General features: G+C 34.5%; 2 protein-coding genes across 2 annotated transcripts; both read right to left on the bottom strand.

The window, feature by feature from the left end:
- Nucleotides 1-9713: 9713 nt before the first annotated feature.
- LOC145805771 (uncharacterized) lies at nucleotides 9714-13218 on the bottom strand. Its single transcript, XM_082900974.1, has 5 exons — nucleotides 12141-13218; nucleotides 11895-12023; nucleotides 11476-11547; nucleotides 11148-11210; nucleotides 9714-9721 (listed from the first exon to the last, which is right to left on the bottom strand). Exons 1-5 carry the CDS (start codon nucleotides 13216-13218, stop codon nucleotides 9714-9716), a joined length of 1350 nt encoding a protein of 449 aa, XP_082757100.1.
- Nucleotides 13219-13260: 42 nt separating this feature from the next.
- Nucleotides 13261-14211, bottom strand: LOC145805770 (uncharacterized). Its single transcript, XM_082900973.1, has one exon. The coding sequence runs from the start codon at nucleotides 14209-14211 to the stop codon at nucleotides 13261-13263; it is 951 nt and encodes a 316-aa protein (XP_082757099.1).
- Nucleotides 14212-60948: the final 46737 nt, after the last annotated feature.

Below are 60948 nucleotides of genomic sequence, written 5' to 3'. Positions count from 1 at the left end.
GTACTTTAAATGTCAAAGAGATATTACCATAATATGAAACTCAATCCTTTTATGACATGTGTTTTTTTTTTTAGTGTTACAAAATTCAAAAAATATAAAAAATTTAGATTTAGATTTTCAAGAAGTCACAACATTTTTACTTATATTATATAATATATATATATATATATATATTTTTATTTATTTATTTATATTTATTTATTGATGAAATGTGAATATATTTTGTATCTAATTGTTAGTTACCTAATGATAGTACCTTTGGGATAAAGCCATCCTGATAAATTGGCAACTTGCTCCAAAGCATTCCTCCACCTTAGAACATTCTTCATCCCCAATACTCCTTCTTTGGAAACCAATTCATCAAATCCCTCCCCAAAACTCCTTCTTTGCCTTCTCACTTGCGATGGATCCACATGATAGAATATTGGATAAACTGTTGTGTTGCTGCATTCTAGTGCTTCCACGAGTTCATCCAGACACCACCTCTAAGAAGCGTAATTCTTCGATAAAACCACGATTAAAAACCTCGATTCTCGAGAGCTCCAGCGAAATCGATTTTCCTCTCCCGAGCTTTTCATCATCTTTGAAGGTGTGAATCCCCTTCTGAGCCAACGCAGTGTAAAGATGACTGACGAAGTTATCACGGGTGTCTTCGCCTCTAAAGCTCAAGAACACATCATATGTGTATTGAGGTCGAGATGAAGATGGAACAGACGAAGAAGCCATTATTTAACTGTTTAGTGCACGAAATCACTAGAGAGTGAAAATTTGAGAAATTGATAACAGAAATATATCTCTTTTTTTTTATTCAAAGAAAGCGAGAGGCCATTGCGACTACTACTTTCCTATAGAGATGGCAATCGGAACCCGGCTTGACGGGGACCGGATCCCCCAACCCTGAATTAAGTGGTTATTCCCCAAAAAATACCCCCGACGAGCCGGGAATGGTATTAAAAATGAAATCCTCGATGATATTCGGGCTGGGGACGGGGATTCATGTTTCAGCCCCGGACCCGGCTTGGCCCCAGCCCCGATCCCAGGCCTGGTTGCCCCCTGACTTGAATTTACTATTTTACCCTTGGTTATATATAACATATGTGTGTGTAACACACACACACAGCCGCTCTCTCTCTTTGCTCTTGCTCTCTATCTCTAGGGTTTTAACTTTCTCTCTCTCTCTTTCATACAACGACGGCGCCAATCCTCCCTCACCACCGCTCGTACCTCACTGTGGATCCTCCTTCCTCATCGCCGCTGTTGGTTAGAACTTGGAGTTTTGCCTCCCTCTCTCTCTCTTTCACACACGACGGCGGGTCGCCCCTCACCGCCGCTCCTCCCTCGCCGGCGATCCTCCCTCATCGTCGATTTCAAAGGGTATATCTCTCTCTCTCTTTCTCTCTCGGGATTTCGATATAGGGGGTTTACATACATACATATATATATATATATATATCTGTGAGTGTATGATCTGCGAACTCAAGTGTTTTTTTTTTTTTTTCCTTCTGAATTTACTTATTTTAGTTACTGAGTTCTTGATCTGTGAGTGTATGATCTTGATCTGTGAGTGTATGATCTGTGAACACGTGTTTTTTTTTCCTTCTAAATTTATTTATTTTAGTTACTGAGTTCTTGATCTGTGAGACTTGATCTGTGAGACTTTTTCTTCTAAATCAATCCCTTACTGAGTTCTTGATCTGTGTTTCTAAATTTATTTATATATATATATGATATGGTTTTTATTATTAAAATATGTAATCTCAGTTTATGTAATGGATTTCAAAGTTACGGGACTTGATAATAAAGAACACAACTAGGATTTGTTATGTAATGTAATCTCAGTTCTTAATCTCAGTTCAAAGTTTATTGCAAATAAAAGAGCATATCTGTCTGTTTGTTTTAGCTTAGTTATTAATTGGGGGGAGGAGGGGGAAAAGCTGTAATCTCAATTATTTTCTTTACATCTTGTGAGGGATTGATTTGATTAATTCAGAAAACTCTTTGTTATTGCTTATCATTTTATATTCAGGTCATATCGATGAGGAAAGGTAAGGAAGCTGGTTTATTTACTCCATTTGTCTTCTTATGAGACATTTCTATCAGCATGGCACTAAGCATATGTATTGGTTTGTGTATATCTGCAGTGGGTTAACTTTGAAAAAACTTGATAAAAAATTAGAAAGAACTCTTCTGCACTCGTGTCGCAAGGTGTGCCTTCTCTCTCTCTCTCTCTCTCTCTGCACTCATATCCCACATTGGTTTCATAACATTATTTTCTTACGTTCTTTTGCTTTATTGTATTAGCAACTGTTTTAGAACTATGAAATGATGTGCTATATTGAAGTTATAACATTCTCTTCACGTCCAAGTGATGATTGACATGTTAGCATGAATTTCATGGTAATTCACAAGAACATATCTGTCTGTTTGTTTTAGCTTAGTTATTAATTGTTTCTTTGATATTTTCAAATGTTTAGCTAATTTGTTTCTCGGATGTGTCGTGTGCCACTTTTGTGTTAGTTGTCATTTTTTTTTTAATTGTTAACATTTTTTATTACTATTGATTAATTGTTAACATTTTTTAATTGATTATGTATTCATTATTAGTATTGATTATTTATTATTTTTCTTTTTGTTATTTAACAGGAATTCAAGTTGAAAGAGATGATGAAAATTGTGATGTGGTTGTATGAGTATTTGGACAAACAATCTTGGTTTTTTATCTCTTTTTTTTTTCATGATGGATTTGGTTTGATATGTTCTAATGGATTTTTTTTTTTTTAATTTTATTTTTTGGGTAGCCTATCCCTTGCGGGCTATGCTTGGGAGTAATTATTCTCTGTGCTTGTGATGTGGTTGTTGAATTTTCTTGTGTGGGCTGTCACTACAAAAAAAATTGTTTTTTGCGACGGCAAAACGCCGTCGCAAATACTCCCGCACGCCATCTCAAAAGCTATTTGCGACGGTAATTTTTATTTTTGCGACGGCAAGTGGGGGTCGCAACAAAGGGGGTTGCAAAAGAGCTTTAGCGACGGCAACTGCCGTCGCCATTGTATTTGCGACGGGAAATTTTCTTTTTTGCGACGGCACAAGCTTTCCGTCGCCAAAATAGGTTTATGCGACGGCAAAAATCCCGTCGCTAAAAAATGTCGTCGCTTTTGACTATTGTCGACGGCAACCTGAGCCGTCGCTAATGACTATTGGCGACGGCAATTATACCGTCGCTAAAGCCTTGTTTTTCAATAAATTCCATACCTTTTGCGACAGTATGGCTGCCGTCGCAAAAAGCCTGGCACTTTTTTTTTTTTTGCGACGGGGTGTGCTGCCGTCTCAAAAAAAATTAAAAAAAAAAAACCCTGTTTTACAATTATTAAAAATATAAAAATAACCTGTAATGTTGGCAAATGATATAATAATATAAATACATAAATAAAATAACTAATGTTGGCAAATGATGTAATGTTGGCAAATGTTGGCAAATGAAAAATAACTACAAAAAAATCTAAAAATTACATAATAATATAAATACATGCATAAACAAAAGTTGGCAAATGATGAAAATACATAATGTTGGTCACATGATACATACATAATGTTGTTCACAAATTTAAATAACATAAATCAAAATCAAAATCAAAACCAAAAGTTTTCGTCTTGATTCTTTCATGGGTTACAAAAACAGAAGTTGGTCATAATCTTTACATGCCCACATTCCACACGAAGTAAACTGCTACTCAGGAAATATCTGAAAAAAACAAAATAAAAATAATTAATAACAATATAATGGTGTTAATATTTTAATTACAGAAAAATATAAAAAAATTAACTACTATATAATTAGAAAGATAGTTTAGTAAATAATTTTGACTAGACCGAAATCCGACTCTAACTCCCAAACCGGGAACCCAATTTGAGCCCCGTCTTCTCCCACAAGTCTCTCGTGCCTAGGAGGTCGTGTGTGCCAAGTTTCGTGCTAAACTGACGCCGTTTGGTGATTTTGGGGCATTAACTCCTCGAATTCAAGTTTCTTAAGGAACTAGTTTGCCTAAAGTGAAATTCGGCTCTAACTCCCAAACTGGGAACCCGATTCGAGCCTCGTCTTCTCCCACAAGTCTCTCGTGCCTAAAAGGTCGTGTGTGCCAAGTTGCGTGCTAAACCGACGCCATTTGGTGAATTTGGGGCATTAACTCCTCGAATTCAAGTTTCTTAAGGAACTAGTTTGCCTAAAGTGAAATCCGGCTCTAACTCCCAAACCGGGAACCCGATTCTAGCCCCGTCTTCTCCCACAAGTCTCTCGTACCTAGGTGGTCGTATGTGCCAAGTTTCGTGCTAAATCCGGCTCTAACTAGTCCTGTCTTCTCCCACAAGTCTCTTAACTTAGAATGTAAAGAATGCAAAGATACATTTTAGCTTAGAATGCAAAGATACATTTTATACCTGATCTTCTGGTAGTAGTGTATATGGATTCTCGTCTTCTGCAGATTCCCTAAATGCCCGGTGGCCACTCGATGCATCAGGAACCTATGTTAGTCAATGCATAATGTGTTAATCATATTCGAATTTTATACATAATCTTGAGTGAAAATTGAACTATCAAACAATTTAATTTATATGGAACCTGTCTGTTGGGATCCACACTCGCCCCCTGTGACACAAGGGCCATCATCTCAGCTCTCATCTGCTGCAAATGTGTAGAGAACTCTGCTCGCAGCTCCTCCCTCAACTCATCTCTTTGCTCTGCACGAGCCTACTGCGTGATCTGATCAATAGTCGATGGCTGGGGTGTTGATTGTGATGGCCCAGCACCATTTTTATACACCGTTCTCCGAGGCACAATTCTCCTGTATGTGCGACAATATCCATGTCCGTCATGACCTATCAACTCATGAAAAATGGCATTCCTAGCCTCCAAAGTCCGACCATCCTCAGGTAACATAGAGAGTTGACGATTAAACTCATCCTGTATTGAATAAGACATACAAGTATATGCCAAATTAAGATGGTTGACACACAAAAAATAAACTTTAAATACAATCAAAGGTGTTTGGAAACTACCAAGGTCTGGATAACCTCTGGATCATCTACTCTACGTGTCATAAGCCAAACATTCATCTTATTAGTAGACTCCCCCTTACTGGTCATCTACATTTTTTTTAGAAATATGAAAATTAGAATCCAAATAATTTGCAAATATACAATGTTTATTTATATACAAAAATAAAACAATAAAATGTAAACCTCATGTCGTATCTGAGAGAAAGTAGTACGCCCTGTGGTCTGAGCTATGCCGTGAGCTCGCCGATTTTTAGCGTTCCTACTTGCAATTTTCTATAACAGGTTCAACAAATGTAAGTATGTAAATATGATTTGTATGTTTACATATCATAAATATAACGTAATTGCATACCTCAGCATCGAAAGTACGCCAATACTCCACAAGTTGTTCCCACTGGTTTGGCACACTATTCATAGGAACATCATCCTTCAGATTAGGATCAGAGCTTCTAGGCTTGAAATACTTAGCCTTAAGCTTGTTCTTGTGATCCTTCCATATGCTGTTGCAGTTTTTCATGCAGATTGGCTTGTACTCCTCTGGACATATATTCAAATTGTCCTATAAAACACAATTTCAAAGTTTAAGGCTAAGTATAACACAAATTTGGAATTCGAATTTGTGGACAAAAATATACTTTTACCTTCACATCCTTCCAGATAGCATCAACAATATCATCAGACACATTGTTCCAGTCAAGAAAAGTAAGAGGAACAATGTTAGCATTCCACACAATAATGCCAAGTTGAGTAGTTAACTTGGCCACGTTATCCCCTATTGGGCAGTAATTTCCATCAAATTGTATGTCCATCTTTTTACCAGTACCCCACTCTTTAATGCCCTTGGCACATCCTCTACCACGCCTAGTCGAGGTTGATGAAGAACTAACATGACCTGCGATATACAATAATAATAAACAATATGCAATGGTAATAAACAAATGCAAATTTAAATAATGTGAATACAAATCATATCAAATAAACCTGAGGTGGGCTGTGAAGAAGTCGAAAGGTCTGCAAAATACAATGAGAATAAACAAGTTATATATAATGAGCATAAAGAAATGTATGTGTAAATAATTTTCATACAAATCAAAGTAAATTTATATACCTGGGGATGGCTCATAAACTGATGATGATAGCTGTTGTGGTGCCACTGATGGTGGATGCACCGATGGTAGGCGTGGAGGCTGAGTACATGGTAGCTGCTGTGGTGCCACTGATGGTGGTCGATACGGTGGTACTAATGGCCCCTCAGATGGTGGTGGCACTAATAGCCCCTCCGATGCTGGCCGATGTGATGCCTCCTCTGATGGTGGTGCTACTGATGTCCTGTTATGTAGCACATCAGACATCATGCGCCGGGGATGATCAGGCTTCCTCTTCCTTCCCATAATAATCTGCAAGCAATATAACATTAATTGACATTAGAAACATAAACAATGGGACATGTATCCCACGTCTCATACATGAAGCCCAAATCTGTTATGACCTTTTGAGCTTTATAATATGAGTCCGGGAGTTTCACACCCAACGGGAACGCCTCATTCAATAACTCAAGCAACATGTCAACAGACTTGTCTATCCACTGATTAAGCACCTTCAAATGTAAAAGTCGAACAATGAATGACAAAGATGTGAACTTCTGACAATCCGGATACAATTCACTTTGTGCATCTTGAAGAAGTTTGAAATACTTTGCAGTCTCTACATTTGGACCGAGCTGGGGTTCAGATGCATAGGGATCAGGCCCCTGTGGTTCATTACCCTCAACACTTGTACTGGCATGTGGATTTCCCATAGCCCCTTGTATCATTCCAATCATATCATCCCCAATGTCTAAATTAGCTAATGTTTCATTCTCTCGATTACCATGCAGAGATACGTAAGATTCCCCATGATTAATCCAATGTTTGTATTTTTTTAAAAAACCATTCAAAATCAGATGCTTACGTACACCCTCTCGTACAAAATAGTATCGATTCTTGCACTTCCTACACGGACAACTGATCATCGATCCTTCAACCCTATTGGTGTAGGCAAACACAAGGAATTCATCAATCCCATTAATGTATTTGCTCGACATCCTATTTGGCAAATCAATCCAACTCTTATCCATCATCTGTACACATCCACAAAAATATCTCATCAAAATAACTCTAAATATAATACCTTTAACTCAAACCTATTCAAAAAAATACTCAAAACTCATCTATTTAAGTTCGTCTAAAAAAATACTCAAAACTCATCTATGCTCTTCAACTCAAACCTATTTAAAATTAAATTCTACTTTTTTTTTTTATTACCCAAAATCAAGAGATCCTTTTAGCAAACTCAAAACTCATCTATGCTCCGTCACCCATTGGCAACCCCTCTAACCACCGTCACCAGTCACCACTTTCAACAACTAAGACGAACAAAATTTTCAAATTTTTTAGAAGAAAAACAAAAATGAAAACCAAAATACAATCTATTAAGATTTCATGGTCAGGTTAACGTGCCTATTTTGCTATAAAAAAAGAAACAGACACAGATATTTATTAAATGATATTAAAAAGAAGGTTTAATAAAGGTAAATGAATACAGATATGTTTGGTCTCAGTTTCGGTTTTTAACTATTGTTTGGTCTCAGTCTCGGTTCTTCACCAAGCCATTCAATATGAGACACCACCCAAAGAAACCACAGTGTGAGAGTTGAGACCAAACATAATTGAAAACACACAAAAATAATAAATAAATCAAGTACAAATATACAGCAAGATTTATTTAATTTTCTCACATCACTAAAAATATAAGCAAGATTTACACCAAAATTAGTCTAGTTAATGGGGTCTGGAAGGAGTAAACTATAGTCTCAGAGGGGTGTGTTCAATGGAAATGAGGGGTAATATGATAAAAATAAATCATTAAATAACTTATTTGAGTGTTCCCAAACCATGCCTTAATACATATTGAATGCCTCTTTATCAAAATAATTTTAATTGTGAAAGTTGGAGATATTGTTATAAATTTTAAATAAAATTTAAAGTACTAAAAAAATAAAATTAGATTATGAGTAATTATAAAGGGCCTCAACTAGATTTTTCAAAGTCATTTTTTTATTAAAAAAATAATAATAGTAAATAAATAAATTTACAAATAGAAAAAAAAAATTTATATTCATGTATATTTTTTTTATTTTTTTTTTGAACAGGTAATACATACATATATATATATATACAGAGAGAGAGAGAGAGAGCATACCTGAGTAGTTGTCGTCGTCGAAGCACCACCGCACCACCGCTAGCCCTTCGCCGTTCGTCGTTCGTCGCCCGTAGCTCGTTTGGGGATTTTGGGGGAAAGAAATTTTGTTTCAAACAATTTTAGGGATTTCGATCCAACTAAGCGGCAAGATGAAAGGGAAGAGGGGGGGAAATTTTTTTTTTACTTTTTGCGACGGGACGGTTTACACCGTCGCAAATGATACATAATTATTAATAAACCGACGTCGTTTTGGTAATCCTTTTTTCGCGACGGACATTTGTCGTCGCAAATTGTCAAGTATTTGCGACAACAAACTTATGCCGTCTCAAACATTTTTTTTTTGGTGACGGTTCAACACGCCGTCGCTAATACTTCCGCATTTTAATACCTGCCCGTGCAGTTTTATTACTGACGGTTAAACGCCGTCGCTAAAACTATTTTTTGCGACGGTTAATTTTGCCGTCGCAAAAGACCATTTTTTGTGACGGGAAACGCGCCGTCGCAAATGCTTCCGTGTTTTTTGTCCTCTTTTCTTGTAGTGTGTGCACAGGACTATTTTGTTGTTTACAGATGCTATGTGGACAGATGTTATTTTATTGCACAGTCCCAATATTATTTTGTTGTTTATAGATTTTTTGAACAGTCCCAATATATTGCACAGCCCCAATATTCTTCAACAGGATTTATTGAACAATCCCTATATTATTTTGTTGTTTACAGATTTTTTATTTTGAAAACATGTTGACAGATTTTTTAATAGAATGTTGACAGATTTATTATTTTGAAAACATGTTGGACATATTTATTTTGAAAACATGTTGACATATTAAGCAGTCCCAATATTATGTTTAAATAGAATGCTTACAGATTTTGTAATTTGAAAAAATGTTGACAAATTGAATAGAACTTTTCAAATCAAAAAGAACAAAAAAAAAAAAAAAAAAAACTGAAATGTGACAATAATCCGGGTATTTTTCGGGGTCGGGGATCCCCGATCCCCAATCGGGGACGGGGGCGGGGGCGGGCAATGGATCCCCGTCGGGGATCGGGAGCGGAGACGGAAAAATTGTCACTTTCAGAGATCGGAGACGAGGAGTGTAGTCCCCGATCCCGCCCCGTCCCGTTGCCATCTCTACTTTCCTATCCTATTTCCTTCCCGAGAGGTCACTGCGATGCGACTACTTTTCTATCCTATTTCCAGCAACTACTACTTTCCTATCCTATTTCCTTCCCGAGAGGTCACTGCGATGCAAATACTACTTTCCTATCCTATTTCCTTCTCGTGTGGAGTGGACTGCAATACGCGTGTTGTCTTATTTTCTTGGTAGGGTATTATTCCTCTGCTTCTTCGCTCTTTATTGGTTAATGCAATTATGTGTTTCCTTTAATAATTGCGTTTCCTTTCTTAGAAGGAATGGGGCTTAAAAACCTGCAGCAATAAAAGGGCAAATTTGGAAACATAGTTAAAAGTTAAATTTTGATTTTTAACTTATTTTAGGTCATATTATTTCTCTATTTTTATTTATTTATTTATTTATTTTAAAAAAAATAAAAAATCAACTTTTAACTAACTTCTCAAAATAAATAAATAAATAAAACAAAGCAAAAGTAAAAGCAATAACGAAAAAATTTCACCATATGTCAGCAAATAATCAGCCAAACATGACCCAATGGTAGGAATGGTCACCGGCCTAATAATTAAGGTTATTAAAATTAGGGATTTTTAATGATAAATTCTATTTAGAAATGTTCTAACCCAAGAAATTTATGAAGGAATTTTTTAACCCACTCAATTTCATGTATTTATACTTTTATTTCATAAAGTTATTTTTCTTGATTTATACTATTTTCTCAAACTCTTATACCCTTATATTTAATATTGATATTTAATGTTGGGGGAAGAGAGAGAAGAGAAAGGACCAAGACATAAGAAATTTCATACACAAATTAAATAGCATTGATATTATTATTTTATATTATTATTTAATGTGAATATATTTTTAATTGACAACATATTAAAAATAATGTGAATATTCTCTCTCATATGATATGAACGTTCACAACACATTTTCAAATAATTATCTCTCATCTAATATAGTGATGTGAATGTTCACAACAATATATTTTTAATTGGCGACATATGAAAAATAATGTGAACATTCTCTCTCATCTAATGTGAACGTTCACAACACATTTTGAAAAATTCTCTCTGATGTGAACGTTCGCAACATGTGAACCTTCTTAATTAACAACATATTAAAAATAACGTTCATTATATTTTTAATTGACAATACATTTTTATTCACAACATGTGAACATTCTCTCTTATCTAATGTAGTGATGTGAACGTTCACATTTACATTCGTATATTTTAGTATGAATATTTACATCATGTAATTGGCAACACAATGACAAACATTCATTTCAAATTAATACGAAGCGTAAATTACACCAACGATCCCTATAGTTTGGAGTTTGTGTCACTTTGGTCCATGACTTTTCAATTGTGACACATTTGACTATGAATTTTGAATCTTGTTCCAAATAAGGACAATTAAAGACTAAGTTACACGGACGCGGGTGCGGGTGTCGGATACGGGTATGTGTCTAGGTGTCAGATTCGCCTATTCGTGAAAATAAGGATACGGGGACTCGGCTAAAAAGTGTCCAAAAAGTAGATACGGATACGGGGACACGGCACATAAAATATTAGTAGAATTTTTATATTGTACTAACTAACTACATAATCTATGCATCATGATGATCAATAACCAGATTGTTAAAGTCTAAAAAAATACATTGAAGAAAAACAAAAGTAATTTATTATGAAATAAATGTAGGACCTAGGCACATACCTGATTGATTAGTGCTTCCAAGTTCCAACCTCCCACAATTCACATGTTCTTTCACCATTTTAGCTGCATAATTATCACCATCAGTTTGTAGGCAATAAATAAAAAAGTCATTGTGTATAAAATATAAATTAAAGCAAAAAAAGACAAGGAAAAGATATGGATGCTTACTTGATCAAGTTTAAAATGTGTATGACTTTGAGCACACCTATAATATTCTATATCATTATAATTACAGCATAGCATATTAGAAATTCAAATTGTGAATGATGTCAAAGCTCCTTAGTAAAATCCTTAATCAAACTATTGATATTGAATCCTTGAAACTGACAGTGAAGATTGATCATCCAATGATATCCAGCTTCTAAGCTCTTCAATGCTTTAGCCTTAAACCTGTTAGCAACTATACCAACACATTGATTCACAACATAATTCCCACAAATATCTCTGATTGTGTCCCATAAATAAAACCTCCTTTGCATACAAATATAAACATTATGACAAAAAAAAAACTACCTTCAAGTTGATTGAGATGATCAAATTTAGATTTACAAAAATATAAGTTTTGTATGTCAAGTCAACTATTCCTAGTTGACTGATCATCTCCACCACAGCACAAAATGTCAAAAAATTTATAAAAAAAAGAGAAGAAAACAGATTATAGTCTTTTACATAAACATAAACATCAATATATGAAAATGCAAAAGATCAAATGAAGCTAGTCCAAAAGTTAAGCATCTAAGTCTTCACCATGACCAACATCATTAGGCTGAACATCCTCCATTACATCATCAAAAGTCACAAGCTCCAACTCAGGCTCATTGATGGAAAGTTCTGCAAACTCAATTGGAGGTCCATCAATGTCAAACCTATCTCCACCTACAATCATGCAAAAGTCAATAACTAATCCAAAAAATAAAAAATAAAAAATAAAAACAGTGTTTAAGTTTAATTAGTAGAAGAAACAGAACAAGATTAATGAATTAGAAAACTTACATAAATCCCAATACTTTGAAGGCCCTTCCTTGTACTCTTTTTTCTTTCTTGATAACATCCTTATGTTGCAATGCACAAAGACCAAATCTTCAGCTCTACTACTTGCCAACCTATTTCTTTTGATACTATGAATATGACCATAGGTGCTCCAATTTCTCTCACAACATGATGAAGAAGCTGGTTGTGACAGCAACTTAAATGCTAACTCTTGCAACAATGGTGTTGAAGCACCATGATTAGCCCACCAAGAAATTGGCTCCTCATACATTCTTGCTTCAATAACATGTGGCTGATTGAAATAGCCTGATCCACTTGAAAAAGCACCATATTCAACATAAACATTTCGTAGATGAGTTGTATTTTTTTGAAACAGTCGCTCAAAACACTTGCTCCTATTAGTAGACACTTCTTCATCTTCATGCGGGGCCAATCGCTGAATGCCATTACTTCCACCTTGAAGCCAAGACTCATGATAATACTTAGGGACCAAGGAATGAGCTATGCAATGTAGAGGTGTGTTGCTTTTGGTCCATCTAGCTTCTAAAATTTCATGAATCTTGTCAAAAAAATCCGATTGTCCTATGAGATGATCTTTGTCTTCATGCTCAAATATAATTGCTTTCACATTTTCTATCATAGTGTCCCACATATCATATATACAATGTAACACAGGAGCATCAGTGTCTGCAGCCCTTAGCATGTCAACAATAGGCTCTGTAAAACTCAAAAGGTAATCCAAGTCATCCCACCAAACATCATTTACTATGAGTTGCTTCACCTCACGAGCTTTAGCATCCACTGGATTCTTTCCATCTCCTCTATAAATCTTCCATCCTGCATCCATCACCATCTTCTCTAATGCTGGCTTTACTTCCTTCAAACGTTTAGCCATGACAATGTGTGATGCAAACCTTGTTTCTGCAACCCTTAGTAATTCCAAATTTGAGTAACTTTTGAAAATGGCATTTGGCAAGCTATGATTCACTATGAAATTTCTTATATTATGAAGATCAGTGACCAAGTTGGCTATCCATTTACATGCAGAATATTGAGATGAATTTTGAGGGGGTTCACACATACTCTTTAATGCCAAATTCAGACTATGCACTACACATGGTGTCTAGAAAATGTGATGATACTTATTTTCAATTGTCAACCCAGCAGCCTTAAAATTAGATCCATTATCTGTAACAATTTGAACAATATTCTCCTTCCCAATTTCTTCAATCACTGATAGAAATATGTTTGCAACATAATCTGCATCTTTTATATTTCCACTTGCATCAATTGCTTTCACAAACATTGCTCCACCAACAGATGCTGCCATTATGTTTATAAGCGGCCTCTTCTGTCTGTCTGACCATCCATCAGAACATATGGATACTCCTTTCTTTTTCCATGAGTCTTTTATGGGTTGAAGCTTTCTATTTACATGTGCCTTTTCTTGTGCAAGTAATGTTGTCCTCAACCTATCATATGTTGGGGGAGAATAACCAGATAGTTTGCTATTTGCCAAGGTCTGTGAATATTTTCTAAAATAAGGACACCTTGCTAAATTGAATGACAGAGCAGAGGCATAGAACATACGAGCAGCTTGTTTATCAGCAATGTCTCTTTCTGCCACATTAAATGCAGCTGCCAAAGGTCCTGAAATTGAACCCTTTCTTTTTTTGTTTTGAAGCAAGTCTAATCCTTCAGGTAGAGATACATAATCTGTTTTTTTTCTTGCATCTAAATGTTGTTGAGCTCTTCTTTTTTCTGCCATTTCATGCTCCTTTTTGAGTGTTTCAAAAACATCATCCTTTATAGCTTTACAGGCTTCCACTCCACAGTTAGGAATCTTCAGCAAATGAGCCTTAACTTTTGAATATGAACCTGTTACTTTCTTATTGCAATAGTTGCAGGACCAACATCTATTTCCTCCCCCACCTACTGGTATGCTAAGAACCTTAACATGATTCCACAATGGTTTATCATCAAACTCAATTCCTTGAGGTTTCGCTGGACGTAGTACTACAGATTTTCCTTTTCCCTTCTGCTTTTCCTTGCCAGTAGATTTTGAGGATGACATTATTTATACCTGTAGGAGCATATGTATGTACAAAAAAAAAAATAGAGTAACAGAGCCTTTATGATTATGGTACGAAATTAATTTTTTGAGGATGACATTAAATTTTTTGTGTTAAATATTTTGTGAAATTAATTGAAAAATAAAACAAATTTTCAAAAATTCAAACAAACAGAGCCTTTATGATTATTATATGAAAGTTATGTGAAATCAAAGTAACAGTATTTCGTTGGTGTTATTAAACTTGAGGGGAAAGAAATAAGTAAGAGAAAGAAATAAGTAAGAGAAAGAAATAAAACATGTCTTTGCTTGATTTTTCTAATATACCTTTTAATTTTTGCAGGTAGTTGCAGAAGCTTTAAAATCCTTCTCTCTGAAATGGAATTTGCAGCTTTAACTCCTCTGAAATGGGAAGTAGATGTGTAATAAAAGAAAGGAAGAAAAATGGTTCAGAAAGGTAGAGGTGTAATAAAAGAAAGGAAGAAAAATGATTCACAAAGAGACCAAAAGCTCCAAAAACTTGTTTTAAAGAAGGCCATAAGCTTCCAGAAGAAGATAGACGAACTGGCGGCAAAGTATGGTGTGGAGATGACCATTTCACATTTTTTTTTTTTTTTTTTTTGTATAAGTACACAAAGCTTGTTTGTAGCAGGTTAGAGCATTAAATAGAGTTGACAATTTCTTTTCATTGTTTGCCATGTTGATTTGTGAATCACTAAATTAATAGGGTAATGTTAGAAATATCAAATTTTTTATTAAATAAATGATTAAATATCTCACATAGGTGTGGGGTTCATATTTTGTGGACTTCACATTCATGTGAGACATTTGATTATTTTTTTGGTAGAAAATTTGGGACCTATAATATTTTCCAAATGCCTATCAAATTTATAAAAAAAAAATTATTAAAAATGAAAAAATAAAATTATGATTAAAATGGAAATTATTTTTATAATTTTATAAATAAAAACAAATTTATTTATATGTTATACTTTATTTTCCTATTCAAATTTCTAAAAAATTATATTTTAATATTAAAAATTATATTTCATAAATATATATTTTTTTGGTACTATTTCATTTTTTTAATATAATTTTTTTTAGTATAAATATTGTTATACTATTATATTTTTATATTAAAAATTATTAAAATATTGAATTATTTTGATAGAAAGAATGGTGTAGTAAAAAAATGTGGAATAAATAAAATTAAAAATTCTTTCTTAGAAAAGATCATACCAATCAAGTAGAGTAAGTAAATTAAGTAAGATAATAGAGGGTAAAACAGTAAATCCCCCTCGAATCCCAAGGGATTGTTTTTTTAATATCATCTCTCATGGGGGACTACTAATCCCATCCATGGAGGCCTATCATAGTCCTAAGGTATTGTGAATTTTCTTTCTAATTTTGCAAACAAACACAATATTAGTGAATCCCACATCCATCGTAATCCAATCTCATCTCCTACAACCAAAAACAAACAGATCCTATAGTCAGTAAGAGAGATTAGACTTTCCAACTGACCATTCTGCAGACAATGAGAAAGATTAGACTTCCAATCCAACAGACTATGATATTCAAATAAATAGTTCAGGTAGTTAATTAGGCATGTTTCTGGAAAGTAGGCTACACATATGATTATTATGTTATAAGTGTGATTAACAAAAACAGAATACATATAGATTGTTTTTTGAGTTAAGTTGAGTATGATTGTTAATGTGTGCATTGTTAGTAAGGATATTATCCAAAAGTTCTCTCATCTCTCAAAATAAACAAGCCCTCGTTAACAATAACTTGTGAGAGATATTAGACTTCAGATAAGAGAGTAAAATTGGAATAACTGCCACTGATCTGCTGCTGTTGATCTGTTGGGGTATCCTCTGCCTATACTTTGTTGTTCTGTACCTTAGTGTATTGATCTGTTAGCTGTGGGGATATGCTGAGCTGTTAATATGCTGATCTAATGCCCTAGCAGAGAGGTTTTCTAATGAATTGTCTTCAAGGGGTGTGCTATGTTGATTTTTGTGGTCGCTTCGCTTCTGTTTGCTTGTTTCTGTTTTGCTCCGTATGTTGGTTACTCACCAAGATAGAGCTTGGAGTTTGTGCTAGCAGATGATTTGGTATCCATTTAGGTGCCAACCTAGTTGGGATCTGGATGTTTCACTGTGATACTTTTTACACCCTTCTCTTTATTGATGTACGTTCTCATACTATGTATGTTTTTCCATCAATAAAATTTTCTTTTTTTGCTGATCAAAAAAAAAATAAAAATAAATGAGGACATAGATCGGTGTTAGTAACTAGTGTGAAAAAGTGCAATTAACATAAATGAGAACACAAATCGGTCTTAGTAACTTGTGTGAGAAATTAGACTTGTAAGTGTAATTAACATAAAAGAGGACACAAATCGGCGCTAGTAACTACTGAGCGAGATTAACGATAAACTAACAAAATTTTGTTTAACTAATCGTTTTCTTCGTAATGGTTTTCATGGAACACAAATCTTTCTTTTTTGTTTTTAATTTTTTTTTTAAATGTATTTTCAATACATTTTGTAATTTTAATTTCAATACTTAACAATTTCTCTAGGTAATTTGAACAATATTTGGCATAGTAATTTTTTTACCAAGTAAATCACATCTTCCTATTTAGAAAATAATTATAAAATAATAATTAATCTTCATCACATAGATAATTATATATTTTATAATTTATTCATTTTCAATACTAATTATTTTGTAATTGTTTTCTTTGTAATGGGTTGCATATTTTTGTTAAGTAAAATCGATAGAAAAATAGGTAGTTTAGTTATTAAATCATGAAAATTTATATATATTTTAAATATTTTGTGTATAGCTACATTGATTTTAATGATCACAAGATTATTTTTTTCATCGATTTTACTTAAACGGAAGTAGTCTAATGGTTTATAATAAAAATAAATCAAAAAAATATAGTTTAAATTGACAAAATTCAAAAGTGAGGATTTATTTTGTTGAAAGGCATAAATTATGGATTTTTTTATATTTTTTTTATAACCATCCCAACAATTTAAAATGAAGGGAGCACAAGTTTTACTTACATTATTACATAAAAATATCTTACATAAAATTAAATTTATAAACCTAATTAACTCAATATTTTTTATTAACCTATGAAAATTATTTACAAATATAAAGAGAATATCATATCGAATTACAGTAGATAATTCTAATTTTCTACTATGTATGTATTCTTTTTTTTTTGGCTAGTCCAGTACATATATATTAGTTCAATTGATTATCTCCAATTTAGAGGAACCAATTCTATTTATTTATTTATTTTTGTATTTAATTTCCAAGCTTGTTTACTCAATTTTATTATTGTACACATTTAAAAAGGTGCATATATTTTTATAAAAAATTAAAAAATTATTAAAATAGCATATTCCTAAATGAGTCGTAAATAATATAATTACTACAAATAAATAATTTAGGATGCATGGTATGGTGTCTATCTCTATCATACAATATCTTTACGAAATCATTGGGTGTGATTAAATCTTTTTTAAATTATAAAAAAAAAATTCTCATCTTAAAAAAAAATTATAAACAAATTTATTCATAAGAATGATACAACAATACTATTAGTATGGTAAATAAATTCATTTTTAATGGTGTTTTATTTTAAAATCAAGCGTCCATGAACTATATTATTTTATATAAAGATTATATATATATATATATATATATATTTGCTTATATAACATTACTCATTAATTATATTGATTACTGATTTAGTTTTTTCAATTTGAATTGCCAAGCTATTTAATATAAACTAGACAATACCTCTACAATAAAGTATCTGCCTCAACGATAATGAGTTTTTTAAGTCAAAATTGTAATAAATAGGATAATATTAAAATAATTAGTAAAATTTGTATTAATACAAATTAGATATGGAGGACAAAATTTTATGCCGAATATAGAAAGGATAGAAAAACTAAAAATAAGCATAAGAAAATATGATAAAAATAATTTCTCTTTCTTAAAAAAATTATACACAATTACAATTTTGAAAAAATAAAGAATAAGCATAAGAGACCAAAATTAATTATACATTTATGCTTAATAGGTAATGTCATATATTATGAATAAATTTATTATTTGCATATTATTTTTATTTACCATCATTACCAAAGTAATGTTAAAATGTTAGTAAATTTGAGAATATGATATATTTTTGTTGTATTTACCTTCATAGATGGTATAAATTTTTTGAACTTTTTTAAATATATTTTTATAATATATAAAATATGTTAATCTTATTTATTTATAAATGGTCAAAAAATTACATATTAAATGTTCTTGGGATATTGTTTAATATTGATATTTTTTTTAAAGAATAAATTAAAAATGGTGACAAGATTTTTTTTTTTCCAAAAATAAGCAAAAAGTAATATTGGCTTGAGAATAAACTATTTTAATAATTTTTAAATTTTTTAGTTAAAATATAAGGTAACAAAATTTGTATGTTTGAAATAACTTTTTAATTTTTTATCAAAAAATATGTAAAAAAATAGGAAAAAAAAGAAATACTAGTTAATTTTTTAGTTTAATTTTTTGATTTTATTTATAACTTTTTGACTGATTTTTGATATTCTCAAATCAACCCTAAATAAAAAATATTTTTGTATTTATTTTCTATATAAATATAATAATGCTACATTGAATTATATTATAGAAGACACAAAATAAAGAAAGTATCAAAAAATAAAATGTGCACACATTACCTGTATACCATTATACACACTTCCCAATTATCTCGAGTCATGTGCAGAGCTCATAAGACCATTATTTTTAAATGAGAAATGTTATGTATCTCAAATATTTTATTAAATATTTTACCAAATCTTTCATATGGAGTGTGATTCACATAAATTCACATGTGTGTGAGTCCTACACCCATATAAGAAGTTTTGTAGAATATTTGGGATCCCTAACCTAACTCTTTTTAAATAAAATCTTTCTTTTTTTCTTTTAAAAAAATCACAATATAAAATTAAAAAATAAAATATATTAAAAAATACTTAATAGATTAGTGCTATAAATAAAAATTTTATGCATAATTTTATTCGATAAATATTAATGTTCCCATGGCACTTGTTAATATTGAGAAAGTGTAAAAAAAAATATAGTTTCAAAAATATAAAAAGTGCATTAAATTAAAAATATATATTAAATTTAATAATAATTTTTTCTGAATTAACATATTTTTTGTATCCTTATTATTCTTTAGCAAGTGTCCCATTCACTTAAAAATAAAAACCTATTGAAGATGCATTTATTTATAATAATGATATTATCACAAAATTTATATATATAATTTTATGCATGAATAGAATTTTTTAATTAATATTTTATTTTTTATTCACATTATCTTATTTTGTAGGTAAAAAATATCATAGAAATAAAAAATAAAAGATTTAATAAAAAAATAAAAAAATAGATTTATTTTCTAAATTTAGTGATATGTGAGGAAGATGATTGGTTAATAATTAAAAAATATTTAATTATTAACTAATCATCTTTTAAATATATATAAAAAAATATATAATTGAAAAATGTTATAAACTCTAGATAATTTATTAAATTTTCTACCAAAATTCTCACGTACATAAGTGTGAGACCCACACAAATTCACACCACACAAATTCACTTGTATAGATCCTATATTCATATAAGAATTTTAATAAAAAATTTAATAAATTATTTAAAATTTCTAACATAACTCTATCTAATTTTTAAATATGAATAACTATAACATATATATATATATATATATTATGTATACATCCATTCTTATAATTGTAAATATATATATATATATATTATCTTGTTCAAAAAAAAAATATATATATATATATATATTATGTATACATCCATTCCCTCTTATTATAATTGTAATTTATACACACTGTCCCAGTCCAGCTATCTCGAGCCATGTGATGCTGGACCATATCTCTGGAGACTCTATTTACAATCTTCATCTCACATTTGAAAACTTCTCTTACAGAGATAAAAGAAAAAAAGAATGAAGTCTCATTCTCATCTCTCTCTATCATGTCTCTCTCAGCTCCTTTTCTCATCTATCAGTTCTCCGGCGAAAGGCTTGCGACATCCGGCGAAAGGCTTGCAATGACGGAGCAGAGGCTTGCGACCTCCAATCCAACTACAAAGGCTTGCGACCTCCGGCGAAAAGGCTTGCGACCTCCGGCTACCATTGGTCGACTGTAAGTTTCTCTACCCTTCTTCTTTCTCCTCTCCTCTCATGTCAGCCGTGTCCGAGGAAATCATGCTGAATCCGACACATATCTCACACCCGCACCCGTGTCGCGTCGTGTCGACACGGGTACTCTGCCCTAAACCGGCGAGTCCATGTAACACAGATTAAAGATACTATTACATTTTTCAAGGGCAATTTGTCAATTTGATAAAATATATATTAATTTGATAAAAATAAATGTCAAAAAATTATTTTTGAATTTTTTAAAATTATTTCTACTTACTAAAGATAAAATTATATAAGATTGATAAATCTTTTAGACATTTATTTATTTTTACCAAATTAATTTTTATTATGTATTTGGATGGTGATCATGTAAAATTAATTTTTAAAAATTAATCGTGTAAATTTTATTAATTTTTATCAATTTTACATAATTTTGTCTTCGGTGTGTAGAAATAAATTTTTAAAATTTTAAAATATTTTTTTGACATTTATTTTTGTCAAATTAGTTTATATTTTATCAAATTGATGATTTTGCACTTGAAATTAAGCAATGGTATGTTCAATTATCCTTATTTGAAACAAGATTCAAAATTCAGGGTCAAATGTGTCACAATTAAAAAATCATGGACTAAAGTGACACGAGCCCCAACCTATAGGGACTATTAGTGTAATTTGCCCTAATATGAATATAATGACAGTCAATATCCTGATACATGAAAACTATCAAAATATAATGACAACCAACATTAAATATTCTAACATTAATAGGGGGCAAGAGAGATTGAGGGTGTTTTGATTTTCTTACCTCAAATAGGATCTAATAGAATAATCAAAAAAATTTGGATTGGATGAAATAAAACTCTTAGAAAGAGAATTTATCAAAAAAACTCCTTTAAAATTAAAATTTTATAGGATCATTGGGAGTGATTTATAAATCAAATCATAAAATGAATTGAAAGTCATAAAACTTTACTTTTAATGTAAAATAAAATTGAAAAAATTATAAATTCATATACCAAGTTAAGTGGTCGGACTTCATAGGACAAGATGAGCTTCACAGGATAGGATTAGAATTGAACCCAACCTATACCCACCTCTATTCGATGGTGCTAAATTGTAATGTCCTAGTAATTAAGTGTTAACCCTCAAGTAATTTGATAAAAGAAAAATATTTAAGACTTATAATTTATTATTCTTAAAAATTATTTTTAATGATATATCTAATTTTAATGTCACATTATTAAAAATCATTTAGTGATGATAAATTAAAAAATGTAGGTATGTTGCTTGATAAACAAGAGGTCGTGGAGTAGTTGTCTCTTAGTAGCAGTTGGAGAGATTGATATCAATTAATAACCTTGACTAGAGATGTGTATAGCGACCCCGGTCTTTTCCCATATGATTATTGTATCCGGACTTAGGTTCCGTAGCTCCTGCCATTGTATTATGATTGTTACCGTCCTTTAATTTCCTATTTCTGAGTTGGGGGATGCAATGGACAGGTTTGTAGCTGGTTGGTTGAGCTTGGGAGCAAAGGGTTGCTGCCCAGAATTTTGACTCTTCGCTCGAGCGAGCAGTTCTTTGCTCTAGCGAGCTCTTTGTTTTGGTCCGTCGCTCGAGCCAGGGTTTCTTCGATCGAGCGAGGATTGCGTTTTGTAGTAAGACCTGTGAGCAGAGGTTTTTGGCTCGAGCGAGCTTTTCTTCGCTCGAGCGAGTTAGTTCGTTCTTCGCTCGAGCGATAGTTCCTTCGCTCGAGCGTGTGTCTGGTTACAGACTTGAGGATTTGAGTTCTTCGCTCGATCGAGTTTTCTTTCGCTCGAGCGAGCTTTTGGGTTGTTGGCTCGAGCAAGGCTTCCTTGGCTCGAGCGTAGCTTCTCTGTGTCTGGTCGCTCGAGCGACCAAGTCTTCGCTCGAGCGAGCCTGTCCAGTTTATATACGCAGCAGCGGGTTTTGATCAGTCTTTTTCATCTTCTTTTTTATTCCAAACCCTAGGTCCGACTTTTCTCTCTCCCTACTCACCTTCTTTCTTAGGTTTGATCTATTTAGAGTGTGTTTCTACCCTCGTTGCTTTATTAAAAAGATAGAGGGAGTCGAGAGCTTTCATTTAATCTGAACATTTGGCGATTTGGAGCACATTGACATTTGGGCACTCATCTCTGTCTTCACCATTTGGGTTGTTTTCTTCGAGGTAGGGATTTCCTACTCCATTCTATAAGTTTTGTTCTAAGTTTTGGTATTTTGATAAGTTGGGGTTACTTTGATAATTTTGGGAAAAATCCTAGTTGTTTAAATTAATTAATTTGTATAATTAATTTAAGGGAATTGGGGAATTTGGTTAAATTCATGAAATTGGGAAATTTATTGCTTAAATGGTGTAGTTGGATAATGTAAATCACTCGCCCATTGAATTGTTGATATATTTATTTCCAGTCTAGAAATAACTGTTTTGGGCTATCGGTGGAGGATAGTCGTGATTGTTGTAGACATTGCATGTGGATTAGGAATAACTGAAACTAATCACATTGGTTAAGTCATTAATTTTGACTGTTGCATTGATACAAAAAATACGTGTATTGATTGAGCATTGCATTTGCATATATTGTTTTGTGTGGGAGGAGATAGGGGATGTACTCCACGGTTTAGGGAAAGATAGGGGATGGACCTCTAAACCGGATTTTGTTTGGGAGGAGATAGGGGATGGACTCCATTAGCATCACTTTTATGTGTGCTTATTTATATTGAAGTGTTTTTATTGATACAGCACTAAAATGTGTATCAAACTGGAAGTATGAAGTGTTTTGATTTGAGCTTGAGTCTCATTTGTCTGTTGATATTGGAAGAATGTGAATATGATATATATGATTCACTGTTATAAGTTTGGCCAGGTTCTGAGCCATATTGATGATGTTGGAAAGTGGAACGTGTCATTGACAATAGTGTCATGAAACTGGATAATGTTGTAATTGATTATCTTGGTTAACCATCTATTGAATGCTATTGCTTTATTCATTAAAAGGGCTGTGGCTCACTCTATATGGGAACATCATTTTCAGGTTCAGGTGATAAGCTACCTCCAAGAACTTAGCTTGGAAGGACTTGGATTTTGAAGACTATTTTCAGTTGTTTGCTTTTATTTGTTAGTACATGTAAACATTCAAGCCTAGGGCTTTATTTGTATTTGAGTTAGAACTCATATTTTTGTGTCCAAGTGTTGGCTTGGAAATATGTAAGCCCATAGGGCATTTAATTTGATATTATATGTAATACTCTGATGAATGAGATAATGAATTGTTTTCTTTTAATATTGCATGTTAATGATATAAATATAATGAGTTTATTTTGAGGGCGTTACAATGTGTGTTGGTTAGTTTGGTTCAAATTAATACTAAATTCATAATTAAATTTAATATTATTAAGTTAATTAATAATTTTTAATGATATCATAAATATTCTTTGACTAATAATTTTAATAATTTTATTGTTACATAAGAGACTAGTTAGAAGTTTTTATTTTTTTTTATTAATTTTGTGAAATAAAAAATTTTAATTGGGCAATCTGTATTTTAAATAAATCTCAAAAGTGTATTCATAATTTTTATCATTAAATTTAGGAAAATGTTATGGTGGGCACCCCTTTAGGAGTGCATACCATATGTACCACGAAAGGTGCAACTTTACTGCGAAAATTTCGTAATATTAACCATACAATGCGTAACATCATCATAAATTGATGTAACAAAATATTCATAATTTTGTAATTAATGTTACAAAAGTTTGTGATTTTGTTACAATATTTTTTATTATATCAATTTGTGTTGAGATTTTACACATTTTGTAATTGATGTCTCGAAATTTTGTGATAAAATTATATATTTGATAATAAAAGTGCATATAATATATACCCCTAAAGGGGCGAACACCATAGGAGAGCCCTGAAATTTATCATGATCGGCTCATAATTTTCGAACATATATATTTGTCTCATTTTTCTCTTTCAATTTTCATATTCAACACGATCTTATAATCATCCTGCCAAACAACCCTTTAGTCTGATTTTTTAAAAATTATTTTTAGATAAGTTATTGTTTATTCTTTGTAAATTTTTTTAATATTTAAATCATTTTTTTTTTTACTTTTTAAATCCACTTAACCAAGATGTATTTCAAAAGTAAAATAAATTGATCAAATATTTTTAAAAATCATTAAAAATGAATAAAAATTCAAACAAAATCTTAAAAAAAAAATAGAAAAAGAAAAAGAACAGGCAGATTTTATGAACAAGATGTAACACTTAAAATTGGCAACTTGCTCCAAAACATTCCTTCACTTTTGAACATTCTCCATCCCCAATACTCCCTGTTTGGAAACCAATTCATCAAATCCCTCCCCAAAACTCCCTCTTTGCCTTCTCACTTCCGATGGATCCACATGATAGAATATCGGATAAACTGCTGTTGTGTTGCTACTGCATTCAAGTGCCTCCACGAGTTCATCCAAACACCATCTCGAAGAAGCGTAATTCTTCGATAAAACCAAAATTGAAAACCTTGATTCTTGAATAACCCTCTAGAGCTCTGGCGAAATCGTTATTCCTCTCTCGAGCTTTTCATCATCTTCGAAACGCAGTGTAGAGATGACTGACGAAATTATCGCGGGTATCTTCGCCTCTAAAGCTCAAGAACACATCGTATGTGTATCGAGGTCGAGATGAAGATGGTGTGGGATATCATCACCCCATGTGAGGGGTGAAGCCAACACACATGAGTTGGCCATGTTAGGAAGCCAACGCAAGAATCTGTAGCCATGTGAAGAAGGAGTTGGCACAAGCTGGCCATGTGCTAGCCAGCCCCTCCATCCACCTCTTCTGTAGTGTATAAATGGAGGCTGAGGGGAGGGTTTGAGAGTGAGAGCAGAGCAAGCCACAGAGAGTGAGATATGTGAGGCGGAGAGACCGTCTCCCTCGGTGTGAGCGAGGGAGACGGGTGAGTGGGTGAGTGAGGAGAGTGTGAGCTCCTCCTCTATTGTAATCTTTCTGTAATATCTCCAATGTTATAGTGATAACCGGCTACTCTCCCGTGAACGTAGGCATTGAGGCCGAACCATGTTAAATATTGTGTCTCCTTGAGTGTGGGTGTGTTTTTCTGCATGGAATAATTTCTATAGGGTCTTGGGCGGGATCCCAGATCCCAACAATTGGTATCAGAGCCTCGTTGGTGGCGTTTCGGAACAAAAACAGCGTGTTGTTTGAAACTGCCCAGAAATCAAGTTGCTCGAAATCAGGTTTTGAGTATACCAGGAGCAAGGGCTCGAGAAGAGGAGTCCAACCATATAAAGCAGACACCCAGAGGAGTCCCCACGCGCCCTCACGCGCCCCCTGAAGAAGGCGCGTGAGGCCCAGTCGCTGAACGCGCCCCACGCGCCGTGAAGAGAGTCGACGCGTCGGCCCAGTCTCACGCACACGCCCCACGCGCCGCTGAAGGAAGAAGACGAGTGGGGGAAGGCGCGTGTAAGACACGCGCATGCCGCGTCAGCGTGCCACGTCGTCAACACGTGGCGACACGTCAGCAAGAGTTGCCACGTGGTTGCCACGTTATCAACCAGGTCACCGCCACGTGGCCAGCCACGTCATCGACACGTGTCCATAGAGCATTGCCACGTCAGCACAGGTGTGCCACGTGTCTGCCACGTCAGCAGTGGTGTTGGCCAGTCAACCAGAGGCAAGGAGGGATCCAGTGCTACGCGGCAAGGGTGTAGCCGCAGGAAGAAGGATCCAGTGCTTCGCGGCTACGGTGCAGCCGCAGATCTGAGGCGTACAAAATGTTTTGGCTAGATCTAAGCCATTTGGAGTCCGTTTTTGGTGATCCAATAGTGATTTCCAACTATTTGGAGTATTCCGGACACATCCGTACTGTCAGATTCTGGAGACGGAGTTTCTGTAAAAAGAAGGCAGATTAAAGAGACGAACGGCATCAGGAGCAGTGGACAGAATATTCTATTGGTACACGGAATATTCCCTAAACTTCTGAAAATTACAATTTGGCCCAGAATTTTCAGAAAATTGTGGTGTGGCCCAGCTTTCGGGAATAGTTTTCAGTGAGGTCCCCGAAAATGCAGCAAAGATTGGTTCTAGCTAAACGGACCGCTCCGGACGCAACCGCGAGGTCAGAATAGTGAAATTCTGAACGGTTTGGAAAGATTGTCAAAACATGGGTGTTTGTCATCTTCAATATTCGAAGGAAGGTTGCTGGATATTGTGGAACGCTGCGGATTCACTGAAGATGTTAGAATGGGCAAATTCTGACCAGATTGGACAACCAGATACAGATTGAGATAGATTATTGAAGACCAGAAGAGATCAGGCTTGATTAAATGGCAGATCGAGGGAGATCAAGATTGGTCAAGGGTGATAAGAGGATTGCAGAAATGATTATCTTCGGAGTTCGTCGGAGGATCTGGTTCAATCAAAAGAGAAAACCATTCATCGATGGATAGATGATTTGGCAACCAGTACAGGCTCAGGGAAATACTGTGGCTGTTGGAGCTACTGTATACGAGTAGGTACTAATGGTATGTGGACATGTAGAACAATAGTTGCAGAGGAGCATACTAAGCGCAGAAGTACAATTGCAGACGTGCAACAGTGAAAGGGTACGCTAGAGTGTCGTACAGAGGCGCGAGAAGAGTGTGCAGCAGCAGGTTGTTGGCAGTTCACAGGAACTTCTAGACAGAGAAATTGAGACAGGTAAAACGCAAGAGTGCGTGCCAAGGAGTGGCAAGTCTTATTTCTCTATGGTGGTTTCTTTAGTTCCATGGCAGCAGATGATAGAGTTGATGCAGATCTCTCAAGCAAGCTTGACGCAGGGAGACTAGAAGCCATGGATGCGAGCACTATGCACGAAGTTGCATAGTGGTAACTTGTACAGACCGGTGGAAGTTGTCTTGGCAGAAGGGCTAACTGTCAAACATCAGTACGGACGTACAAGTGAGACAGAACCGAACATCAGGGATTGCAGCACAGACAACGGGCGTATGAGATCGCTGGGAAGTTGTTCTGAAGTGCAGAAAGCAAAGGTTGGTTGTTCAGAAATAAGCTCCGAGCAAGGAAAATTGAGGATGTTGATGTGTCAAACTCTGAAGTTTTCTAGTTGCTCCAGTGTTCATCATGCAAGGAGTTGCACGGTAATGCAAGGCTATCCCGAGCAGGGGGTGCAGGACATCCAATCAGGGGGTGTCGGATATCTTGGTTGCGCAAGTTCAAGCATAACAGGTATAGACATCCGAGACAGAAGCGTGGAAGAGATCTGTGGGAGATAGGAGCAAAGGCTCTCTCCAAATCAGAGAGTGGTGTGAGTTGAGTTGAGGATGTAGGATTCCCTCCTCCTCTTGTATCTCTGGTGTATTATCTCTAGCTTTCAAGGGATGCAGCGTCTCAGTGAGAAGATGCAAACTGTGTTTGGGCGTAACAAGATTAGCAGCAATGTGTGTTGTGGATCACCTCATATGGGTTGAGGGGGTGATTTGTGGGATATCATCACCCCATGTGAGGGGTGAAGCCAACACACATGAGTTGGCCATGTTAGGAAGCCAACGCAAGAATCTGTAGCCATGTGAAGAAGGAGTTGGCACAAGCTGGCCATGTGCTAGCCAGCCCCTCCATCCACCTCTTCTGTAGTGTATAAATGGAGGCTGAGGGGAGGGTTTGAGAGTGAGAGCAGAGCAAGCCACAGAGAGTGAGATATGTGAGGCGGAGAGACCGTCTCCCTCGGTGTGAGCGAGGGAGACGGGTGAGTGGGTGAGTGAGGAGAGTGTGAGCTCCTCCTCTATTGTAATCTTTTTGTAATATCTCCAATGTTATAGTGATAACCGGCTACTCTCCCGTGGACGTAGGCATTGAGGCCGAACCACGTTAAATATTGTGTCTCCTTGAGTGTGGGTGTGTTTTTCTGCATGGAATAATTTCTATAGGGTCTTGGGAGGGATCCTAGATCCCAACAGATGGAACAAAGAAGGAAGCCATTGTTTAACTGTTTGGTATAAGGAATTAGTAGAGAGATAAAATTGGGAAATTGAAAACGCAAGTAGAAACTAGGATCTCTGTGGCCTTTTTTATAATGTGACATTTGCGTTATTTGCAAGCAATTTGGTACAGATAAACAACTAATTTTCTTTGTAACTTCCACGAATTTCTTCAAACACTGCGAGAAGGTCCGCTGCAGCTACTTTCCTATCCTATGTGCTGTGTATTAGCCTTTTCCTGTGCATTATTGCTCTGCTTCTTTTCTTTTTCTGGGTTATTGCAAATCAGTGGTTCTATGTGCGTTAATTAATGTATTAATTAACTAGCGGTAACCCGTGCGATGCACAGAAAAATAAACTATATACATTTTGTGTGACATATAAATTATTCTAATTTTGAATTATATTTTAATAGTAGCAAGCCATGATGTTAGGCCATCTTGGTTGATGTTAACAATAATTAATCTACAAAATTTCACAATAAAAATTTGATATACATAAAAAATTGTTAATTATAAAGATTGTTAGGATAATAGTATTACAATCACTTGATAACACAAATAATTTGTATCAAACTATAGTGTCATGCAAAAAAAAAAAAAACAAAACAAAACAAAACAAAACAAAAACAAAAACAAAAACAAAGCATTAAAAGAAATAAATTTTATAAGTTATCATAAATTTACTTATTTTAAATCAATGATTTATATTATTATTGTGGGACTAAATTATGAATAAATCTCAACTTTTAATTATAATTTGTAAGTAATCATCCTCCATAACTTGAATAGTATTTGCATAGTTTCTACAACATTTAAAAAAAAAAAATCAAGATAAGAATTTCATAGGATTATAAAAATTATATAAGAAAATAGTTTAATCCATTTTATTTATAAAAAAAAATGATGACAAATTATTTGAATTGTATTTGAAGAAATATAACAAATGATAGCTTTAATCATTAGTTACCCAAAAAAAAAAAAAATTATATAGGTTACTCAACAACAAAATGGTCGAATATAACTAAAGTCATGGACATTGAATTAAATCATATGGGCTCTAAATTGATAATATAATCTAATAAATCAACTAATAATAAAAGAGAGATATCAACAAATATGTAGTATTTCTCTACTATCTTTGTATTATATTCATTAATTTCATATATCATATGAAAGTTTTACTTGTCTCAATCTTTCAATAAAATAAGCACCAAGAAAACAAATTTGATAAGAAATTAGTTCTAAACTTTATTATTAAAAAAACAGAAATTTCAAAGAGAAAATTTAGAGATGAGATTGAAAAAATACTATAACAAATGACAATCTTATAAAAAAAATAAAAAGAAAGAAAAAGAAAAAACACATAGCGATGATCTAATGTAAACTATTTTTAAAAATTAAAAGAAAGAATATCAAATTATTACCTTGGATAAATATAGTGACGGAAAATAATTTTGTGAGATTTTTGTATTGCCTTCTCCCATACAGCTTTCATTATTTAATTATTAATACTTTTCTTATTCATAGCCAACCATTCTTTTTTTATATATATCTTTATCACTTGGTAGATAATAACAAATAACAAAAATTATGAGGAGTAGGTTAAGAGGAGATAAGAAGTTATAGATAAGAGTATTGTACAAGATAAAAAATTCAAAATAAAAAAAGATAATATGTGATAAAAGGAGAAAAAAAATATAAGTAAACCAAAATAAAGATTTAGATAGATATGTTTTTGATAGATATAGATTAACAAATCATATATTTATCTAAATTTTATTATTTTAATTTTTTTTTGTAAATCAATTAGCTAATCTTTATCTTTATCTGTAGACCATGGAATTAATTTTTATAAATTATTTATCAATTCTTATATGTTTATTTATCTATAAGCCATGAAATTATTATTTTTCAAATAATTTTTAAAATTTTTATCTTTATCTAAATGTCATGAAATAAATTTCCATAAATTATTTATGATTTTTTTATATGTTTATTTATAATGAAATTAATTAAAGTACAAAATGAAGGGCAAACAACATGAGTAATTTTTTTTTTAAATCAATTTTTTAACCTTTATTTTTATCAGTCGGCCATGAAATTAATTTTTATAAATTATTTATCAATTTTTATATGCTTATTTATGGGAAGAAATTTTAAATTATCTATAAGTTATGAAATTAAGTATTTAATTTTTATCTTTATCTGTATACCATGAAATTAATTTTCATAAGTTATTTATCAGTTTTTATATGTTTATCTATATGGAGGAATTTTGAAATTCAAATCTTTATCCATAAGCCATGAAATTAATTTTTATTTTAATTAATCAAACAAATAGAAAATGGAGGAAAATAGAAAACACGAAAGACAATAAAAAAGGGTTGCCACGTAGGAAAGAGAAAATTTTAAAATTATGAGAATTTAGGAATGAATATTTACAGATTTTTGACAAAGCCACTACATTTGATTATATATATAGTATAGATAGATATATTAATATTAATTATAATATTATTATTAATCTCATTTATTATATAAATTATAATTATCAAAAATATTTTAAATTATGTTATATTATCAATTGGTACACTAATTGATACATATAACCTTATTTATTGCCAATACACGTTTCCTTTTGAACAGGAAAAGGCTTTCAATTATCAGAATGAAAAATGGTTGAGACCACTAAAAATGGTCCTTTAATAGCACCACTAATGATGTGGCAGTAGATCCCGCCCACTCGCTATGTCTTTTTTTTTTTTTTTGACATTATCAGTGTATTAATGCTATTAATGGTTTTTTTTTAATGATATGAATCATTGTTATATCATAATTGATAAATTATACTATTAATTTAAAACTTACTTTAAAAACATGTACTGGATTGTAATTTCCTTTTAAAAGAAAGCAAAAGCAGGAACAAAATTTGGGAGGTTCTATTTACACACACACATTCCTCTTTTTACACATCTTTCTTAATTAAAAAAAAAAAAAAAAAAAAAAACAATTTACTCAACACACACAATTTTATTCTAGGTATACCCATACACACAATCCCAATTCACACACCTTCTTCCACACCAGCCAACAACGATCAAACCCTAACCCTAACCCTAGGCAGCAACCACCTTGCCGACGGCGACACAGCACCGGCGACCCCCCCTCTCTCTCTCTCTCTCCTCTCAGTCGTGAAAAGGAAGGCGACGACGACTCGCAGACGAACGGCGACGGCGGCTCGCAGACGAAAGGTGGTTCGGATGTTGATGGTCGAACCAGTGTGCTTTGTTCGGATGGTGATAGTCGAACCAAATTCATTGGTTCGATGGTTGATTTCCGAACGGAGGCGATTCGTTCGACACTGGTAGTCCGAACGGAGGCGATTCCACGATGCCCGACGTGGTGGGGAAGAGAAGCGGGAAGGCAATGGGTTTGCAGATGAAAGGGAGTTGCAGTGGTAAAGGAAAAGGTAACGGCGGTGATGGAGGAAAAGAGAGGCGGTGGCCATGGAGGATGATGGTTAGGGTTAGGGTTAGGGTTAGGGTTAGGTTTTTGGACTGAAAGAGACGGGGGTTAGGGGAGAAGAGAAAGGTTATTTTGGTAGTTTCATTTTGGGACTGAAATGTAATAAAAAAAAATTCATTAATGCTGTGTTTGGTTGGGGGATTTGAGGAGGAATTTGGAAAGGGAAAAGGAAAAGTTAGGTGAAATATGAATAAAATATACTTACATTTCACATAGTTTCACACACCTTTTCCCTTTCCCTTTCCAAATCCCTCCCCAAATCCCCCAACCAAACACACCATAAGTGTGTGTAAATAGGGTAAATGGTGTGTGCAAATAGAGGCTCCCACAAAATTTCTCTCACATATCAGCCAATAATCAGCCAAACCCGACCCACGGGTAGGAATGGTCACTGAGTTTAAGGGTATTTGAGATGATCTAAATAAATATATTTTTTAATTTTTTTATAAAAAATGTAAAAAAATAAAAACGTGAAATAATTCAAAAAAATAAAAATATATATATATTTTTAGATCATACCAAATAGTTCCCTAGTAATAAAGGTTGTTAAAAGGATAATTTTAAATGGAATTGTTGGCAGAAAATGATAAATAAAATAAGGTCCAATTGTAGAATCCAATTGAAAATGATAAAATTTTACTTTTAATACAAAATAAAATAAAATAATTATTAGTTCATATATCAAAATTGAAGGTCTACTGCGACTACTTTCCTATCCTATTTGCTGTGTGGCAGTACTGCAGTAGTTGGTAGGGTATTATTGATCTGCTTCTTTGCTTGTTCTTGGTTATTGCAAATACGCGTTTCGTTTTGAACAGGAAAAAGGCTTAAAAAGCTATTCAATTATTAAAATTGATAAATTTTACTATTAATTTAAAATTTATTTTAAAAACGTGGAATTGTAATCTATACTATATATATAATAGAATGTAGTGTTGTTTTAAAAGGCTTCAAAATGCCATTCTAAAATTCTCATAAATTTAAAAAATACGTGGCACCTCTCTTTTGAGTTTATAGCTCTTTTCCTTCCCTCCCAAAGACTTTCATAACAATAAAAACTCCTATCCTTCCACCTAAAATGCCATTCTAAAATTCTCATAAATTTGAAAAATACGTGGCACCTCTCTTTTGAGTTTATAGCTCTTTTCCTTCCCTCCCAAAGACTTTCATAACAATAAAAACTCATATCCTTCCACCTTTCTCTCCTACCCTACGTTTGTCCCTCACCCTCAAAGATTTTCACTTCCACTCTTCCACTATCCACAACTCTTATCCATAAAAAGTTGTCAACAAAAAAAAAAAAAAAAAAACAAAACAAAACCTATCCAAACAAATCTGTTACTCTCCTACCTCAAACAAACCTCTTCTACCCTCAAACACTTTCAATCCCACTCTCTCACTATCCTACAACAGATTGATATATATAAAAAAAACAACCCATCTATCCATATCCCCTTAAACCATTACTTCTAACAATCCACTACTGCAAATATATATACTTCATCAACTTCCTTCATCAGCAGTGAATGCCAGCAGTCCGCAATTTGCCATCAAATGCAAGTCTCGGTTTTTCTTTTTCTTTTTCTTTAATAATTTATTTTTTGTTCCAAGCATTTGAGATTTTGTATTTTGACTACAGAGATTGCAGAAAATTGTAATCTCCAAATTTAATCTTTCATGTTTTATTTTGTTTTACAAAATCCAAAATATATATGTACATACTTGGCTTGAAAATCGGAAATATTATGTTTTGAAATGAAAATTCTATCATATTAAACATGATTTCAATTCTTTTGTTTTTCTTTATAGTTTTTAATTTAAGATTAAAATTTAATTATTTTCATTACTTCTTTAATTTCTTAGATTGCAAGAATCTATTAAATTTAATACTATATTAACGATACATGTTAGTTTTATTTTTATTTTATGTTATGAAAAATAAAATCAATAATTTTACACATAATACAACTAAATTTATTTTGGGTGGAGTAAGGGGAAATTAATTAATTTTATGTATATTATAAAATCATAACAAGTATTAAGTTATTTGTGCATTAAACTCATAATTTTTTAATTTTTTTAAATAATTTTACACAACTTTTAAATTTACAAATAATACTCTATTTGGTTTGGAATTTTCAAAAAAAGATTTTCGGTTTTCAATTCGTATTTTTATATTTTTAGATCCACTTAATCTTGATATACTTAAAAGGTATAAAATTTGTACAAAAATCTTTGAAAGATTTATTGAATACAACAAAATATGAAAATGTATTGAATTTTCTTATTTTTTATTTATTTATTTTTTGGTGATTTTTTTTTTTTAAATTATATAAATATTATACTTTTTTAGTGTATCTAGATTAGGTATATCTAAATTTTTTTAAAAAACTATGTAAAATATTAAAAAAATTACTAAAAAATAAAAACTTAATTTTCTAAAAAGTGAGTTAAATCAAAAGTTTTATATAAGAGAAACAAAATGATTAAAAAAAAAAAGAGTATAATATAGATGAACAAAAAATATTTATCCCGTGCATAGCACGGGTGAATGCTAGTTTCTTTATAAAAGAAAGCAAAAGCAAGACCAAATTTCTTTTGGTCACATATCAGCAAATAATCAGCCAAACACGGTCCAGTGGGTCCAGTGGTAGGAATGGTCACTGACCTACTTCTTTAATATTGCTTAAATATTTTTAATCAATGAAAAGAACATATATATTTAAAATTGGGGATTTTTTTTAGCATCTTTGCTATTAAAATTTTATAAGACATGTAATATTTTTATAATATCTACCATCTCTCAAATTGATTTAAAAAAAAATCGATTTAGAGAATTTCTGTTGACTTTCTTAAGAAATTCTCATCCTAGAAAAATTCTCTTCAAATCAGAGAAATTCTCTTTAAACTAGAAAAATTTGTCTTATTACATGCAGAGAATTACTTTGGTTTCAAATTAGAAAAAATTAAAATTTTTCTGATTTTATTCACAAATTTCTACTTTGTTCAAAAAAAAATTAAAATTTTTCTGACTTTATTTACAAAAAAATTTCGAAACATATACAAACCAAACGATGATAATCAGCGACAAGATTTCGAAAGTGAGAACAAAAATTAAGCTATTTTATTTCATGAATAAATCCATTCCAACTAGTTCTATGGTTTGCTGAAGCTTCCCAATTTGGAATCACAACAATACATATATATATAGTCGCATCGCAGGCATGTATGCATAATAGAGAGAGAAAGTACAGAGATAGAGAGAGAGTACTGATTTCCAGGAGATGAGAGAAGAGGACTTGAAAGCGCCGGCGAGAGTCATAGACGTCTCTGATGAGAGAGACAAAGCTTTGTTGTGTTGTGCTGTGCTCACTGTCTTAAACAAATAATTAAAATGATTTTAAAATTTAAACCCTGAAAATAGTGCTCTTTCTCTTTCTCTACTGGAAATCAGGACTCTCTCTCAAGTTCGAAGCTTCGAATCTCAATTCAATAACCTAAAATCACAAATTTAACATTCAACTCTACTAAACATAAAAATTAAAAACATACAGTGGAAGGATCTTGGGAGTTGAAAGGCTCGAGACAGATATTACATGCGTCTTCGAAATCAGGGTCGTGATCAACAATGGTAGCTCCAGATGACAATGTGGAGGAAATCGTCAGAGGATTGTCAAGTGATGATACGAAATCTGCCAGTTTTATAGTGATGAAGACTCGAGAGCTCGAGAGAGAGAGAACAATGTTTGGGTAGAGAAGACGGAGATTACAAGGTGAAAGGAACCTAGAAAAATGAAGAGAGAGAGAAAGAGGGAAACGAGGTTTGATTTGGGAGACTCAAATTTCTCTGCGATATATGAGTGTGGAGTTGAGGGACCTTAGATATTATAAAATAATTTTGTGAATCTCTTTCATTACTAAAAATAAAAAAAAAAATCTTGGATTAATTTTTTCCTTAAAATTTTCATATGTCAGAGGCTACTCATTGATTGTCATTGGTACTTCTTTGCTATTTCCATTGTCATTGCCATTACTACTTCTTTCATATTGTTTGTGTCACGTCCTCAAAATAAACCCATTATATATTTATCATTGACATGCAATATTTAAAGAAAACAATTCATTATCTCATTCATCAGAGTATTACTAAATAAAAGCATTACATGCAACATCAAATTAAATGCCCTACGGGCTTACATCTCTCCAAGTCAATACTTGGACACAAAAATATGAGTTCTAACTCAAATACAAGTAAAGCCCTAGGCTTGAATGTTTACATGTACTATCAAATAAAAACAACTAACTGAAGATAGTCTTCAAAATCCAAAAGTCAAATCCTTCCAAGCTAAGTCCTTGGAGGTAGCTTATCACCTGAACCTGAAAATGATGTTCCCATATAGGGTGAGCTACAGCCCAGTAGAAATATACTAAACCAAATATAAGCATTGAATAAAGCAATAGCATTCAATAGATGGTTAACCAAGATAATCAATTATATCATTATACAGTCTCATGACACTAATGTCTATGACACATTTCACTTTCCATTATTATCAACATGGCTCAGAACCTGGCCAAACTTACAACAGTGGACTATATATCATATTCACATTACTTTCAACATCAACAAAATAAATGAGACTCAGGCTCATATCAAAATACTTCATACTTCTCGTTTGATACACATTTTAGTGCTGTATCAATAACATGTAAAAACACTTCAATATCAATAAGCACACATAATAGTGATGCTAATGGAGTCCATCCCCTATCTCCTCCCAAACAAAATCCGGTTTAGAAGTTCATTCCCTATCTTCCCCTAACCCGTGGAGTACATCCCCTATCTCCTCCCACACAATATGCAAATGCAATGCTCAATCAATACACGTATTTTCTGTATTAATCCAATAGTCAAAATTTACTGACTTAACCAATGTGATTGATTTCAGTTAACCCTAGTCCACATGCAATGTTTACAACAATTGCGACTATCCTCCACCGATAGCCCAAGTAGTTATTTCTAGACTGAAAATAAATACATCAACAATTCAATAGGCGAGTGATTTAAACCATTCAACTACACCATTAAATCAATAAATTCCTTAATTCACCTTAAATTAATTATACAAATTAATTTATTAAAATAACTAGGGTTTTTCCCAAAATTTCCAAAATACCCCCAACATATCAAAATACCAAAACTTAGAACAAAACCTATAAGATGGAGTAGGAAATCCCTACCTCGAAGTGAGGAACTCAAACGGAGATGATGACCAAAAACCAACGTGCTCCAAATCCCAAGTTTCTCAGATTAAAAACGAAGCCCTCAACCCACTCTAACTTTTTAATAAAGGACTAAGGTTAGATACTCACCCTAGGTAGATCAATTCTTAGAGAGAAGACAGGTTTAGAGAGAGAGAGAGAGAGAGAGAGAGAGACTCTCAAGGGGCGGTTTTTAAAAGTTAAGTGAGAAAAAGTAGGTCAAAAAGTGATCCAAAAAGTGAAATCTCAGACTGATGTAGTCAACTCCCCGCTCGAGCGTCCAAACTCCCGCTCGAGCGTCGAATACGCACTCCCAGTACTTTTGCAGAACCAGGTCCCGCTCGAGCGTCTAACTCCCCGCTCGAGCGGCACTCACACATTTCCGCTCGAGCGTCCAATCCCACGCTCGAGCGTCCAACACTGCACAGGAAATACTGGATGGGTGATAATCTTGCTCGAGCACCAAAACCCCCGCTCGAGCGGACAAGCAACAAAAGAATCCCCGCTCGAGCGTCAGACTCCCCGCTCGAGCGGACATGTCAAAACCTGGGCAACTAGTTTTGGCATCTAAACTCAACCGACCTGTAACAGACCCGCCCAACACATCCTATAACTCAAATACAAAGAGATTAAATGACAACAACAACCAATATATAATGACAGGATCCACGGAACCTAAGTCCGGATACAATAATCTAAAGGGAAAAGACCGGGGTCGCTATAGTTTGAATTTCTTAATCAATGAAAGAACATATATATTTAAAATTATCATATGTAGAGGCTACTCACATTTTTTCCTGCCGCGCTCCACACTTGCATTCCTCGTCTCGCTTTACACAGGTTTTCCTGGTCCCGTTAAGGAAGTGGGGCAGGACGAGTTTTGCTTTCCCCGCTCCGTTCTACTCGACTCCCGCCCCAAATATTTATTAAATATATTTATTTGTATATAACATATAATTTAATTTTTTTATTATAAAAATTAAAACACTAGAATATTATATTTAATATTAATTTTTAATCATTTATTTTCTATCTTATTTGTTATAATTCTTATTAAGTATAAATTATTATCCATAATATACTATAATTTTTATTAATATTTTTATTTTTAAACTTATAAAAACAATCCGTCCTCCGCTTCGCTCCGCACCCGCCCAACTACTGTCACCCCCGATTTTTCTTGCACCGGTATAAAATGGGGCGGAGGTGAATTATGAAAAAGTCATCTCAAATTCAGGGCCGGCCTTGCCCTAAGGCAGGTAAGGCACAAGCCTTAGGCCCCAAATTTTGGCCCAAAAAAAGACCTCCAAATTTAAAAAATTGTTATAGGCCCAACTTTTTTTTTTATTTTTTATTTGAAGATCAATTTAAAGGGCTCCAAATATTTTATTGGGTCCATGTATAATTTAGCCCATATTTATTTATAAATGTGTTTGGCCCATATTTATTAACATAAAAATATATAAATAAAAATAAAAAAAACAAAAACTGAAAATTTGTTTGGGCTCAACCCAAACCACACATACAAATACAATATACAAATCATGTCTAGTGCACTGCTAGTGTGGTGAGTGCTTCTGTTTTCTTTCTCTCTTTAACGAAACAAAGCGATGAAATGAAATGAAGACTTTCAACTTGAAGGCAGCAGACGCAGAGCATAGCGTAGCACATTGTGAGCGACTCACTCTCCCTCTGTCACACACTCCTCCTCCGGCGAATCACTCTCTCTCACACGCACTCTCTCTCATGTAAGTCCTCTCTCTCACTATCAAATTTTATTAAATAAAGTTGCTCTAATTTTATTTTTTTTTATATTCTTTCTCTATCAATTAGTGAAATAATAAATTTGTCCTAATTTTTTTATTACCTTCTTTATCCATTAGATTTTAGTGGAATAAATAATTTAGCCCTAATTTTTTTACCTAGGTATTTATCAGTTTTAATTGAATAATTTGTTTGCCCTAATTTTGTTTCATTAAATTATTTTTTATAATTTATTTGCTATCAGATTAGTGAATTGTGATTTGTGAATTGAAGTGTTTGTGATTTGTAGATTGATTTGAAGTGTTTGTGATTTATGGATTTAATTGAAGTGTTTGTGATTATAGCCATGTTTCTTAGGAAGTATAGTTGTGGAAATGAAAAGAGAAAGAAGAGAATGAAAGTAGAACAATTAATTCAATTTCAATCGGGAGCACTTGATAAATATTTTGGTACCAAGAAACAAATACATATTTTGGATTCAAATGACAATGATGATGAAGATTTGGTAATTGAAGAACTTACTCATTGTGTGAATAATAATGAGAATGATGATTTGGTGATTGAGAAAGAAGTTTTTCAAAGTTAAAATTGATCAAATCCTACCTTTGATCAACAATGTCACAAGAAAGATTGAATGGATTAGCTATATTGTCTATTGAAAAGGATTTGGTAGATAAATTAGATTATACAAATTTAATTAGTGATTTTGCGTCTAAAAATGCAAGAAGAGTAGTATTTAAGTGATCGTTGGGTTAATTGTAAGCTGGATATTGCTAAACTATAAAGCAACAAAACCAATTTTTAATGTTTTTCAGTTATTGTACTGATTTCTTACTATCTTAATATATGAAAGTAAATTTTAGTTTATAATTTTAATGATTATATGTTCATGTATACTTAAATAAAAAATTTGTGGATACTTATCATTTTATGCAAAAATTTTTTATTAAAAAAAAATATATTAGAGGGGCCCCATTTTCATAATGCGCCTTAAGCCCCACAAATCTCAGGACCGGCCCTGCTCAAATTCGACCCGTGATCATCCCTAATTGTAATGATTATTTTTTTGTTATTTTCATTGTCATTGACATTACAACTTCTTTGATATTGCTTGTCTACTGTAATACACGTCTTTATTTTTCTATTAAACTAGATATGGATTGAAAAATTATCACTATATTTCCAACTTCTTTTTCAACAATAGAAAACATAAGGCAAAGAACCAAAAAAAAAAAAAAAAAAAAAAAAAAAAAACTTACATATCAATACATATTCAGTAAAACCCCACCCCATGGTCAGGGGTGGTCATTGGCTCATGGTTTAGGTGATCTATCCAGTCTAATTATATATTTGTATGACTTGAGATAAGTATTTTAAAATAATAAAAATATACATATTCTCTTTTTAAAATTTAAGGAATTTTAGTTTAAGGTCCTTAATATCAAGATTTTATAAGAAAATTTAATTCAAACATTCTTAATTGGGCCAAATTATTTTTATCTTGGGGTTTACTTATTTTTTGACTTATTTTCGTCTTTCATGAATTTTTTTAAAAATTTTCAAAAGCCTTTAAGATTCTAGATTCAACTTGACAAGATAAATCAAAAAATTATAATTTTTTTACAAAAGTCCAAAAAAAATTGAAAAAGCCAAAAATAAGCAAAAAATAGTGAATTTGGTGTGTGCTTATTTTGGAGTATTCAATTTTTTTTTGCTTTTTAGATTCATTTTGGCAAGGCAGACAGGAAAAATAAAAAAATTGACATAATTTTGAAAAAAAAGCCACTAAAGATAAAAAAATATCCAAAGAAGAGGTGACTTTTTAAAGGGGGAATTTTTTTTAAAGTACGTAATATTAAGATTTTAGAAAATAAAGAATATACAATATTTTCATACTAGTTGAGATCCATGAACATTTTCGCAGAGAAAATTTGACATAGATAAATTTTGCCCCGATATTGAAATTTATCTGATTTCACAGAGAAATTTCATCGACGGACCTTAACTAATAAAATATATATATATATATATATATTTTGGACATCTCCTACTTTTTAAAGTTTGAGAGAAATGTTTGACTAATTTTCTCCTTTTTTAAGTGTTGTCAAAAGAAAATTTTGATTAAAAAAAAATAAAAATAAATAATAATAATAATAATAATAATAACTCATATATCGAGGTAAGTAAGTAGATTTAAAATTAAAAATTTCTTTTATACCCCAAATTAAAATGTCAAAGATTTTCTACAACCACTCCTACATGACAGAGGTGGCCTAGTAATTAAGGTCTTATTTGGATTGATTATTGGGTATTTTGGGAGTATAGTTACGTGATACTCAGTATTATTATGATTAGTGTGGTGGAGAAGGCGGATTATTATGATTTTGTGTAAGCTAATTAAGAAACATAAGAGACATAATAAATGATGACTAATGAAAGAATATGGACATGAAATATCTAATAATTTTTCCTCAATTTGATCAACAAGAGATGATGGGTTTGAGTCTTCTAACTATCTTTGGAGTCTTCTAACGGTCAATTTGGTTAGTACTAAATCCAAAACAAAACTATTCATATATTATTCTAAATTTTATTTATGTCTAAATTTTTAGATTTGAGACCAAACCAATCATCTCAAGCTAATCAAACCAAACTAATCCGTTGTAGTTCACCTTGGTTCAGCTTACAATAGTGGTTCAATCATATTTATAAAGTAGTTTATTCCTTTATAAAATATACCGTCAACTTCAAGTAAAAACAAAAAAATAAAACTAGCAGCTACCACACGCACCAAGCAAAAACAAAAAAATAATGACAATCAAATGATAAACATCTTCTTTAACCATATCGAAAGTATTGATTTTAACGGACACTAATATAGTATAGAAAAACAAATAAATGTGTAATAAGCAAGTCTCGAACATTATAATATAAAATAAATAAATAAATAAAAGGCAAACTATTAATTAATCCTTCTAACTTTTACCTAATTTTTAATGTGGCCCTCCAACCTAATTTTTTTTATTTAAATTGTCCAACTTTGTTTTAATTTTCAATATTACCCTCTAACTTCTAATTTTTCTATTTAAGCCGTCTAATTTTGTTTTAATTTTCAATGCAACCATCGAACTTTTTTAGTGTAAACCTCAAACAATTATTTTTCTTTTAGGCCATCATTTTTAGAATTAAGTCGGTGTAGTCTAATCCTTTATTAAAATGGGATTGGCTTTGGTCCAGCCAAAGATTGGACTGAACCGTGCTGTTGGGCCCATGGAAGCCCACCACAGATCCCATTTTGATAATCCAAACCGTTGAATGTGTAGAATTCGTCGAGTACTATATATTTATAAAAAATCACGTTCATCGGATATCGATAGCTATGTGATCAACTTACTTTTGTATAAAAAAATGGACGGTGAATAAATAAACGGTTGACAAAAAACTGTTTTGATCACATAGCTATCGACATCTGATCAACGTGATTTTTTACAAATATATAGCACTCGACGAGTTCTACACATTCAACGGTTCGGATTATTAAACTGGACCAAACCTCTCTCGCTTTTCTACCCTTTCCCTATTACTCTTTGTTATTATATTTTGTTAGAAAGATATAAATTTTTATATGTAGTTTTGATTGTCGTGGTAGATTTTAAAAACAAGAGAAATTTGGCATAGTGGTAGTGATGGATTTTGGTGGTAGAAGGTAGGTTCGGATTTGGGGGTTAAGGCTACCTAGCCCAAAAAATAAATAATAGAAGAAATATTTAAAAAAATTTATATTTATTTCAATTTTCATAAATTTGAAATAAAATTTATATTTTTCATTTTGGGTTGGGGGAGAGAAAACTATTGAACTAAATTGTTGTTTATTAAATTTTTTAAAAACAAAATTTAAAAACACATTGATTAATGACTAAATTTGTTTCGGTAGAAAGAGGAAACTAATAAATGTACAATCCATAAATTATACTTAATTTTTTTTATGAGTGACAATGAAAAAAAAAATTAAATGCAAATAGTATGTATTTTATTAAAAAAATAATAGTATGTATTTTATTTTGTGTATTGCATGGGTAATATGCTAGTATATTTGTTTCCTAATTGACCTAATTTTAAGGTTTACGAGAATAAAATGATTAATAAATAAGAAAAAAATATTAAAAGCAAAAATCATTTTTTCCTCACATTTAAACTATCATCTTACCCCTTTAAGGAAAATTATTATTCCATCCTAAAAAATTAATAATTTCACTTGAAACTGATATCATTTTCACTTTGCATTTTTTCATCACATTTAAATTATCATTTTCTTGGTTTAAATCTTAAAATTAGATAAATTGGGAAGTACACAATGGTTTTACTCACATCTATTTATTGACAGATTACATTGACATATGAAAACAAATAAAATGAAAGCATAGTCAAAACAGGCCCCAAGTAGGGCTGAGCAAGAAATCCGTAAAATCCGTAATCCGATCCAGTCCAGTCCAATCCAGTAGGTTTGGATTGATTTTTTGAATCCGTGGTTCGGTTCCGGATTGAAAAATTAAAAATCCGTAGTTCACGGATTGGTTCCGGATTGAACCCCACGGTTCCGGATTGGAACCGATCCGGACCGTATAAAAATAGTCTATATTTTTATTATACACCATCATGCATAGTATCTTCTCTTATTTCATATAAAACTTAAATCCAAACCTAAACTTGCATAATATCTTCTTTTATTACTTTTGTTTGCTAGTTTTTAGTGTTTATTTGTAATGATCTAAATACTTATGGTGGAACTAATTTTCTTATGGTTGTTTAAATTCTAGAACAATTTGTCCCTATTACGAAAAACCATGTTATTGTGAAACTAATATGATTTTATATTTATATTTTTATGAAATTAAAGTGTTATACATATATTTTTTGTTATTTAATTATGTAAATCCGTGGTCCTAAACCGATCCAATCCGTGTTTAAATGGATTGGTTCGGATTGGTTCCACGATTTAAACGGATTGGATTGGTTCCAATTTTTCAGGATCCGTAGATAACGGATTGGTCCTGGTTTTACTCCAATCCGATCCAATCCGGACCATGCTCACCCCTAGCCCCAAGTAGAGAACAGTTCTTGGAATTGATTCACTCAGTTCATATTTCATGTTTTCAAAAAGCGTTATATTAAATTAAAAGACAGTGTATACTTTTGTTGTCATTTCTTTAGCAAAGTTTTCTCTCAACAACTAAACAAATGGTCGAACAAGAACCAAATGAATATAACTCATTCATGCAACAGAACAAATTGCAGAATAGCAAACTAGTTGTATATTATTTATATTTTATTTACTAATTTCATTGCACTTAAACTAATCCAAGTTACACAGTCGAGTGATCAATATAAATTTTACATATCTTACATAAAATCTAAATATTTATTGTATGTCTTCAATAAATAAATTTTGAATACATGAATTACATCTAACAATGGAAAATCATGAATATCAGAATTTACAGTTCATCTTTCGTTGTTTGACACAGCCTCGGGAAGTTTAAAGATGAGAGGTTTACTAGCACCCCTTCTTGAGTACTCTCCATCTTCGAGATGCTGCTGCACCTCTCTTCGTGCTCTCTTTTTCACTTCTTCCTCTGCAATCACCATGTAAACCTTTAGTTAAAATTGTTGGAAAAAAAAAAAAAAAGGCTTTATATAGGCATATTTTTTAACCCAATTTGGGTGGACCCCAAACGTCTTTTGGGGTGGGTCCGAAGAGGTGAAGTGGTGAAGACGGAACGTCAAAACCATTTATGAATGAATGGGAAGATGACGTCGTTTTCGGGTTTAACATTAATTTTTTAGATAAAATTCTTTTGAATTTTTTCAATAAAAATTATTGTGGGAATTTAATTTAATTCTAAATTCAAATTTTTAGTTCCTAAGTGGTTTCTTAAAATGTGTAATTTTAGAATTTAATTTAGGCTTGGTTTGGGAAGTGCGTTGGCTTTTTGGCTTTTTGGCTTTTTTGGCTATTTTAGCCTGGGCTAAAAACCTTGGTTTGGGAAGGACTTTTTGACTTTTTGACTTTTTTGACTTTTTTTGTGAGAGAAGAATGTATTGATTATGGGTTGGATGTGAAGTTTTGTTTTTTATGGCTAAAATAGTCTATTTTGTCTTTTGTGGCTAAAACAGCCAAAAAGCCCCCAACCCAACTTGCCAAACGGAGCCTAATTCTAAATTTAAATTTTAGATTCCTTAAATGTTTCCTAAAGTTTGTACCTATTTATTTATTTAACTATTTCAATAGTTTTTATATATATATATATATTTGAAATAGTTTAAATAACAAATTACCTACAGGTTTGACTTGGTCAACTTCGGATCCTTTATGTTTGAAAATTTGTTCATTAACAGATTCAATTTTCAAATGCACCTGTTCGTAGGTTTTGGACAACTTCCACTAACGGTCAACTTTTTTGAATTTTTGTATTCATTGTGCAAACAGTCCATAACTGTTTGGTTACTTAAAAGGTTGCGCCTGTTCGGATGTCTCATTTTTTGCCTATATATATAGATCTTATTCCAGCAGTCTTGGTACTTGAAAAAATTCGGAAAATTCAGTCTGATATTTGGTCCCTTTGCTGTCCATTTCTTTTAGTGCATTATTCCTCATATTTAGTTTTAGGAATAAATATTCAGAGAGTTAGATCACATGTTTGGTTCGCCGAACAAATTGTTTGGAGTACTACTACAATTTGTGAAGATCATTGTATCCTGGGAGATAGACGCCACTCAACCGTAAGTACCGTAGCAGGGCGAATCTGTCTTAAGGACAGAGTGTCACACACTCGACTTGGTCTTAATTTTTATTCGGTTCGATAAATAAATTTGGTATGTTATTTATTTATTTTGTTTGATTTTATTTCAAGTTATTTTATATACACAGAAGATTGTTCTTACAATCTTAAGACAGACTCGAATTATTCTGTTTATAGAATTTTTCGTTTATTTTCCTTTTTCATTCTTCGTAAATAATTTCGGAAGAAAATTATTTTCTGTGGATTTACAAAATAATATTCTGGTTGGAAAAACAAATAGTGATTATATGCTATTTGACAGATAGTAGTAATATACTGTCTCTTTTCTTTGACAACAACTAGTAGTACGATACTGGTGTCATTAACAATTCAGAATATATTTTTGTGGAATTTTTTCAGAAATTAATTTTGGGTTTTAGAAATTATTTTTTAAGTTTTCATTAATTAAAATTCTGTTTCAGTATTTTAATTATTGAAGGGTTACTGAAATTAATTTTCTGTGTGGAATTAATTTGGTTAAATAAAATTTTATTTTATTTCCAAATTAATTGAAAAATAAAAATTATAGTTTTTATTTCTTTTATTTTACAGAATTTAATTTCTTGTGTGGAATTAATTTGGTTAAATAAAATTTTATTTTATTTCCAAATTAATTGAAAAATAAAAGTTATAGTTTTTATTTCTTTTATTTTACAGAATTTAATTTTCTGTGTGGAATTAATTTGTTTAAATAAAAAATTTATTTTATTTTCAAATTAATTGGAAAATAAAAGTTACATTCTTGTTTCTTTTATTTTTACAGAATTTAATTCTGTGAATTTGGTTTAATTTTCTGTGTAGTGTAAATTCTAATTATAAATTTTGTTTTATAGATTATAATTAATGGCTACTGAAACAAATGCCCAAACAAGTACTACTGTGGTGGCTGCAATGACGTCAACCCCCTCTCCTGTTGTAACAGTACCGGTAAATCACGGTGAAAAGCCGGAGAAGTTCTTAGGAACTGACTTTAAAAGATGGCAACAGAAAATGTTGTTCTATCTTACAACTCTGAACCTGGCTCGTTTCCTCCGTGAAGATGCTCCTATCCTGAAAGAGGATGAAACCGACCGGAAAGTGGTTGCTGCGGTTGATGCCTGGAAACATGCCGATTTCCTTTGCCGGAATTACGTCTTGAACGGACTTGACAACACATTATACAACGTCTACAGTCCAATCAAGACAGCAAAGGAACTTTGGGAATCGTTGGAGAAAAAGTACAAAACAGAAGATGCCGGCTCAAAGAAATTTGTGGTTGGCAGATTCTTGGATTTTGTAATGGTTGATTCAAAAACTGTGATCAGCCAAGCTCAAGATTTCCAACTCATTCTGCATGACATTCACGCAGAAGGTATGTCTCTCAGTGAATCCTTTTAAGTTGCAGCCTTAATTGAAAAATTACCAAAAGGCCGGAAGGAATTCAAGAACTACCTCAAACACAAGCGCAAAGAAATATCTATGGACGAGTTAATTGTGCGTTTGAGGATTGAGGAGGAAAACCGCAATTCTGACAAGCGGGCTGGTAAGCTTCCTATGGAGTCTAAGGCAAATGCGGTGGAACATGCTTCAAAGATCAAGAACGAAAGTCTTCTGGAGAAAGTTCATCACAAGGCTCTAAAGGAGGGGAAAATAAAAAGTACAAGTTTAATGGCAAATGTTACATCTGTGATAAAGAGGGACATCGGGCCAAAGATTGCCGTAGCAAAGGCAAAAACAAAAGAAGAACAAGCAAGAAGCCTGCTCAAGCCCACATGACTGAAGTGGACAATATTTCCAATGGTGTCGATGACATCAATCTTTCTGCAGTTGTTTCCGAGGTAAATCTTGTCGGAAATCCTAAAGAATGGTGGGTGGACACTGGTGCTACTCGCTATATCTGTGCCGACAAAAAGATGTTCACATCTTATTCTACAGTGGATAATGGTGAACAACTCTTTATGGGCAACTCCTCAACTTCCAAAGTTGAAGGACAAAGAAAGATTGTACTCAAGATGACATCTGGAAAGGAACTCACTCTCAACAATGTGCTGCATGTACCGGACATTCGCAAGAATCTTGTTTCTGGATCTTTGTTGAGTAAGAATGGGTTTAGGCTAGTATTTGAGAGTGATAAATTTGTACTTACTAAGAATGGGATGTATGTAGGGAAATGTTACATGTCTGATGGCCTTTTCAAGTTAAATGTAATGACCGTTGTACCATCAGTTATTAATAATACTACATCTTCTTCTTACTTGCTTGAGTCTTCAAATTTATAGCATGGTAGACTAGGACATGTTAATTATGGATCTTTGTGTAGATTAATTAATATGGAATGTTTACCTAAATTTGACATTGATCCAAATCACAAATGTGAAATTTGTGTTGAAGCAAAATTATCTAAAACTCCTTTTCATTCAATTGAAAGAAGTACGGAACCACTTGAATTAATTCATAGTGACATTTGTGATTTTAAATCAATTCAAACCAGAGGTGGAAAAAAGTATGTAATCACTTTTATAGATAACTATACTAGATATAGTTATATTTATTTAATTCGAACCAAGGATGAAGCTTTGGAAACTTTCATTCAATATAAGAATGAAGTTGAAAATCAACTTGGTAAGAAAATCAAGAAACTTAAAAGTGATAGAGGTGGTGAATATGAATCACCTTTTGGTGAATTTTGTAAAGAACATAGAATAATTCATCAAACCACCTCTCCTTACTCACCTCAGCAAAATGGAATTGCTGAAAGGAAAAATAGGACTTTAAAAGAAATAATGAATGCCATGTTAATCAGTTCTGGATTACCTCAGAACTTGTGGGGGGAATCAATACTTTCTGCTAATTATATATTAAATAAAGTACCCCGAAAGAAAATAAATCAACACCTTATGAATTGTGGCATGGAAGAGTACCATCTTACAAATACTTAAAAGTGTGGGGGTGTTTGGCTAAAGTGGCTATTCCTAGTCCTAAAAAGACTAAGATAGGTCCTAAGACCATTGATTGCATTTTTATTGGTTATGCCAAGAATAGTAGTGCATATCGGTTTTTGATTCATAAATCAGAACATTCTGAAATGCATGTAAATACTATTATTGAATCTCGGAATGCATCCTTCTTTGAACATGTATTTCCGAATAAGATTGGACAAGAGACTAGTAATAAGAAAAGATCTTTTGATGCTATTACTAGTAATGATCAAGAACATGATCAAGAACAAGAGTTAGATCAAAATGAAGAAGAGGAACCTAGGCGTAGTAAACGTGCTAGAACCACAAAATCTTTTGGTCCAGATTTTCTAACATATTTGTTAGAAAATGAGCCTTTAACTTTTAAAGAGGCTATGTCCAGTCCTGAAACTCCTTTATGGAAAGAAGCTGTCAACAGTGAAGTTGAATCCATCTTGCAAAATCACACTTGGGAATTAGTGGACTTGCCACCAGGTTGTAAACCTCTTGGGTACAAGTGGATTTTCAAAAGGAAATTGAAAGCGGATGGATCAATAGATAAATACAAGGCAAGACTTGTAGTCGAAGGTTTTAGACAGACAGAAGGTCTAGATTACTTTGACACATACTCACCGGTTACTAGAATCACATCCATTAGAATGCTAATTGCCATTGCATCTCTATACAATCTAGAAATTCATCAAATGGATGTTAAAACCGCTTTCTTAAATGATGAGTTAAATGAAGAAATTTACATGGAATAACCAGAAGGGTTTTCTGTTCCAAGAAAAGAAAAGAAAGTGTGTAAATTGGTTAAATCATTATATGGTTTAAAACAAGCGCCAAAGCAATGGCATGAGAAATTTGACAAGGCAATGATGTCAAATGGATTTAAAATTAATGAGTGTGATAAATGTGTTTATATTAAAAACACAAATAAATGTTATGTCATTGTATGTCTTTATGTAGATGATATGCTCATCATAGGTAGTAATAATGATATGATTAAAACTACCAAGAAAATGTTGAATAAACATTTTGACATGAAGGGCATGGGCATTGCTGATGTAATTCTTGGTATAAAAATTACCAAAACATCAGAAGGATATACTTTGTCACAATCTCATTACATTGAGAAAATACTTGACAAATTCAGCAAAGATGATGATCATCTAGCTAGAACACCTGTAGATGTTAATTTGTATCTTTTTAAAAATGTACAGGAAAGTATTTCTCAATTAGAGTATGCCCAAATTATTGGAAGCTTAATGTACTTGATGAACTGCACTCGCCCAGATATAGCTTATGTAGTAAGTAAATTAAGTAGATATACGAGTAATCCGGGAGTAGAACACTGGAAAGCAATTATAAGGGTTCTAAGATATCTCCGATTTACTCGTAACATTGGGCTGAATTATACTAGATATCCAGCAGTACATGAAGGATACTGTGATGCAAATTGGATATCGGATACAAGAGACTCGAAGTCCACCAGTGGGTATGTCTTTACTCTTGGTGGGGCGGCTGTATCTTGGAAATCTTCCAAACAGACTTGTATTGCTAGGTTTACTATGGAATTTGAATTCACAGCTTTAGACAAAACAGGGGAAGAGGCAGAATGGCTTCGCCACTTCCTTGAAGATATTCCAATTTGGCCAAAACCGGTGCCTGCTATATGCATACATTGTGATAGTCAATCAGCAATAGGTAGAGCACAGAGTCATATGTATAACGGTAAGTCTCGACACATTCGTCGTCGACATAATACCGTAAGACAACTACTCTCTAATGGAATTATTTCCATAGAATATGTTAAGTCTAAAGACAACATAGCGGATCCACTAACCAAAGGGTTAGCAAGAGAGTTAGTTGAGAATTCATCGAGGGGAAATGGGACTTAAGCCTATTAAATAAGAGTTACCACAACGGCAACCTAACCTAGTTGACTGGAGATCCCAAGATCTAGGTTCAAAGGGACAACCGAGTTGTGAATGACTCAGGAGGATCACTGGGGAGTCTAACTCCTACCCATTTCTATGATGAAATAGTGATGTCTGCAGCGTTTGAGGTTAAGTAAAATTTTAATGATTCTTATATCTAGGTAAACCTAGTGGAGTGTGGCAGGATACTCTTCATAAGAATCACCTATGTGAGTGTGAACTGGGCCGGTTCTATAAGATTTGTGAAGGGCTACAAGTCTTTAAAGCACTCATGAAGACCAGGTTGTTCAGGGCCAAAATGAACACAATAGTGAGAACTAAACTGTGTCTGGAGATATACTGTGTGAGTTCTATTGTCTTGGTTTACACAAACGGCTGAACAGTTCAAGACATCATGTTCACTGGTTAGCTAGTAAATCCGATAGTGTCTCACAAGGGAAGGTTCAAAGCCAAAAGCTACCTATCCTTTGCAGAATATTTTCAATTTCTGTACTCTCTGATTAGATCATGTTGTTGCATTTTCTCTCCGTCAACTTCCATTCATGTGGGGGATTGTTGGAAAAAAAAAATGGTTTTATATAGGCATATTTTTTAACCCAATTTGGATGGACCCCAAACGTCTTTTGGGGTGGGTCCGAAGAGGTGAAGTGGTGAAGACGGAACGTCAAAACCATTTATGAGTGAATGGGAAGATGACGTCGTTTTCGGGTTTAACATTAATTTTTTAGATAAAATTCTTTTGAATTTTTTCAATAAAAATTATTGTGGGAATTTAATTTAATTCTAAATTCAAATTTTGAGTTCCTAAGTAGTTTCTTAAAATGCGTAATTTTAGAATTTAATTTAATTCTAAATTTAAATTTTAGATTCCTTAAATGTTTCCTAAAGTTTGTACCTATTTATTTATTTAACTATTTCAATAGTTTTTATATATATATATATATTTGAAATAGTTTAAATAACAAATTACCTACAGGTTTGACTTGGTCAACTTCGGATCCTTTATGTTTGAAAATTTGTTCATTAACAGATTCAATTTTCAAATGCACCTGTTCGTAGGTTTTGGACAACTTCCACTAACGGTCAACTTTTTTGAATTTTTGTATTCATTGTGCAAACAGTCCATAACTGTTTGGTTACTTAAAAGGTTGCGCCTGTTCGGATGTCTCATTTTTTGCCTATATATATAGATCTTATTCCAGCAGTCTTGGTACTTGAAAAAATTCGGAAAATTCAGTCTGATATTTGGTCCCTTTGCTGTCCATTTCTTTTAGTGCATTATTCCTCATATTTAGTTTTAGGAATAAATATTCAGAGAGTTAGATCACAGGTTTGGTTCGCCGAACAAATTGTTTGGAGTACTACTACAATTTGTGAAGATCATTGTATCTTGGGAGATAGACGCCACTCAACCGTAAGTACCGTAGCGGGGCGAATCTGTCTTAAGGACAGAGTGCCACACACTCGACTTGGTCTTAATTTTTATTCGGTTCGATAAATAAATTTGGTATGTTATTTATTTATTTTGTTTGATTTTATTTCAAGTTATTTTATATACACAGAAGATTGTTCCTACAAAAATTTGAAGGCAAAAAGTGTTGGCCACATTTTGAGACAATTACTGTCGTGTATATGAATTATATATAGCGATCCCGGGTTTACCCTTGTTATACCGTGATCCGGACATGTGTCCGTGGATGTTGGTAGTTGTTTATTATTTTGTTTACATCCTTTTACTTTGTATTTGAGTTATAGGATGTGTTGGGCGGATTTGTTTCAGGTTGGTTGAGTTTAGAAACCAAAACTAGTTGCCCAGATTTTTGGCCTGTACGCTCGAGCGGAGGTGTTGGCGCTCGAGCGGAGATTACACCCATTCAGTATTTTCCTGTGCAGCGTTGTACGCTCGAGCGTGGTATTGGCCGCTCGAGCGGGGTTGTCTGAGTGCCGCTCGAGCGTAGGGTTGGGAGCTCGAGCGGAGGTCTGGTTCTGCAAAAGTGCTGGGCGAGTGCATTCTGCGCTCGAGCGGGAGGTTGGCCGCTCGAGCGGAAGTCTGTGAGTGGCCGCTCGAGCGGGGTGCTTTACGCTCGAGCGGAGACCTGGGTTAAAGTCCCGAAATTGTGACTTTTCAAATCACTTTTTCACTTTCTCTTCTCTCTCTTACTTTTCCAAAATCACCATTGTTGAGCCTCTCACTCTAGACTCTACCTTCTCTCTAGGTTTTGATCTAGTAGGAGTGATTTACTCACCTTTGGCCTTTACAAAAAAGTTGTTGATCGTCGAGGGCTTCATTTTAATCTGAAAATCTCGGGTTTTGGAGCACGTTGGGTTTTGTCGTCTTCTCCTTTGGGACTCCGAATTTGAGGTAGGGATAACCTACTCCTCTCTATGGGTTTTGTCTTTAAATTTTGGTATTTTGAGATGTTGGGCTTGGTTTGGTAATTTTGTGAAAGTTTGGGGCTTTTGTGTAATTTTACAAAAGTTGGGGTTTTATTCATAATAAACCTAGATGCATGTTTGGCATAGAAAAATGGAATGATTGTTGAATCATTGATGAAAATGGGACCTAAGGGTTGAAATAGTAATTATGGAAAATGGCCTAATTACATTGTTTAATTAATTGGGATAATTAATTGGTGAGAAATGAGGAAATAAAATGTTGATTGAATATCCATTTGTGCATTTATTTTCTGTTTTAGAAATAACTGCTTTGGGCTATCGGTGGTGGATAGTCGAGATTGTTGTAGACAATGCATGATGATTAGGTAAACGGAAACTAATCAATGGAATGTGTCATGGAACTTGACGGTTGATAGAATACATTAATTGTGTGTATTGTGTGATTGTATATAGAACCAATGTGTTTATATACGTTATGTGTAGAGGAGGAGATAGGGGATGTACTCCGCGGTATAGGGGAAGATAGGGGATGTACCTCTAAACCGGATAGGTATTGGAAGGAGATAGGGGATGAACTCCGTAGACACAGCTCATATGCTTGTCTAGAGAAGTGAAGATAGAGCTCATATGCTTATCTTTGTGAAGTGTGGATACAGCTTGTATGCTTATCTGTGGATATTGTTGATATACATATCTGTTGTAGAATGTGGATACAGCTTATATGCTTATCTGAGGATATTGTTGTTATACATATCTGTTGAGAATGTGGATATAGTTTTTATACATATCTGTGGAAATGATGATAGAGCTAGTATGCTTATCTGTTGTTAAAGGGAAAATGAAAAGTAATTGGGACTTGTAAGTCGTTGACATAAATATGTTATTTATGTGATTGTATCAGTGTTGACCAACTATCAATTGCTAATGTTTTAGTCAATGTCCATGGTTGGTTTAGTGCATTTCTACTGGGCTGTGGCTCACCCTATATGGGAATATCATTTTCAGGTACAGGAAGCATGCCACCTCCAAGGACATAGTTTGGGAGGCTAGAGGCGGACATAGTGTAGTTGTTTTACTTTTGATGTATTACATGTAACTTCAAGCCAAGGGCTTAATGTGTAACGAGTTAGTACTCTTTGTTGTAACCAAGTGTTAACTTGGAAAGCTGTAAGCCCGTAGGGCATTTTGTTTTGATGTTAACATGTAATACTTATGTAATGGAACTCAATGAAATAAAGGAATGTGGTTAGTTTATATGTAAATGCATGTCTTATCTGATGGGTTTAATGTTATTATTTTGAGGGCGTTACAACTTGGTATCAGAGCGTACCGGGTTCGAATACTTTGGGTACGTGGGAAGTGATTAGTATCACAATGGGTTTGTCTCGCTTGATAGAGACTTAGATGTAGTATCATATGCTATGTGCTTAATTGATAACATGCTTATGTGACTATGTGGGTATGGGATTTAATTTCTAGGATGTTGATTGGATCCTTGAGTTTCTGGGAGTCTTGTTGGAAAAGCACTTGATCAATGCTATTTCTAACCGGAACTCTAGTAACGCCTTGGGACTATCATTATCCGGAAATGAAATTCGTAAGTGCTTATGTGTTTATGTGCTTACGTGGAGTGAATTACAGTTGTCCATGCATTAGGACGTGAGTGTTTAGTTTCGGCACACTTATGAATGTGCTAACGTTCTGTGTTGCCTTTATTAGGATGTCAGGACGAGGAAGAGGTGCTAGGCGTGGTAGACCTGCGAGGCAGGAAGCGCCGTTACCGGGTGAGATTCCGGCAGCGCAGGAGGGAGTTGGGCAGGCCAATGTGGCCGAGCCAGTAGGTCAGCAGGCTATGGGTGCCTTGGCCAGAGAGATAGCAGGAGCTTTGGGTATTCTTAGAGCTGGGAATCAGGCAGCTGAGACAGGGCCTTCCTTCTTGAAGAGGGAGTTCTTCCGGTGTAATCCGGACGAGTTTATCGGGGATCCTAAAGAGCCGCTTAAGGCAGATGAATGGCTCGAACAGACAACGAAGACGTTTGAGATGCTTGGCATCGAGGACGGAGCACTGAAAGTGACCTTGGCATCCTTCCAACTGAAGGGAGATGCGGGTCAATGGTGGAAGTACGAGAAAGCTCGTGTTGGTGGTACTTGGGAGGCGTTTGTGAATGCTTCTCAGGAGAGGTTTTTATCAGCAGCAGCTAGGGAGAAGCTGAGGGATCAGTTTAGCCGGCTTAATCAGCAGGGCTTGTCAGTGGCCGAGTTTGAGGCTACTTTTACCAGTCTGTCTAGGTTTGCACCTGAACTGGTGGCGTCTGAGGAACGCCGTTGCTATGAGTTTGAGCGGAAGTTGAGGCGGGGCCTCAAGTTGAGAATTGGTGGGTCTTATATTCGAGAGTATAGACACCTAGTGGACGCTGCAGCTCATATGGAGCTTATGATGCAGGAGGAGGATGAGGGTCAGAGAGGCTCCAAGAGGAGCCAGGATAGTCAGGGTGATGGCAGGAGACAGAAGGGTTATAACCCTCAGCAGTCTCAGGGTGCAGTCTCTAGATCGACCTTTCCAGTGCCGAGTGGAGGCTCGGGGAGAGGCAGTCAGGGGGAATTCACTTGTTACAAGTGTGGCCAGCTGGGTCACAAGGTTTCTGTTTGCCCGCAGAAGGGTGGGGGTCAGAAAGCTGCTTCTTCTTCAGCTAGACCGCAGAGTCAGAGTTTGGGCAGGGGGCAGCTCTTGACTTGTTATCAGTGTGGACAACCTGGGCACATGAAGAGGTTTTGCCCACAGTTGAGTGCCACTTCGGGAGCGTCTGGTTCTAGGCAGACGCAGGGTTTTCAGCCAGCTCAGTCTGTGCAGGCCTCGAGGGCCAATCCGGGAGTTTCGTCATCCCAGTCTGTGCAGCAGTCTTTTGCTCCGAGAGGTGAGCAGGTAGACCAGGGGCCTACGGGGCGCGTGTATGCTGTTACCGCGCAGGATTTAGTACCGGCTCCATCAGTAGTGAGAGGTACTTTTCTGTTTTGCAACTCAGTTGCTAGTGTGTTGATAGACACGGGTGCATCTCATTCTTTTGTATCTACTGCATTTGCATCTGTTTTGGAATTGGAGTTAGCACAGTTAGCATCTCCTATTTGTGTGGTATCGCCTTTGGGTGGTGAGTTGATCCTGAAACAGGGTGTTAGAGGATGTGATATAGAGGTCGCCGATTATAGGCTTCCTTTTCCGTTTGTTGTCATGCCCATGAAGGGTTTTGATGTTATTTTGGGTATGGACTGGTTATCGTCATACCGGGCTGTTATTGATTGCTACCGCCAGAGGGTCACGTTATGTACCTTGAGCGGGGAGTGGTTCCATTTCTTGGGAGACCGGGTTGGTAGTGTTTTGCCACCGGGGTATGATTCGCGAGGGCGAAGTGAGCTTAGTAGTCTACTTGCCAGCTTTGAGAGTGGTGAGAGTGGTGAGACCCAGGTTGTATTGCCAAGGGTGGTTTGTGAGTATTCGGATGTCTTTCCCGGAGATCTTGTTAGTTTGCCACCTCACCGAGAGATAGAGTTCTCTATTGATTTAATGCCTGGCACGGCGCCGATTTCTATGGCACCTTACCGTTTTGCTCCAGCAGAGTTGGTTGAGTTGAAAGTTCAGCTCCAGGAATTGCTAGATAAGGGTTTTGTTCGCCCTAGTGTTTCACCGTGGGGAGCACCGGCACTCTTTGTTAAAAAGAAAGATGGTGCCTTGAGATTGTGTATTGACTATCGGAAGTTGAATCGGGCTACGGTTAAGAATAAGTATCCTATGCCCCGTATAGATGATTTGTTTGACCAATTGAAGGGTTCCCGTTGTTTCTCTAAGATAGACTTGAGATCGGGTTACCACCAGTTGAGGGTCAGGGAGGAGGATATTTCGAAAACGGCATTCCGTACGCGGTATGGCCATTATGAGTTTCTGGTGATGCCATTCGGGCTTACCAACGCACCGGCAGTCTTTATGGACTTGATGAACCGGATTTTCCGGGAGTTCTTAGACCGATTTGTGGTCGTCTTTGTGGACGATATCCTTATCTATTCGTCTTCTGAGGAGGAGCACGAGGCACACTTGAGAGTGGTGCTTGAGTTACTTAGAGCCCATAGGCTGTATGCCAAGTTTGGGAAGTGTGAGTTCTGGCTGAGGGAAGTCAAATTCTTAGGCCACGTGGTATCCGGGGAAGGGGTGTCTGTTGATACATCCAAGGTTGAGGCAGTGCAAGATTGGGCACAGCCTAAGAGTGTGTTTGAGATCCGCAGTTTTCTGGGATTAGCTGGGTATTATCGTCGGTTTGTGAAAGATTTCTCCAGGTTAGTGTCACCGTTGACTAGGCTGACTCGGAAGGGAGTCAAGTTTGTGTGGAGTGAGACTTGTGAAAAGTCGTTCCAAGAGCTGAAAGTTAGATTGACCGCCGCTCCGGTGTTGATTATTCCGGAGAGAGGGTTGGGTTATGCGGTTTATTGTGATGCCTCACGAGAGGGTTTGGGTTGTGTGTTGATGCAAGAGGGGAAAGTGGTAGCTTATGGCTCACGTCAGTTGAAAATACACGAGAAGAATTACCCCACACACGACCTAGAGTTAGCAGCTGTGATCTTTGCCTTGAAAATCTGGAGGCACTACCTTTATGGTGAGAGGTTCGAGGTATTCTCGGATCATAAGAGTTTGAAGTATCTGTTTACACAGAGAGACTTGAATTTGAGGCAGAGGAGATGGATGGAGTTCATCGAGGATTATGATTTTGAGTTGCATTATCATCCGGGAAAGGCCAATGTTGTGGCCGATGCCCTTAGTAGGAAAACCATTAGTGATGTAGCTTGTATAGCCATCCGGGAATGGGAGATGTTGGGAGCACTTGGCGAGTTTGATTTGCTACTGGGTGAATCTGTCGAGGCTGCGGCCTTGTTTTCTGTTGTTGCGCAGCCTACACTTGTGATTAGAGTGTTAGAGGCACAGAGAGGTGACCTTGAGGTAGAATCCCTCCGAGAGAAGGTCTCCAGTGGGAAAGTTGAGAAGGGTTTGACGGTGTATCCCGACCTGAGTGTGAGATACCGAGACCGTTTGTTTATACCGGAGGCCTGCCGAGAGGAAGTACTCCGAGAGTTTCACCATTCGCGCCTTGCGGTGCATCCGGGAGGTACTAAGATGTATCAGGATTTGGATCGCCAGTTTTGGTGGCGGGGTATGAAGAGAGATGTGGCTGTTTTCGTATCGAAGTGCCTTACTTGCCAGCAAGTGAAGGCCGAGCATCAGAGGCCAGCGGGTTTGTTGCAACCCTTGCCTATTGCCGAGTGGAAGTGGGAGCATGTCACTATGGACTTCGTTGTAGGTCTTCCGAGGACTCAGCGGGGTAGTGATGCTATTTGGGTGGTTGTAGACCGGTTGACTAAGTCGGCGCACTTTATTCCTATGCGCGTGAGAGATTCGGTAGATCATCTTGCCGACCTGTATATTCGGGACGTAATGAGATTGCACGGGGTCCCAGTGACGATCGTCTCAGATAGAGATCCTCGTTTTACTGCTAGGTTGTGGCAGAGTTTGCAGAGTGCCTTGGGCACTAAGTTGACCTTTAGTACGGCTTATCATCCTCAGACTGACGGGCAGTCCGAGCGTACTATTCAGATCCTCGAGGATATGCTTCGGGGTTGTGTCCTGGACTTCAGTGGGACGTGGGAGAGGCACTTGCCATTGGTAGAGTTTGCCTACAACAACAGTTTTCAGTCTAGCATCGGTATGGCACCGTTTGAGGCCTTGTATGGCCGACCGTGTAGGTCTCCAGTGTGTTGGGCCGAGGTGGGTGATGCACCTTTGTTGGGTCCAGAGTTAGTTAGGGAGACGACGGAGAAAGTTGAGCTTATCCGTAGGAGGCTTATTACAGCCCAGAGTCGACAAAAGAGTTATGCCGACCGTAGGAGGAGGCCTTTGGCGTTTGAGGTAGGTGATCATGTCTTTCTGAAGATATCACCTAGACGAGGCCTGATGAGGTTTGGGAAGAGTGGGAAGTTATCCCCTCGGTTTATTGGTCCTTTTGAGATCCTTGAGAGGATTGGTGAGATTGCTTATCGATTAGTCTTACCACCGCAGTTGTCCGGAGTGCATGACGTGTTTCATGTGAGTATGCTTCGGAAGTATGAGCCAGATCCATCACATGTGCTGGATTGGAGCGATTTAGAGGTAGATGAGGATGCCTCGTATGAGGAGAGACCGGTTCGGGTCTTGGATAGGCGGGATCAGGTCCTGCGTAGCAAGACCATTCCTCTGGTGAAAGTCTTGTGGAAACATCACGGAGTGGAGGAAGCCACTTGGGAACGTGAGTCGGGAGTCCGTGAGAAATATCCGGACTTATTTGTTGATATGTAATCTTGTATTTAAATTTTACTTTTTGTTGAACTTAAGAGCTTTTAGATATGTCTTAAGTTGTGAAACATTGAAAATGTTTTGATTATTGGAAGTATGTTTGGAACTTGCCTCATATGGAAGTTGAATGTGACACTATATGTGTTGAATATATTGTTGAAATTGGAAAGATAGTGCATAATGTTAATGCATGTTGAAAATACATATGTTGTTTACATATTGTGATATGTCTCTTGTTAAAGGGATGGGATGACCGGTAATGGGTCGAATTGTTGAATGTTAAATTGTAACATTGTCTAAAATGAAGGAAAACTTGTTTTGAAAACTTGTGCTTAATTTCGGGGGCGAAATTCTTTAAGGGGGGGAGGTTATAGCGATCCCGGGTTTACCCTTGTTATACCGTGATCCGGACATGTGTCCGTGGATGTTGGTAGTTGTTTATTATTTTGTTTACATCCTTTTACTTTGTATTTGAGTTATAGGATGTGTTGGGCGGATTTGTTTCAGGTTGGTTGAGTTTAGAAACCAAAACTAGTTGCCCAGATTTTTGGCCTGTACGCTCGAGCGGAGGTGTTGGCGTTCGAGCGGAGATTACACCCATTCAGTATTTTCCTGTGCAGCGTTGTACGCTAGAGCGTGGTATTGGCCGCTCGAGCGGGGTTGTCTGAGTGCCGCTCGAGCGTAGGGTTGGGAGCTCGAGCGGAGGTCTGGTTCTGCAAAAGTGCTGGACGAGTGCATTCTGCGCTCGAGCGGGAGGTTGGCCGCTCGAGCGGAAGTCTGTGAGTGGCCGCTCGAGCGGGGTGTTTTACGCTCGAGCGGAGACCTGGGTTAAAGTCCCGAAATTGTGACTTTTCAAATCACTTTTTCACTTTCTCTTCTCTCTCTTACTTTTCCAAAATCACCATTGTTGAGCCTCTCACTCTAGACTCTACCTTCTCTCTAGGTTTTGATCTAGTAGGAGTGATTTACTCACCTTTGGCCTTTACAAAAAAGTTGTTGATCGTCGAGGGCTTCATTTTAATCTGAAAATCTCGGGTTTTGGAGCACGTTGGGTTTTGTCGTCTTCTCCTTTGGGACTCCGAATTTGAGGTAGGGATAACCTACTCCTCTCTATGGGTTTTGTCTTTAAATTTTGGTATTTTGAGATGTTGGGCTTGGTTTGGTAATTTTGTGAAAGTTTGGGGCTTTTGTGTAATTTTACAAAAGTTGGGGTTTTATTCATAATAAACCTAGATGCATGTTTGGCATAGAAAAATGGAATGATTGTTGAATCATTGATGAAAATGGGACCTAAGGGTTGAAATAGTAATTATGGAAAATGGCCTAATTACATTGTTTAATTAATTGGGATAATTAATTGGTGAGAAATGAGGAAATAAAATGTTGATTGAATATCCATTTGTGCATTTATTTTCTGTTTTA

Source organism: Camellia sinensis, chromosome 13, assembly GCF_055761805.1.
Source record: "Camellia sinensis isolate YWXY chromosome 13, ASM5576180v1, whole genome shotgun sequence".
In the NCBI taxonomy this organism is placed as follows: domain Eukaryota; kingdom Viridiplantae; phylum Streptophyta; class Magnoliopsida; order Ericales; family Theaceae; genus Camellia; species Camellia sinensis.
The sequence above is the reverse complement of the archived record's forward strand: the minus strand, read 5'-3'. Positions and strand labels throughout refer to the sequence as shown.

Excerpts from the sequence above, each read along its gene's own strand:
- LOC145805770 (XM_082900973.1), bottom strand. The coding sequence starts at position 14,211 with ATGTCATCCTCAAAATCTACTGGCAAGGAAAAGCAGAAGGGAAAAGGA.
- LOC145805771 (XM_082900974.1), bottom strand. The coding sequence starts at position 13,218 with ATGTGTGAACCCCCTCAAAATTCATCTCAATATTCTGCATGTAAATGG. Across the intron at positions 12,024-12,140 it reads TTCAAAGTATTGGGATTTAT|GTGGAGATAGGTTTGACATT; the intron begins GTAAGTTTTCTA and ends GCATGATTGTAG. Across the intron at positions 11,548-11,894 it reads GCCTAATGATGTTGGTCATG|TTGCTAACAGGTTTAAGGCT; the intron begins GTGAAGACTTAG and ends GTGTTGGTATAG.